General features: G+C 35.4%; 1 protein-coding gene and 1 non-coding gene across 5 annotated transcripts; both read left to right on the top strand.

The window, feature by feature from the left end:
* The first annotated feature begins 4,783 nt into the window (after positions 1-4,783).
* LOC131637224 (uncharacterized) lies at positions 4,784-7,029 on the top strand. Of its 4 annotated transcripts, none has more exons than XR_009294291.1 (4): positions 4,784-4,921; positions 5,030-5,134; positions 5,370-5,948; positions 6,679-7,029. XR_009294291.1 is itself a non-coding variant. In XM_058907811.1 (4 exons), exons 1-4 carry the CDS (start codon positions 4,913-4,915, stop codon positions 5,489-5,491), a joined length of 288 nt encoding a protein of 95 aa, XP_058763794.1. In that variant the 5' UTR covers positions 4,784-4,912; the 3' UTR covers positions 5,492-7,029. The 4 variants fall into 4 exon arrangements, 2 of the variants coding, with proteins under 2 accessions (XP_058763794.1, XP_058763795.1); XR_009294292.1 differs by having other exon boundaries at positions 5,370-5,495; positions 5,686-7,029; XM_058907811.1 differs by adding an exon at positions 5,233-5,284 and having other exon boundaries at positions 5,370-7,029.
* On the top strand, positions 6,927-7,014 carry LOC131637227 (small nucleolar RNA R16). The gene has a single exon (XR_009294294.1). It is a non-coding gene; the product is annotated as a small nucleolar RNA R16 (small nucleolar RNA).
* Positions 7,030-72,089: the final 65,060 nt, after the last annotated feature.

Consider the following 72,089-nt stretch of genomic DNA (forward strand, 5'->3'; position numbering starts at 1 on the left):
GATACACAACCCTTATTTTTGTATTCGCACTCATAATATGTTTGTGAAAATGCCTCAACCAGATTAATTCCCTGATTTGATGGATGCTGCAAACAAATCAGAAGATGTGGAGCAAACCCTTGAAATACAGGTCAAAGCCTTTTTTGACTTTGCTCCTCCTATCCACAACAGTCATGATATAACTCAAAAATTGAATCAATTCATTCAACATAATTCTTCATCATCAGGTAAGTCAGCTTCTACTACAGCATTCAAATTTTCATATTTGTTTTTGTGTTGCATTCAAATTTGCATATTTGCTTATGTTGTTTCATAGATGAAACTTGTTGACACATGCTTTAGTGCTTCTCAATAATTCAAGCATGCATTATGTTGATTTCTTAAATATTATTTTGATTCAGGCAGGAAGTGTTAAGTCTGATGTTAGTGATAATTTTTTCGCAATATTAGAAGCTGCAATGTTGTTGCCAGTACCATGTACAGATCCTTCGGTTAGTGTGAACTTGTCATGTTTTTATGGCTTATGTATATCTTTGATTTAAGTGGAAGTCTTTGACTGATGAAGTAAGTTAATATAAGATGTTAAGTTCTGGTTCAAGTGTTGCTGTGCTTTGAATTATTCCTTATTGTGATGTTGATCAAATGTTGTGATGCTTGTTGATGATTTAGGAGAAGAAGCCTTATTTGGATAGAGTTGTTGAGTTCAAGGCAGAATATGAGAAGGCTATGTTGCTGTTGTTGAGGATGGGTCCAAATCCTTGAATGATGGCACTTGCTCTAGTGGTTCAAATCCATGGCCTCTGTGGCGGTCCTTACAAAACTTGGCGTATATCTGAAGACAAATCCTCGACTATGTCTTCCTTAGTAGAGAAGATTGAAGAGGAAGCTGGAAAGCTTGGAACCTTTTGGTCTGGGGAATGGCTTTCCAATGATTTCCCCCATGCACGTTTGTTTACCCTCCGATATAAGTTTGGACAAGTTTTTCTACCCCAAATTGATTGGTTCTGCATGGTCCCTTTTTGTGTGTGCCAGTTTTATTCAAAATTAGAGGAAAAGCAGTAAGCAATGGAAGCTGAGAAGAATCAAAGTGAAGCAAGGAGCAAGGTACAGAAGACTTTCTTCATCATCTCCAAAACCATGAATTACATTGCGATTTCGTTACTTCTTTTCTGCTTATAAATATAAACTTATATTAGCTTTCTCACTCTAATTTCTTCCACATTTAAGGAAGAGAAAGGGGAAGCCATCAAACAGCTGAGGAGGAGTTTAAAGTTTAAAGCAAGCCCTATGCCAAGTTTTTACCACGAGGGGCCTCCACCTAAGGTTGAATTGAAGAAGGTATGAAATGTTCTTGTACTTATACTTATAATCTATTTAGTTTCAATGCATGTTGATAGAAATGTTCTTGTATATATCCGTATATACTTTGAACAGGTCATCGAATCCGTAAGGTCAGTGCCGGCAAATTTATTATTCTTAATAAATTCATTTTAATGATACACATGTGTTCTTCTTTGGGGTGTTTGATTTTCTATTTTTTTGACTCTTTGAAAACCTACGGCCTCAACCATTTACTAATTTTGTTGGATGTTTTTTTTCTTCTTTTTATTACTACGTCAGATTTTTATAAATTGTGAAGTGGAATGAATGATGATTTTTAAAGCATTTCTAGCAACTAGTTTTAAATAAAAACTTACTTAAATAAGGTTCCATATACATACAAGTTGTTTCAGTATTATCAAATCATACTTTACTTTATGCAATTAATACATTATACTTTGTTCCAAAACAAAGTGGTAGCTGCATGGATCAGAGATACTATATCACTCTTGATTACTTTTAACTTAAAGCATACACTTAAAGCATACAGTAGAAAACAACTTGCCTAAAAGTTTATTAACTTATTCAAAGTCTAAACGAATTGATTAGGACGACAAAACATTTATAGTAAGAAAAGTCAAAAACCATTTCCTATTTATCACTATTATAATGATTATTTTCTATGTGTATTGTTTTTGTTCTGGTTATACTTCGTTTAGTTGTTTAATATTTGCAATGTAATGTTAGATTTTTGTTCAGTCTTAGTGATGTCGGTGATAGATTAAAACACTTAGTATATGAGAGTTCAAGAAGAGAACCACCTGTGTTGTATATAGTTTGTGAATGCTGAAGAGAATGTTTCTGTATTATTAAATCTTGGCTGTTGATTGAACCCTTTAGCCTTCCACTTGGTTTCAGATCCTGTATTATATCCCCTGCTCCCATCTCTATATTTTCTTAAAGTTTAGAACTTTGTATTGTAGTTGTCATATAGATTAAAATCAGTTGATTGCTGTCTTGGCAGGAACAGGAATGAAGAGGATGATTGCTCTCTTGGCAGGAATGAAGAGGATGATTCCATTATGAAGATGAAGGCTGCCCAATTCTCATCTCATTAAACTTGAGTTCTATATACTCACTTAATTTGGAGTCTAGTGATCTTTTTTTAGGAACGTATGGAATTGGTGCTGAGATTGGTTACTTTGTTTTAAACTCACTCTTTTTTACTATCTAATGTCCTGATGCTTATAATTTTGTAGCAATTTTTATAGTAACTTGTTCTATGAATTTGTCTTATATAAATTCAAATATTTTAAATTAAAATTATCTTTTTATATTATGGTTTTTTTAATATATAATTTATTATGTTTCAAAAAATATTTAATTTTTTTTTAATTAGGGACAGAAGGTACCTGCGGATTTATCTGCGGAATATTTCCTGCGGATTTACCTGCGGAATTACCTGCGGATCTTCCTGCGAAATACATTACCCACGAAGGTTTTAGCTGGGGACATAAAACCGCAGGAAATGTATTTCCTGCGGAAATTTAGCTAAAATCCGCAGGTAAATCCGCAGGAAAACAGAGTATTTCTAGTAGTGTTATGCTATAAACACACTAGTATAAAATTGAGAATCATTTTAATTAACTACACTCTCCGTTTTACTATAATTTTTTATTTAAGTTATGTACATTTTTTTATAAATAATTAGTTGTGTTTGATTTTAATAATAATATACGTTTTATTCAGTAAAACACTGTTATTAATTGTCGTTATATTTTTCATAATTCACTTGAAATCTTGAATAAATTTTCTATTATGATGATAGTGTAATCATTAAAAAATATGATTGGTCTATTTTCAGACCATCTAATGACATGTGCTAGTAGGCTACTAAGTCAAATATGAGTGACACATGCCAGTCAACTTCTTAGAAGTTAGAATAGTTACAATTGTTTTCATTTTCTTAATCAAAGATCTCTTAATGTAATGGAAGGCCTACAATAACCTTCCTTTGAGTTAGAATAACCAAACTTGATCGTCCCAAGGGTCAAGTAGCTCAATTTATAGTTAAAAGGAAAATGAAACACAGATGATCGTCCCAAGGGTCAACTAGCTTAAAAAAATTTCAAAAAGAAATCAATTTACTTATAAATATATTATATAATATGTTTTTTTTATTTATCACCACCGGTTTAGTCCGATTCTATCACTACTAGAAATACACGTATTACCTGCGGAATTTCCTGGGACTTTATTAAATAAAATAAATTTCCTGCGGAACCAGCGTTGCAGCAAATTCCGTAGGAATACCTGCGGATTTTACTGCGAAAAGTATATTTTAAACAAAATACCTAACAAAATTATAAAATCCGCAGGTAATTTCGCAGGAAACTTTCCTGCGGATCTTCCTGCGATTATCAACTTCTATTAACACCACACTGTAATACAATATTCGCAGGTAATTCCGCAGGAAATTTTCCTGCGAAATTACCTGCGGATTTGACATTTCATTATTTAAATTTATAAAAAAATTTTAATCATTATATTTTCTATTTTATAATTATATTTATGGTGTTTTTATATTTAGTTTAATTTTAATTTTTAATCTTAATTTTTTCAATGTTATTAATTATTTTTATAATATGTTTTAGTTAATTTTTAATAAAATAAATAAATGGTATGCAAATTTTAAATTATATATATAATTCTTGAACTTATATTTTAATAATAGGTATGATAGTTTTTAAAAAATAAAATTAAAAAAGTATTAAAAAAATAATAGGTATGAAAGTTTTTAAAAAATGTTTATGACGTATTTTAATTAAGTTTTAATTTTAATCTTAGTTTTTAATAAAACAAATGGTATGCAAATTTTGATATATATATTTATTTAATTCTTCAATTTATATTTTAATAATAGTATGAAATTTTGAAAAATAAAATAAATGGTACCTTAAATTGTGATAAATTTGTATTAAGAAATTATCATATATTTTCACGAATGTTATGTAAATTTTCTTATGAATTATTCACAAATTTTTAAAATTTAGATACGTTTGTAAAACTGCTATTGGTTAAGTATGTTTTATACCTTGATAATCCTTGTTTATAAAATTTCTCATCTGAAAATAATTTTATAAAATATTTTTTTGTAATATTTTTAATAAATTTAAATAGAGAAAAGGGGTGATGCACTGACAGTGTAAAATAGTTTTACACTGTTAACCAATCACAACCATGTATCCAATTCCATCACACTTTTATCTTTAAAATTTTTTAATGACATGGCAAATTGCTTGTTTTCTATTGGATGACAGTGTAAAACTGTTTTACACTGTCAGTGCATATCCATTAAACCCATTTAAATATTTCTAAAAATAATAATATCTTTTATAAATTTTATCAAAAAATATTTCCTCTTATTAGACTCACATTACAAGGACCAAAACTGATATTGCCTCTTATAATCATAAATATAATAAATATAATATAATAAATTCCAATATTCCACACTTCTCATTCTCTGCTTCAAAACTTGTTCGATTTTGCAGTACTCACTCTCCAATTATGGCCAAAGGCGTGATATCTGATGACGAAGGTGAACCCTAGAAATCCTCTATTTCATTCGTAGCTTATTGTTTTCCTCTTCTAAGTGCTTCTTGGTTCTAATCGGAACCCTAACTTTTTCGGTTGTTCTATGATGCAGATGAGGTTGAGGTTGAGATGGACGAGAGAGAGCCTGTTGATGGTGAAGAATTGGAAGAAGGAGGTCGAGATATGGACGAGGACGATGTGGATGAAGAAGAAGAGGGTATGAACTTTGATTGTTCTGAAGTGTTTTTGCTGTTTACAATTTCTATTGAGTTTTTTCTTACTTTTTGTTCTCACTGGCTGCGGATAATTTTTTAGAATACTGGGGATTTCAAATTAGGGTTTTCCCTTGCGGCATTGTTTGATTTTGGTATGAAATATGACTTATGTTAAGTGCTTGAAAGTTGTTTTTTATTAGATTGATGATGCAATGAATTGTATACTGTAAATTTCAGGAAGGTGGAAGCAAAGTGAGATTTCCATGAGGCGAGTCTTACACCCATCTTGTAGTATACTTGTGTTACTGCACCATGAGCCTGAATCTCATTTCCTATTAGGGACACATCAACGACATTAATTAGGTATTGTTAGTTAAAGTTGAAAATTACTCTTCTAATTAGGTATTGTTCTATTTTTGTAAATTTTAAAAATATATAGTTATATATAATATAATTTGGTCTATTTTAAAATCATGCTATCCTCATTGGGATTTTCTTCTATCTGGTTGCATCTTGGGATTTTCCTACTGTTGTAACACTGATTCATTTCCAGCCAAAGAGTTTTACCATGGTGTTATAGTATGACATTTTGGGTTCCTTGTTTGGACTACCAAAATTGAGCTTAGAGATAAAAAATCTGAGACGAGTTCTCCAAGTTAGAATAGCAATTGAGGATTATTCTGCACCTACAACTGAAAGTAAGGCAGCACAGGCTATGAGCATGCATCTGTATTTCCCGTGTGGGATCATTAGAGGAGCTCTTTCCAATTTGGGAATTCCATGTGCAGTTTCTACTGACATATCAAGCTCCAGCATGTAAGTATCTCCCTCCTCCCTCTCTCTTTTAGACACATGCGGAGATAAGAAAGGTTACTTAAGGGTAGATAAAAGTTCTGTTCCATTTGTCATGTTTTCCGGATGCATAATTGCATGTGAATAATTCGATATGTTTGGAAAACTTTAAATAGGTTCTAGACTAGTTCACAGTCAATGGCCTACAGTGAGAAGTTCAGTTCCGTTCGATTTGTGATACAGTTTTTTAAAGTTCTGTTGTTCGATTTGTGATGCATAATTTTTTCTTAACTTGCTCAATAAGGTAGTAGAAGTCTTTCGAGTTTCTCTCGGACCTAGGTACCTTCACTCTGTATAGTTCTTCTTTGGTCTCTAGTTATACTACAGTATAGATGCAATTTTTGTGTTGGGGCAGTTTAGCTAGCATGGATATTCCTGATGTCCAAGTAGGTGTGGAGAGTAGGCTATGGTTGTTGAAATAATTATATATTTAAATATAACTGGCATATTTTCGTTTGAGACAATTTGTAAGTTTGTTTTCAGAATAATTGAAGGATATTCTTTATGAGTATAGAAGGTTGTGCTTTCTTTATCTATCTATATACATCCTTGCACGATCTAAAAGTGAGTATCGTTTGAATGTAGAGATAATTGGCTATTTTTGTTAAAGTGCAAGTTACTTCTATCTATAGACTCAATATTAAGATTTGAGAACAACCAGATGGGTTATATTGGCTAGCTTTACATTATGCAGGTTGCACCATGAAGTTGTTAAAGATGATCTAATTTGGTTCATGTCAAGACTACGAATGTAGCTGAGAGCTTACTTGACCTAGAGGTTCACTCTTAAACCAAATTTAAGATATTGGGTGACTTCCTTGAATAAACGGGCAACATTTTTGCGGAGAAACAAATTTACCGCTTAACTAGGTTTTACCCATATTGTTTATTTTGACAAATATTAGCGCACTTTTGTATTTAAATCAATTTTGTTTTAGAAGCGTTTGCAAATGATGTTAAAAGTTACTTATGCTTAACACTGATTTAATTCTGTGAGGATAAAATACTCCGCTTATTATCTGATGCAACCCATATGTTACCTTTACTAGTATTTTGATTTCTATTTCAATTTTGTATGAATAGTCTCTTTTGTGAGTGATTTAATCAATGATTTCTATTTCATGTATTTCATTGGTTTATAATTTCCACTCAAGATCAGACTGATTATTGTTTATTTATAATTTAACCATAGCTTACTTATCATAATTAGAATTGGTCCCTATTTGTACCAATGCTCATCCATTACATGTTAATAACTGGCACATGATTTGGTTTGTTGAAGAAAACCACTCATGCATAACCATTACATATGTTAATAATTGGCACATGATTGGTTTGTTGAAGAAAACCACTCATGCATAACTGGTGCTTATATTTGTTTATCTTGTTTGTTTAGTATTAGTAGAAGCAATGCATATGTAGTTGAAGTGAGCCATTATATGCATGTATAATTATTGCATAGGAAAAATACTCTGTCTCAATTTAAAAACAAATATAATTTTTTTTAGGGTTAATGAACTTTTTGGTCCCTCTAAATATTGTAGATTTTGTTTTTAGTCCCTTCAAAATTTTCCTTTAAGTCGTCCCTTCAAAAATTTTCGTCTAAACTATTGGTCCCTAACGTCAAATTTGCTAGAGATTAGCTACGACTTTAGCCACTGATTAGCTACGAAATTTGACGTTAGGGACCAATAGTTCGGAAGAAAAATTTTGAAGGGACGATTTCTTAAAGGAAAATTTTGGAGGGACTAAAAACGAAATCTGCAATATTTAAAGGGACGAAAAAGTTCATTAACCCTTTTTTTTATTACTAAATACTCTTCCTGCGGATTTACCTGCGGTTTTTTCTGCGGATTTACCTGCGGATTTTTTCTGCGGATTTACCTGCGGATTTTTCCTGCGGATTTACCTGCGGATCTTCATGCCGAAAATATTACCCACGAAGGTTTTACCTGGGAACCAAAATCCGCAGGAAAAACCGCAGGAAACACGTTTCCTGCGGAATTTTAACTAAAATCCGCAGGAAAACAGAGTATTTCTAGTAGTGTATGGTTATAAGTTTATGTGAAAATTTAGATCGATACAATTTTTTAAATGTGATTTTAACTTTTTTTTTCCAATAAAAATATGACAAATGTAAAAGAGGAAGAAGAGGGGAAATTGAGGAAGAAGACACGGTAAACAGATAGAGAAAGAGAAAAAAGAGACACAAAAGTGGAAATAGAAAAAGGGCGAGAGAGAAAGTTGCTTTTGAAATTTGAATTAAAGTGAACATTGAAATGAGAGATAATAGGAAAATATCATTTAAATTGGACCAAGTGACATCATGAACTCATTCCAACCTAATGATCAAAGACAAAAAAACAACAACTTTGTAATTGATATAGAACTAAATGACATAATTAGTTGCAAAAAGTAATTTTAGGACCAAAATTGCCCTCATTTTGGAGAGGTGGCAAAATTATAAGGAAGGGCAATTGCGAGTTTTCCAGAAATATAACTTTTCTTATATGGTATATTTCATTTTTCTATTTTAAAAATATTAAATGTTATATTCAATTAAAAATAAATTATAAAACATTATATAAAAAGTGTTTTTATATAAAAAATAAAATATAGACAATGTTATAATACGATGGAGGAATGAGATCAAGTGACATCAGAACAAACCAACTGACATTTTAGCTTTATTTTCTGCATTTATACAGTTGTAGAGTACGTAGGAAAAACAAGTTAATACATATGTAAGTACAATTTTTAGAATCAGATGAAAGTGCAATTTTTGTAATAAGTTGAAAAGAGAATTGATAAATTATACAGTGATAAGTGTGATGATGGTAGGTGGTTCATTAACGTTTTTTGTTTGTAATTGTTTTGGTTTTAATAAGTTTTCTTTTTCATTTTTTTTCCTTATGTTGTTTTGGTCTTATGTTTTTTTTCGAGAAATTTTCGAGAAATGATTGGAGAGAAAATGAGGATAAACCAAACCAACTGACATTTAATATGACATCTTTTTTTTGTGTAAGCAAGATATATTAATAAACGGAGAACTAAGGGTTCTCCAACCTGATTACACGAAGAAAACGGGGATTACCCGACAAAAAGAGAATTACAAACCAATTACGGCTACGACAAAAAATGCACGGGATCCTTACAAAACTCGTAGAAAGAGTAATTGGGGTGTGTAATTTTCCCGCAAAAAGACCACCTCCAGACCAAATGCTTAATATTCCACACGGTATTATTCACATTCCAAGCTTCCTTCCGAAAACAAGCTTCATTCCTCACCAACCAAATAGTCCAAGTAGTGGCAAGCCAAACCACTCCCAACTTCCTAACTTTAACTTTTTTACTACCGAAAAACAAGTGCCAATCCATAAAATTCGACAAACACTCGACATCTATATTATCCCCTTTACCAACCCAATTAGCTATCTCACTCCAAATATTTTTCACCACCAAACAACCCAATTAGCTATCTTAATTTGATTTGGATTTCAACGTTACAAATGATTTCAAATTTTCGTCTTCCAACTTTATTGTTGAACGGTTCTTTTAGTTTTCTACATTAAAAATAATTCCACTTTTATAAGTCCCGTCTTTTCAACTTTAATGTCGAACGGTTCTTTTGGAATTGCAGTGATAATTGCAGTGATTAAGAGGAAAAAGAATAACAGTAAAACAAGAATAAATTTGATCAATTTTGATTTGTCCAACTTTACTGTCCTACTTTTCTAATGAATTTTGATTTGTTAGCATTATTTCTATATACGTTATAAAACACAAAGAGAGCATGATCTCAATTTGATCATTAATAAATTATATATTTAATTAAATTTAATCATATATTTAGTTAATAAATTTGTTAGTTATTAATTTTATAAAATTTTCTAATATCTACAGTTTTTTTTTTAAATAACCATATTAGTTATAAAATAAAAAATAACCATATTAGTTATAAAAAATTAGTTACAATCAATTAAATTAATTATCGTGAATATTACTCTAAATTTATATTTATATTTTTTAATATTTATTTTTTTATTTATTTAAAATATATACAATTTCACGTTCTCCGTATTCCAAATTGCAAACCGTTTCTATACCCATTATTCTTGCAACCATCCAATTCTTCATGCCTCTAATATTTATAACCCTTCATACGTATTTATAACCCTTCATACGTGTTTTTCTATATCATCTTCTTCGCACAAAATACTCAAACATGGCCAAAACTGTGGAGAAAATTAGGTATAATTTTTTTAATTAGATAAAAGTTCAATTTTTCTAGTCAGATAAAAGGAGAATAGATAAATTATACACTGATAAATGTGATGATGGTATTTTTTTTGTTATTGTTTTGATTTTTATTAGTTTTTTTTCTTCTATTCTATTATTTTGGTTTTTGTTTAGATACGATGGAGAATGAGATCAAAGTGACATCAGAAAAAACCAAGTGACATCTTAGCTTGATTTTCAACATTTATGTACTTTGCTAGGGTTTTCAACGAAACTCATCTAAACAAGGGAAAAACTGAGGATATGTAGGCAATAGAAGTTAATACAGATGTAAAAGAAAAAGAGTTCTATATCATTTTTGTTTATCTATTTTTTAATAGAATTTAAAGGAGGAAAAAGAATAAGAGTAAGACAAAAATAAATAAAATTTAATCCGTTATATCACATTATATTTAATGAATTTTGATTTATTTTATTATTTTTATATATGTTAAAAATCACAAAAAAAAAAAACATAATCATAGTTTGATCATTAATAAATTATATTATTTGTTAATTTCAATCATATATTTAGTTAACAAATTTGTTAGCTATTAATTTTATAAAATTTTCAAATTTCTACCGTATATTTCATTTTTCAATTTTAAAAATATTAAATGTTACACTCAATTAAAAATAAATTATAAAACATTATATAAAAAGTGTTTTTATATATAAAAAATAAATATATACAATGTTATTTTTATAAAAGGGGAACAAATGTTTTTATAAATAATAAGTGATCCAGATATTATTTATATACAAAAATATTTATAGGTACGGGTTATGTCATTCCGCTAACATTTCACCTTCTATGTGTTGCGTACTTATACACTCTAATTTCTTTTTAAAAATAACTATATTTGTTATAAAACAAAAAATAACCATATTAGTTATAAAATAATTAGTTACAATCAATTAAATTAATTATCATAAATATTACTCTAATTTTTAATTTATGTTTTTAAATATTTATTTTATCATATTATTTAAACTATATAAATGCACAGTCTGCCACATCAGCATGGTGTGCCCACAAAATTTCACGTGGCCATGTTAAACATTCAATTACTTTTGCAAAATCCCAAATAATTATTTTATTCTCCATTTTATTCTTTTTGTCTTGACAGTTTCAACGTTTTGTTTCCACAAATATTAGTTACCTGGTTTCAATCGTCAGTTACAATTTCACGTCCTCCATATACCAAATGCAAACCGTTTATGCACCCATTAATCTTTCAACCATCCAATTTATCATGCTTCTAATATTATAACCCTTCAAAAGTGTTTCTCTATATCAGCTTCTTCGCACAAAATACTCAAATATGGCCAAACTTATGGAGAAAATTAGGCATAATTTTTGTAATCAGATAAAAGGAGAATAGATAAATTATACATTGATAAATGTGATGATGGTAAGTTTGTTTGTTATTGTTTTGATTTTGGTGAGTTCTTTTTCTTCTATTCTATTATTTTGGTCTTATGTTGTTTAGATACAATGGAGGGATGAGATCAATCGACATTAGAACAAAGCAACAGACATCTGAGTTTGATTTTCTACATATATGTACTTTGCTAGGGTTTTCAAGAAAACTTATTTGAACAAGGGATAAATTTCCATCAGGGTTTCCAAATCTTTTTCTTTCATTTAATTTCTGCCATTTTTGTAAGTACAAATGTAGAGTACGTAGGAAATAGAAGTTAATACAAATATAAGTACAATTTTTGTAATCAGGTGAAAGTGAAATTGTTTTATTAAGATGAAAAGAGAATAGATAAATTATACAGTGATAAGTGTGATGATGGTAGGTGGTTCATTTATGTGGTTTGTTTGTTATTGTTTTGGTTTTAATGAGTTTTCTTTTTCATTTTTTTTATGTAGTTTTGGTCTTAATTTTATAGAGAAATGAGATCAAGCTACATTGAGTTATTAAATGAATGAATGTTTTGTCTCTATATTAATTCTGTATGTTTATGCATCTTTTTGATTATTGACAAAAAGGGGGAGAACGTAGAATATTTTGAATTTATAGCAGTTTACCTGGACTAATGCCTCAAACATTTTTTATTTAATATATTTGTTAAATCATTTATTAAGAATAGGAAACTTCTGGATAAGAACACTTATAAGCTTTATCCGAACTTCTGATTCAAGGACACATGATCAAGGAAGTATTCAAATTTAAATCTTCTGATTATTAAACTTAGGGGGAGTTTCTAACTCAGAGGGAGTTTCTGATATCTCTTAAGTTAATTATTTATTCAAAATATATGAGTTTTTGTCATCATCAAAAAGAGGGAGATTGTTAGAACAAAGTTTGGTTCTACATCTTTGAAATAGTTTTAATGATAACAAACACATCACTTTAATAAGAACATGTATGCTCCCTAATCGGTTATTTATGTTTCAGAAGTTCTGAAGCAGAAAATAATGAATTTTCATAAGCAGAAGGCTGCATTGAGGGAAGCTTATAAGAAGAAGATAGTCTGAACATTAGTCTCTCAGTATCAGAAAACTTCGTCGAGAGAGAGGTTTACAAGAATAAGAAGATCTAATATCTGAAGGAAGTTTATGAGAACACGAAGTTCTGATGACTTTGAAGGAAGTCCGCAAGAACAAGAAGTATTTGCTACTTGATCTCCATTCTAAGAAGACCATGTTTTGAAATCCACTACAACAAGCTCTCCAGGAACAAAGTAGTAAGGATGTTGATTGCTTACTTTTTAACCGTGATTTCTCAAAAGCAGAAGTTCTGATAATGCTCTGATATCGAAACGCTTCTTGCACCAATGCTGACATAATTCTCTGATACTCTTTTCCGTTATGAAGTATTAAATTCAAGATCGTCTCTTAACAGCTGAATCATCAATTCTCTGGACATAATCTCTATATTTGGAAAGGTCTTAAATCATATTATTTCAACATTCCAAAATTGAAAAGTGTGTCTCTCAAACTGTTCAAAAGCTTCACTATATATTGAAGACACCACTGAAGTTAAAGACAAGAATTCTTACGAACAAACCATTACGAAAAGCTCTCAATTTACTATTCATTCTTTTATTGTTTTTGTGCATTGCTCTTAAACATTGTGTATACATCACAATTGTGATACAGCTTATTAGAAGCACTTTTGTAAACACATAAGATTAACTTTTGCTGTTATTGTTCCTTGAGAAACCGGGTTGTGGTTTATCTCAAGAAGACTTTGATGGTTGTCATTGTGAACGTTGTTGTAATCAAGTTTGATTTAGTGGATTAAGTCCTCGTAAGAGAGAGGCAAAATCACCTTGGCGGGTGGACTGAAGTAGTTTGAGTTCAAACGAATCAGGATAACCTAACGTGTCATAAGTTTTTATTTTATCAAAAACCTAATCCAACCCCTCTTATTGTGTTTTTCGAATCTTCAAGGATAACTTGACGGTTGATACATCACCTATGCGAATTGAGGACCGAGAAGTTAAGAAACTTCTTGGTAAGAAGATCGGTTTGGTAAAAGTGATTTGGGGAGGACCGGGTGATGGCAATGTGATGTGGGAACTCGAGATTAAGATGAAGGAATCATATCCGGAGTTGTTCACTTGAGGTAATTTTTTAGGACGAAAAAATTTTAAGTGGGCGAGAGTTGTAACATCCCGATTTTTCTATTTTATTTATGTAGATAGCTATCTTATTATTAGTATAATTATTTAATTATTACTTGGTGTGATGATTATTTATTTGTGTGACATAATGCTAATTGGGTTATTAGAATTACTGATAGAATAATGAGATAATAACTATCGGGCCTAATTAATTGAAATAGAATTAATAAGAGAGTGGGTAGCTAAGCCCATTAGATTAAAGAAAGATAGTAAGAGGGATTAGGTTAGTTCTCACAACTTTCACTCTTGAGAGAAGAGAAAGAGAAAAGAGGCCAAACCTAGAAGAAGAAGGAGAATCTACAAGTGTAACGCCCCATACTGCTTTCGGGATGATCAACTGACTCCATAAACTAACACGAGTCTTTTCAGCATGCTTTAACCTCACTCGCACGCTTTCCAAGAAACTTCCTAGAAGGCCACCCATCCTTAAATTTCTCCAAGTCAAGCACGTTTAACTATGGAGTTCTTATGGAACGGGCTACAGAAAAGAAGATGCATCTTGTTGGTATAGGTAGTACCTATTAAACTTTATATGCACTCCTTCAACCCTGCAGTCCCATACCTGCACGGCCTCAGGATCCCTCTCATTCCGATGTGGCGACCACTCCACGCCATCTCCGGCCACGAGTGTTACATGCGGTGCAACCACCCCTTGCCTTCTTCGGCCTCGGGTGTTACATGTCCACTAGCTTCCGCATGGTTCGTCCTCAAACCACATCGTACTATGAAAGGTCTGGCTCTGATACCATTTATAACGCCCCAGACTGCTTTCGAGATGATTGTTCGTCCTCGAACCACATCGTACTATGAGAGGTCTGGCTCTGATATCATTTGCAACACCCCAGACTGGTTTCAGGATGATCGACTGACCCCACAAACCAACACGAGTCTTTTCAGCATGTTTTGACCTCACTCGCACGCTTTTCGGGAAACTTCCCAGAAGGTCACCCATCCTTAAAATTGCTCAAAGTCAAGCACGCTTAATTGTGGAGTTTTTATGGAATGGGCTACTGAAAAGAAGATGCATCTTGTTGGTATAGGTAGTACCTATCAATCCTTATATCCACTCCTTCAACCATGCAATCCCATACCTCCACGGCTTCAGAACCCCTCTCATTCTGATGTGGCGACCACTCCACGCCATCTCCGTCCACGAATATTACATGCGGTGCAACCACCCCTATCCTTCTTCGGCCTCGGGTGTTACATGAGGTAAGGGGGAGAATCCTCATTATTGTGAGTATATATGTATGCAATGGGTAGTTGTATGCTTAGGTTGTTCATCTCTCTACTTCATAGATTTCAAATGTTAGGGTTTGTGTTGAATCCATGAAATTTGGGAGTAAATCGTGTTTTATGTTGTTATAATGCTAATCCATGAATAGAAACATGATTAGGAACCACATATGTGTGATTAATTGTTGTTTGGATAAGTGTTGGTTGTTTGAGAATGATTCTGGAAGTGCTGTCAAAAATGGGTTTTTTTTCTAAAAATCGCACAGGGCGCTTAGTGCAGGTAGGCCGCTTAGCATGCTCTTGAAAAATCATGTGAACCAATTTATAGAAGGTATCGCGCTTAGCTCGGTACTGGTGGCGCTTAGCGCGGTCTGTTATGTAATTTTGTGATTTTGTTCTTGGAGTTGGGATCCTGTATGCGTATGATTTAAGATGGATTTCCATGTGTTTTAATAATTTATTCAATGATGTTTGGATATGTTTTGAATCGAAAATGAATATGTACATGTTACTTGAGTTCTATACATGTATATGATGCTTTAGTGAATTATGTGAATAACATGAATTGGCTTGTGTGTTATATGTTATGTGTAATCAATAAATTCTATGTGTATGCCTTATTGATGATAAATATGTGTTGTGCAACGTTTTGGTGGATAATTCGAATATGGCAGATTACTGTGATATGCTTGAATAATTAAGGTTGGGTGATAATTTTAATTGCATATATTTTGAGTTTTTTGCACATGCATTCATGAGGAGATGATACTCCGATTTGGGGTTTGATCCTTATTTGGAAATAGAAGCGTGGCTTGGTTCCTTTGTGGATTCGGAAGCGGTGGACTATATTTTCATATTTGAGGGCTTTGGTCTTGTCCGAATCGGAAGCGTGGCTCTGGTTCTTGAATATGGAATCGGGAGTGGTGAGCTTGATGTTCACATGGTACCACATGCATGAGTTGCATTAATTACATTTTGAGGCACATTGATTTGCTATGTGATATTTGAATTAATGTGTGATTATGTGATAATTGGAAATTTGTGTTATGTGGAATGATTGTGGAACTCATTTAATTATGAAGTGTGATGAATTTGTTGGATTGTTGTATACTATTTTCATATATATATATATATATCCATTATGATGTGAATTTTCACCTTCTATTTAAATGATGTTCAATGCGAAGTCGTACAGGTTCCGACGAGTAGTGTGCTTGCACGAGGATTTGCCAATGAGCTTATCGGTTATTTATAATTTTATTAGGTATTGAGTCAATTCTCTGGTCATGTAACACGAGGAGTATTTGAACTCATGTTTTGTTACTATGAGATATTGTTATATTATCTTTTTTGACCTTGTATTTGGATATATTTTGTTAAGTGGCCTTGATGCCTATGTTGAATTCATATGACATGTTATGATATAATATGGTCACTATGTTGGTAGATGATTATAGTATGAAATGTAATCATTGAAATTGTTTTGAGGAGTTATAATTCTGTTTGGATATGCATATTGATGAAACATGCAATTTTAAATATGTGTTATAAATATGATCAGATGCATGTTATGTATGTGTATGTTTGGTTTTCATTGTTGTGGAAACGATGTCACCCTTTTGAAATATGCATGCTTTATTACTGTGTTATTATATATAATAATTTGGGGTTTAGAAAAGGGGTGTTACATGGGATGTTGTTGTGTGATTCGTTGTACATGTGATTGTTATATTGGTTGAGAATACTACTCCTTAACATGTGATATTCGTTGATTATTGTTTGAATGAAATTCTCACCCCTTTTCTATTGCTGTGTCTGTGCTTCTTGTGAGGGCAATACACTTCTACCCTTGTTTTAATGATGTCAAAACCTCTTAATGGTGTTTGGACTCATGAAGAAATGAGTGAGAAGATTGGAAAAACATGACAACCCTTGAAGATAAATGTTTTTGGAAATATTCACTACAAGCGTCAACTCAAGGTCCGGTCTGGTCTACTCATGGTATAAAGAAATTCATTGGACCAAGCTCGGGACCGCTCACGTCGACCCACCTGGTCGACTCAAAACTGAAATTTGGAAATTTACTGTCTGCGTTGACGCATATCCTGCAGCGGTTTACGCATGATAATATCGATCACCGTCCTACCACCCTCGGAAGCGCTCACGTCGACCCATCTAGTCGACCCATCATAGTATCAAATTCTGCGAATTGTAAATTGGGTATTGGTGACTATTCTTTTCTTGTAAAAACTTTGCAACTTAATATCATATTTCCTATGTCTAAATTTTAGAATTAAGGGCAACTTACCCTACGCGAGGACGATAAGGGGAACTGCCTAAACAAACTGTGTGTTGTTTTTTCTTTCCGCATCTTTATTTTCATTTACTATAGTTTGTGTGATTTCATTTGTTAAAATAATTTTTACGATAGCTGTGATGTTTATAATGATTCGTGCAAACGCACAGATTTCTCACTAGTTATGATAAAATCAAACATTTTTAATATGCTAACATTTATAATGAAATGGTAGTCTAAAAACTCTTTACACTGCCAATCTATATCAATTAAATTGTTATTTTAAAATTTTATTATTACACTTATTTGCATTTACAATAAAAATTATAGCACCTTGGAACTAAAGGAGAGGGACAACTTAAGTATCTTGTACAACCCTTATTATTGTGGCATGGGATACGATCTGCGATGTCAAATAAAAAATAAAATGAATGTTATTAAAATATTAAATATAAAATATTATTTGAAGCATTAACATGATGTAAAAATATACTTACTTCCGTTGGTTTTGAAGATAAATATAACCATAAAGGTGATCAATGTATAAACAAATTTTTTGATTCTTGACATACTTTCCTTTTATGCATTTATCAAATTGACAATTATTTATCACTTTAAATTAACCATGGTATAATGTTTTAACTTCAAATAAAAGGTTTTTGTCAGCTCTTAGGAGTTTAGAGAAACCATTTATAAATTTAGAAATATTGTTAAATGACTCTAAGGAACAACAATGTATAGTGTAATGTATCACTTTCTCTGACTCAACTGATGACTTAAATTTAGTAAATATTGTATATAAAAACTTTTCATGATCATCAAATTCATCCTTCTTTTTAATTAAACTTTCAATGATATTATTTATTTTATATTTATTCTTTTATTATAGACAACTAAAACATGAGCCATGGCACTCCTCATCTTCTTGTTGTTGTCAAGAGTAGAACACTCGTCTTTTAAGTAATTTAAAGATAAAATTAATCCATAAACATACTATTTATAACAATTTTTTCTCCATTAAATCGTGATGAGATGACATGTCATTTATTTATTTAAAAATAAAAAATACAATAGAAGATTATTTTTCTCATAAATATTATAAAATCAAAGTTGATGTAAAATTTGTATATTACACTTTGTAACTTTGTTTTGAAGTCACATAAGCAAATCAGGATCACATATAGGGTTCGTTTTTGTTTTGTTTTTTTTTTTAAATAAAAAAATAATCTAAAAAAATAATTTTTATAAAAGCTTCAGATGAAAATTTTGTTTGAATAGTTATTCTTAAAATGTTCTTTTAGGTATTTCATTTATTTATGAAAAAAAATTGAATATTTAAATTTTAAAAAAAAATTATTTTTGAAGCTATTTCAAATAAATTTTCATAAAAATTATTTTTGAAATACAACTTTTTATAAAAATTGTGATTTTAACTAAGTTTTGATCTTTAATAATATATGTTTATGTTATAAGCTGTCAAAAATAATATTTTATTTTAGAAAAAACTAATATAAAAAAATTTATATTATTTTAAAAAACAGTTTAAAAAAAATCTATTTTCAAAAATAAATAAAAAATCCATTCTTTTAAAGTTGAAACAAACCTGGCCAAACTAATATGGCTATAAAGACTAAGTCTAATGATTGTAATTGACATGTGCTACAAGAAATATGGTTTAACTCAACATTTGGTGACGACCTCCATTTTTACTCGTGATCAATATGCAAAGTTTAATAATATAATTCAAAGTTCTAGCATCAATTTGATCGTATATTATATGATAACATATATATATAGTTCTTATTTGTTTATCTTCTTTTAATAAATTTTCTTAAAATTTTGGTAATCAGCTCTAGGACAAACTAATATGGAGGACAAATCCCACTATCTATATGTGGAGGTTCAAGTTGAAGCTAGATCAATGGTCTGTATAGACTAATCTAATATAATAATTTCTTGCATGTAACGAGATTTGGACCGGAGACCTTAAGAAAAGTAATTCTTAGGTCCGAACCCTTGACCAACAGGCTAAATTCTAGGAATTCGTTCATGTATAACATTAATCTTAATTTTTGAATCGATTCAAGAGCTAATCATCATATTTGTGCCTCACTTCACTAGTTTTATTCTTATAGTGAAATTGCTCCCAGGACAAAAAAAATTTCCTAATGGTCATCATACTCTTACGAAATATGTAGTCATCACAATAAACTTTTCACTAGAATTTCAATAGAAAGTTCCATTTATGTTCCATAATTTAAAAATCAATTTAATTTTTTTTTTCTAAACTTTTTAAAGATATAAGTTTTTTAATGTCATTTAATGGTTCACAATATTATTATATAGAAACATAAATCCTGAAAGGTGATTGCTTTGGCTGGAAGAAAAAGATTAGCTCTCTAAAATAAGAAAGTTTTAACACCAAGAATCATTGTTAGGTTTGTCAACTCAATTCTCCTTCCAAAGAGTTTCTGGAATTTTTAACTAGGCTATCTTTTGAATTCTATAATGTTATGACTACAATCTTAATTTTCCGTTGTTATTATTGATGAAAAGCTAGTATGTGACATTGTTAATTTTTTATTTTTCTAAGCCTAACAAGTTATTTTTTACTCATAGTAATAGTAAAGCATTGAAGCTTAATGAATTAAAACATATAAATATTTGGGGTCCTATTGTTGTGAAATCTACTCATGATCATTCTTATTTTTGTGACCTCTGTTGATGATTATTTTAAATATACTTAGATTAATTTAATGAAACACCAAAGTGAAACTAGACAACATGCCATTAATTTTATAAAATAAATTGAGACATCACATAATTTCAATATCAAGACCATAAGAGATAATAATGGATTTGAATTCATTATGCCATTTTTCTATGCTTCTAAAGTATCTATGTTGGAGTCTCCCAAAAAAATATATGGATTGAGAGGAAACATCATGTTAATGGTGACAATTGCATCCATGAACAAAGAAAAAAGCTGCAGCAATTAGGGAAAAAGAAGAAAGAAATAACAGAATCTGTTATGGATAAACTAAATTTTTTATGTTGAATTGTGTAGTTAAATGTGTCACTAATATATATACAAGATAGTCAACTAAACTCTAAGACTAGTACCAAGCTGATGTGGCACATATACAAAAATAATATGTTTGTACAAATATAAATACATACAAGTAGGAAAGCTAATGTACTATCTGCTAACAGCCCCCTTCAAGTTGGACTTTGGAGGCTATAAAGTCCCAACTTGGCTAGAGATCTCTTAAGAGCTAGAGAGTGCAGTGGTTTGGTCAACAAGTCAGCCAACTGATCATGAGTAAAAATGGGGAGAAGATGGATGAGTTTGGACTGAAGCCGTTCTCGAACTACATGACAATCCAACTCGATATGTTTACTGCGCTCATGAAAAGTAGGATTATGTGCCAAGTATATAGCGGATTTACTGTCACAGAAAATGGTAGCAGGTTGAGAGAATTCAACACATAGATCACGAAACAAAAACTGCAGCCATTGAATTTCACACGTGATAGAGATTAGAGCTCTATACTCAGCTTCAGTGGACGAACGAGATGCATTTTGTTGTTTCTTGGATTTCCAACACAATAATGAAGAACCTAGCATGACACAGTAACCCGTGATAGATTTTCTAGTATCTGGACAACGAGCCTAATCAGAATCAGCAAAGCCTAGTAGCATTAAGTCACTTGAGATAGAAAATAATATACCAGTAGCAGGGACAGATTTCAAATATCGTAACACCCGAGTTGCACCCTGAAAATGAGGTATGCGTGGCTGAGACATAAACTGGCTCAAATGTTGAACCACATAGGAAATATCAGGCCGGGAATTTGTCAAATAAATGAGCCTACCAATGAGCCTCCTATATGTGGAAGGGCCATCCAAAAGAGCACCTTCATTAACAGACATCTTAACATTTGGATCAAAAGGGACATATGAAGGTTTAGCTGTTAATACTCCAGCATCTTGCAAGAGTTCAAGGGTGTATTTCCGTTGGTTTAAGAAGATGCCTTCTGTAGATCTAGCAACTTCAAAACCTAAAAAATACCTGAGCTGCCCAAGATCCTTAATTCTGAATTTATGATTCAAAAAATCCTTGACATGTTTTATTTCAGCTAAAGAAGTGCCTGCTAGTACAACATCATCAACATAAACGAGAAGGGCAGTAAAATGAGAAGAATCATGTTTAACATACAGGGAATAGTCAGCTAGGAACTGTTGATACCCGATGGAAATCAAAAGGTGGACAGTTTGGAATACCACTGTCGACTGGCTTGCTTTAAGCCATACAAGGATTTTTGTAATTTGCAAACTTTAGATGAAGGATAACCAGATAATCTAGGTGGAAGAAACATGTAAACCTCTTCATTCAAGTCACCATGCAAGAATGCATTATTATCATCGAGTTGTTCAAGATTCCATCCTTTGATAGCTGCAAGGGAAAGAAGAACTCTAACAGTAGTGTGTTTGGCAACATGAGAGAATGTGTCAAAATAGTTAATACCTTCCATTTAAGTATAACCTTTGGCTACTAATCTGGCTTTGTAGCGCTCAATACATCCATCTGCTCGATGTTTAACTTTATATACCCAACGACAACCAATTAGTACCTTACCAGAGGGAAGATCCGCCACAGTCCATGTATGATTCTCAGCAAGAGCCTTAAGCTCCATATCCATGGAATTAACCCAACATTCCTGTTTTATGGCTTGGTTATATGTCGTTGGTTCAAAGAGAGATGATACAGCACAGCAGAAATTCTTGTAGGCTGGAGAGCATTTTTCATATGAAATGACAGAGGAGAGGGGATATGCAGTTTGAGTAGAAGGAAGAGTAAGATCATATGGGTTCTTATGAGCAAGATAATAGTGGTAGTCATCTAAATAACTTGGGGGATTTGACACACGGGCAGACTGCCTAATAGGAGGGTTAGGAGGATTACTTGTAAGAATGGGATTAGCATTGGGAAGAGACAAGGAATCATAGGATTATACAGGATTATTTAAATGAAAAGGACTATTTGTAGAGGGAGAGTTTAAGGGTGGAGTGGGAGAAATGCTTGGCTGTAATCTAGGAGGACTAGACGTACTTTGTGTCCTTGAAATGTCACTTTCAGAGTGAGCAGACATGGGATTAATAGACTGCTACTCTGAATTGTCATTATTAATGGGGGAAGGATTGTTATTGTCTGGTTGTTGTTGTATGTTAGAGGAAGAGGTTGTACTATCAAAAAGATTAAAGAGAGTAGTAGAACTGGAATATGAATGTGACACTTCATGATCAACATATGCCGGAAAATGGTTGAAAGGAGAGCTAGGTGAGGGCTGATCAGAAGTTTGAGTGGAATCAAAGGGAAATATAGTTTCATAGAATGTCACATGCCTGGACACAAAAATATTATTATGGGACAGGTCATAAAAAATGTAACCTTTAGTTCCATCTTTAAAGCCTAAAAACACAGTATTTCTAGCTCTTTGGTCAAACTTGGTTTGAGATAGCATAGCTTAAGCAACCAAAAACTTTGAGATGAATTATGGTGGGTGGCTGGTTGTGTAAAACTTCATATGGACACTTAAGTTTGAGTAATGGAGTGGGTAATCTATTAATAAGATGGACAACATGTTGAATGCAAAAATTCCACAAGTTTAAAGGAATCTTGGAATGGAAATAAAGAGAACGAGCAATATTCAAAATATGCTGATGTTTTCGTTCCACCACCCCATTTTGTTGGGGTGTGTAAGCACAGGACTTTTGATGAATCACTCCTTTAGACAAAAAATATTCAGACAATGAAAGGAACTCAGTTCCATTATATGACCTTAGGCATTTTAGAGTTGTGTTAAACTGGTTTTCAATGTAGGACAGAAATTGAATGATGCTCTGTTTAGTTTGATCTTTGGTTTTCAAGAAGATAACCCAGGTGTACCTACTATAGTCATCTACAAGGGTCAAAAAATATCTATGACCTATCATTTAAATTGTAGAAAAAGGACCCTATAAATCAGCATGCAACAATTCAAAAGGGGCTTTGGAATGAGTAGTACTATGAGGAAAAGACAACCTCTTTTGTTTACTAAATTGACAGGAATCACATGGTAAACTGTTATTACAATTGGAAGGAATAAAAGGAAAAACTTTTGAAACATGCTGTTGTCCTATAGTAGAAATGTGCCCTAATCTTAAATGCCAAAGAAAGGAATTATCATGTATAGATGAATTACAAGCATGAGTTTGTTGTGATTGAACCCATAAAGTCCTCTATGTAGACTAGCTCAACCAATCATTTCCTTGTTATGATTCTGCAGGATTTTACATGAATTATCAGTAAAGTTCACACGACAGTCATTATTTTGAATAAGTTTGGTTATGGAAATTAGGTTGACATGGAAGTTGGGAATGTATAGAACATTATGAAGAACTAAGGCAGAAGAAATGGAAACATTGCCAGAGATGGAGGCAGTAACATGAGATCCATTTGGCAAATTAACAAGAATAGGAATAATAGCTTTATAAGAAATAAAATTGGCTAAATCAAAAATGATGTGATCTGTAGCACCAGTGTCAAGAACCCATAGATGAGTGTTCTTACCATTATCCTGATTAGAGTGAGAGTTTGAGACAAAGGGGGAGGTGGAGATGGAGTTGGCGTTTGAGGTAGTGTTGGACTGTTGAATTAATGCCAAGATACTTTGATACTGCTCTTGAGTGAAGCCATTCATGGACTGAGTCGACTGCTGCCTGGGGGATACCTGACCTATTTCAACAGAAGCCACAGATTGAGATTGATTATTCGTAGGAGATTTCCCTTTACTTTTAAAACCGGGTGGATAGTCATGTCTAAGAAAACACGTCTCAATTGTATGGTTGGTTCTACCATAATGAGTGCACACTCTATTGTGACCCTTAGCTCCACCGTAATTGTTGCTCTTGCCTTTGGAGTAATTGTTGCCAGACTTGTTGGAGTTGTAACCTGAGGAAGCATTGACATTAAGTGCTACAGATTCTTCAGTTCAAGCATTGTTGGAAATGTTAGATTGAGAACTATTGAGTTCTCTTTCTTGCTGAATAACAAGGGAAAATGTTTTGTCAATATCAGTTAATGGTTGCATCATCATTATTTGAGTCTTGGACTGATTGAACTTTTCATTAAATCCTTTCAAAAATCCGATGACATAATCATGTTCTCGGTATTTCCTTATAGACGCAATGACACCACAAGAGCACGGTATAACACACGAGCAAGCAGCAATTGGTCTATAGGCCTCAAGCTTATCCCACATAACCTTCATCTTGGTGAAGTAATTAGAGACATCAAGAGATCCTTGGCGGAACTTATACGGATTTGCAGATTTCTCCACACACCAACGGCAGTTTCAATCCATAGAACAGACCTTGCGATAGATTTTGAGATAGATCGATGAATACAAGATAGCACCATGGTGTTGCAACGAATCCAAGGCGCATACAGAATATCTGAAATCGGAGGCTTTGGAAGCGTACCATCAATGAATCGCTCATGGTTCTTTGAAATCAACGCAACGTGCATTGATCAAACCCAAGTTTGGTAGTTCTTGTCATCAAGAAGAGGAGTAACAAGGACAAGTGAAGGATTTTCATTTGGATGCAGATAATAAGGGTTTGATGAATTGGTGGAGAAATCTGTGAAGCTCTAGAATGCCATCAATGAAAGATAAACGAACAAGATAGCATAGAAGCAAATTCGATACGCAGAGAGAAAGGGAAACAAGGTGCAAGACTCTAAAAGAAAGAACAGTTTGCAAGATTTGGGAATGGAAGAGATGTGCGATTCGAATTTACCAAAAGGAAGATTAATCGATCAAAGACGAAGCTGGCGAATTCGATCAAGAAGAGAATCTAGGAGAGAAAACGGATCGGAGAAGAAGATGGCTACTAAAGCTTTTGAAGCTCTGATACCATATTAATGGTGACAGTTGCATCCATGAACAAAGAAGAAAGCTGCAGCAATTAGCGAAGAAGAAAGAAATAACATAATTTGTTATGGATAAGCTAAACTTCCTCTATTGAATTGTGTAGTTACATGTGTCACTAATATATATACAAGATAGTCAACTAAACTCTAAGACTAGTACCAAGCTGATGTGGCACATATACAAGAATAATATGTATGTACAAATATAAATACATACAAGTAGGAAAGCTAATGTAGTATGTGCTAACACATCAACATATTTTGAATGTAAAAAGGACTTTACTTTTCCAATCTAGATTGTCAAAACATTTTTGGTCATATGTTGTAAGTCATGCTATTTTTATTATAAATAGGATACCTCGTCTTGTTCTTCGAAACAAATCTACATGTTCTCTTTTTGATGATACATTGCCAGATTTACATCTTTCAACAATTTTTAGCTCATTGGTTTTTCATCCATTTTACAATCACATAGAACCAAACTTGATTATAGAAATAAAAAAAAAAGTATTTTTAGCCAACACAGCCAGGGTAAAAGGTGGTGTCTTACTTGATATAAATAACAAAGAGATTTTGATTTCTAAAAATATAAACCATTGTGAATATATTTTTCCTTACCACCAAAATTCATCCAAAAACTTATGGGATTACAATTCCTATATTCCCACATATGCGCTAGCTACTATCACTAAGAACAATTCCTTTCATACAAACTATTTAGCAACATGTAAAATATGTAACACATTTGGTCATTATACTAATTCATATATGTGTTTAAGGGTTATGATTTTAAGGTCTGAATAGAAGACGTACACTTATGTTTGATGACAAAATCAAAGCACCCTTGAAAATAGATAGAGATCCTTTCCATGTGGTCGAACATTATGCAGAACTTAAAATGAAAAATTGGGTAAAAGAAGTTGTGCTCGTTTGAAAAAAAAGTATTTAAATTCTAAAAGAAATGTTTGAGCAAAAGACCTCAAACAAATTTTATCATAAGAATGAAGAGCTGTTATTTGATTTTTTGCAAAATAAGTGAAACTCTAGAAGGGGGTCATAATTCCAAAAGGAGTTATTTTCCTGCTAAGAATACAAGAACTTGCCTACTTCCAAGAGATAAAAATAGTCAAAACTACAGTGATTCCAAAAACAAGAAGGGGATGAATTATGGTGTTAAAAATTCATGATTAGATCAAATATTTTATTACTTAAAAATAAAATTGTGTTAGTATCTACAAAATTAAAGAGAAAAGCAATAAAAAGAAAATAAAACAGTAAAATAAATAACATAATTTAAAGAGATATGGGTTAGATAGATGACACTAAAAAATTATCTAGGTTTGGCCGAATGTTGGCCTAGTCCAGTCCCTATGACATCTTCTTGAGATTCCACTATAATATTAAGTTTTTACAAACTATTCCTACGAACCCTTGATACAATATAATCGAGAGATTTTGCACTAGTTTATCCCCCTAACCAAAGGAGATATTTTCCACAGAATGAACTTATGAATTGAGTAGAGATTTCATCGACTAATTTCAATAATCAAATAGAATTTTTGCAGGCTGAGTTCTATAACCAAACAAAGATTTTTCCATGGTTGATCTCAATAACCAAACTCAATTCTTCAAGAATATCACACCCTTGAAATTAAAATAATGGCTCAACATCATTACAACTCTTTTCTCACAAGTAATTTTCACTCACAAGGCACTAAGGCGACTTTGGTGCAAGAATATATTTAAAGAGAGAGAAGAGAGAGATAAGTTGTAAAGAATTGGGAAAATTTTGAATTCTGGTGTGAAATGAAGTAAGGAGAAACTTCTTTTATACAAGAAAAAATTTGGCTCAAAATGGAAACAATCAATGAACCGAATTAATGGCCTAATCAATTAGGTGTTTCAACAAATCAATTATTACGACCCAAAAAGAAAGGTTTTGATATAGAGTTGTTACCAATCATTAAAAGACTATCATAATTGATTATATACTCGCTTATGCCAATAATCTTATCGATTAGATAGTTACAAAAAGTCTTATAATCAAATAGACTGTCCCCTCATTAACTAGTTAGGCCTTAACACATTTTTAGGTGATTTTGTTGAGTAAAGAGAGACTTTAAAGTATTTTAATTTTGTGTGTGAGTTGTCTTATTATCTTGGGAGTTATTCTCATTCTTTCACAAAACTCTGCTTGTAACACCCCATTTCTTGATTTACTAAAATTATTTGATTTATTATAAATTTGGTGTGTTTATTTAATTATTGAGTAATATTAATTAATTAAATATGGGTGATAGGAGTGTGTGACCCTATAGTGGGAGTGTGGAGAGTAATTAGAGGGGGGAGAGGTTGATTAAAATACTAAAGTTTATTTTAAGAGTTAAATATACAAACCCTCCGATAATAGTAGCGAGCTTCGGTTTAAGCCCCTGTAAAAAAAAATTAAAAACCCCTCGTAATTTCCAGATTCCGTCAATTAAGCCCCCCATTGCCAGATTGCATCAAAGATTGCATCAAAGATTTTTTATTTAGTTATTGGGTTATTGCCATTTTTGCCCATGCCATATAGGCGACTTTTGGTTTACCCTCGTAAAAATTTTTTTGGTAAAACTAACCTTGCCAAATGAAGATTCAGTGGCTATGTGGTGCGTTGACTAGATAAATTTTTTATTTTTTATTAATTCCAAAAATGCTAATGTGTGTTTCTTATTATTTTTTAAATTATTTTAAATGCCACATTGGTATTTTATTTATTATTTTTTAAATTATTTTAAATGCCACATTGGTATTTTATTTATTATTTTTTAAATTATTTTAAATGCCACATTGGTATTTTATTTATTATTTTTTAAATTATTTTAAATGCCACATTGGTATTTTATTTATTATTTTTATAATTATTTTAAATGCCACATTGGTATTTTATTATTATTTTTATAATTATTTTAAATGCCACATTGGAATTTTATTATTATTTTTATAATTATTTTAAATGCCACATTGGAATTTTATTATTATTATTTATTTTTTAATTTTTTTTAATTACATATTATAATTTCTTACAATTAAGATTTTTTAAATTTTTTTTAATTACATATTATAATTTCTTACAATTAAGATTTTTTATTTTAAAGTATCAAAATATTTCGTTAAACCTTTCAGACCAAATTGTCTTACATAGCAGCCCAACAAATTAACATTTAACTATTCTTTTTTAAAAAAACTTTATAAACACTTCCACTTCTTATAAACATTTCGATGTGGGACTTTCTATATATTCTAGATTATATTTCATCCCTTTCCAATGTATTGATGTTATTTAGCTGGCATTGGTTCAACTTGTCAAACTCGGAGCGAGTTGCGAAACATGCACTTGCAAAGAGTAGTAAGAAAAGTGAAAGCAAAGATAGAAAAGGTTTGGACATTATGACTGTTATCATAAAATACTAATGAGAGAATGATTAGTGAAATGGTAAGTTGAAGAAGTTTTCGTGAGCATCTATTAATCCACTTCCATTGTTGTTGTTGTTAAAGTTGTTGTTGAGACCGGAGACAACATTTGATGTTGTACATGATGTGGAGAAACATGACACGTGCTCCTTAAGATCAGTGTTGTTGGAGATGTTGTTGTAAGAACAAATTTGACGGTCGTTGAATGCAGTGGTGCTAGCGGCAACGTTGCTGAAGTATGGAGATGAATCAAGTAAAGGCGGAAGATAAACTGGGGAAGGTGAACTTGGTTCAGCGTAAAGACTCATATTGTTGTTACTTGCATAAGTTGTTGAGGCAATTTTAGTCTTCTCTGAACCACTTGTGGTGGCTGTCACGATGGTGCTTCCGTTTTCGGTGTTGATCTTTTGAAACACACGTGATATCACCCATTCATCCTTCATGAATTAAAATATATAGAAAAAATCCTTACAAAATTAGATAGTAAGAAAAAAAATAGGATCTTATTATTAAATAATGTAACTGTTTTAAAGTGAGATTTTTGTTGAAAAATATGAACATGGAAAAAAATATTGTTGGTAGTAAATGATGATGATAAGCTCTATGCAAAGTGAAACTGTGATGAAAATGGCAGCGATACATAGTACTGTATCTACTGCACTGATTTTAATTTTTGGATTATAATGAACAACTTGAAATAATATATGGTTTCACTACCATTTTCAAACTGAGGAAGAATGCCATTATACAGCCATTTTCTAATGCACTGCCATTTTGATCTTTCTACTGCTCTGCCATTTTCACAGCCATTATATAATGAATATATGCGAGTACTACTGCACTGGACTCACCCACTTACTGTCAGAGATAGGATAAATGATACCTGCTTGCAAGAGTTTGGTTACCTCTTTCTTTACAACATCAAGAATCAAAGGATTAAGCCTCCTTTGGGGCTGCCTTACTGTTTTCGCTCCATCCTCAAGTAAAATCCTGTGCATGCACATCGAAGGACTAATACCTGGAAGGTTGGCTAATGTCCACCCGATTGCTTTCTTGTGCTTCTTCAATACCTGCAAAAGTCTGTCCTCTTGATTGAAATCAAGGTTAGAAGAGATAATAACAGGAAGTTTTTCATTATGCTCCAAGTAAGCATATTTCAGGTTCCCAGGGAGCTCTTTTAGCTCTAAGGACGGGGGCTGAATGATGGATGGAAGGCTTGGGGCAGCCGGGATGTCAAGAGCATCGATGGCAAAAATAGCCTCATCGGTAACAACTTCACCTGTAGGAAATGTATCAGGCTGCAAGGAAGCATCAATCTCAGCACAAAGGGCACAAACGTTAGTGTCAGTGCAGTCAGGACATGAATAATTATCATCAAAATCAGAGAGAGATGGAAAATCAAGTGAAAATAATTCAGAACAACTCTCATCAACTAATTCAGAAATCAACTCAATGTTAAAAACCGAATGCTCCTCCACAGGGTGTTTCATGGCATCGAAGATATTAAATTTTGCGACGATGTCACCAAATTCCATGGACATGGTTCCATCATCAACATCAACTTTTGTCTTCGCCGTTTTCATGAACGGTCTGCCTAAGATGATGGGAGCTCTGCTTGACTTAGTTTCTCCTTCCATGTCCAGAATGTAAAAATCTGCAGGAAAAATTAAATCGTTAACTTGAACGAGGACGTCTTCCACTATGCCGGTGGGACGTGCATTGCTCCTGTTCGCCAGTTGAACGATTAAACCTGTATGCTGCATGGGACCAAGGCAAAGGTTATTATAAATAGAAGTAGGCATAACATTAATGCCCGCTCCTAAATCAAGCAAACAATTATCAAATTTCTTATCCCCGATGGTACAAGGAATAGTAAAAGTTCCCGGGTCTTTGCACTTTTGTGGCAAGACCTGAGAGATGGCCGAAACACTTTGTTCGGGCTGAATGAAAGCAGAGATGCTTCTTCCCAAGTTGACTCTGTCACTTCCTTTTACTTTTCTCTTGTTTGTACACAAATCCTTCAGAAACTTTGCATACCTTGGAACTTGCTTAATCACATCAAGAAGCGGAATGTTTACCGCTACTTTCCTAAACATATCCAGAATTTCTTTTTCTTTGTCTCCCTCCTCAATTCTTTTATTTTTCAGAACTCTATGTGGGAAAGGAACTGGTGGCACATACTCATTTTCTTTATTTTTTTCAGTTCCGACCACAACAGAAGAAGGAGAAGAAAGCTCAGCTGGAGGAGGTTCAGAAGAAGAAAGTTCAGAAGTTACCTCAATGATTTTTTTATTTTTTTCAGGGGCTGGTTCTGTAACCTTTCCGGATCTCAAAGAAATAGCGCTCACATTAGCATTACCATTCGGATTGACAACAGTTTGTGCTGGAAGTTGGTTCGAACCTTGAGCTTGCATATTATTTATTTGAGTAGCAAGTTGTCCCATCTGTGTGGTCAAGGTCTGAATGCTAGTGTCGGTTCTTTGTTGAAACTGAAGGTTGTTCACGGCCATTTGTTTAACAAGATCTTCCAAGGATGGTCCGGAAGTAGTAGCTGGAGGAGTGTGATGTGGCTGGGGTAATGGAACGGTGAGCTGTTGTTGGGAAGGCTGCTGATTTCCATATCGAAGGTTGGGATGATTCCTCCAATTGGGGTGATATTTGTTGGTGGACAAGTCAGGAGTGTTGTTGTACCTGTTCTGGTTGTAAAGGTTGGCTGCATAAGCTTGAGGCAGCTCGGTAACAGTATCATCTTTCAGAAGAGGACAAGTATCAGTGGGATGATCATGAGCTGTACAAATGCCACATACAGTTGCTGTTTGAGGTTTCGCTACTGCAAGTTGTTTGACTAAAGCGGTCTGCTCATCAAGTCTGGTTTCTAAAGCTCTGTTCGAGGTACCTTGAATTTGATGTACACCCTTGGTTTGGACAGAATTGGTTCGAGTGGTGAACTGCTGGGAATTTAGGGACATATTTTCAATGAGGGCCCTGGCAGCAGCTGGAGTTTTTTCAACAAGTGCTCCACCACTAGCAGCATCAAGAATGTTTCTATCCATAGGTAACAACCCCTCATAAAAGTACTGAATGAGAAGTTGCTCGGTAATCTGATGTTGAGGGCAGCTTGAAACAAACTTCTTGAACCTATCCCAGTATTCAGCCAATGACTCGTTGTCTTGTCTAATGCCACAAATATCTTTTCGGATTGAAGCAGCTATAGAGGCAGGAAAGTATCGCTCCAAGAACACTCTCTTCAGAGCATTCCAGCTTGTGATTGAATTCAGTTCAAGATCATATATCCAGTCCTTCGCTGCACTCTGCAAAGAAAAAGGAAAAGCACGAAGTTTGATATGATCTTCAGTGATCCCTTCAGGCTTCAATGGTGTAGAGCACACCACCTAGAATTCCTTCAAATGTTTGTATGGATCTTCACCTGCAAGACCATTAAACTTTGGCAACAAGTGTATTAAACCCGATTTTAATTCAAAAGGAACAGCAACAACATCATATTCAATACACAAGCCATTATAATTAACATCAGGGGCTGCAAGTTGCCTTAGAGTTCTATTTTCAGCCATTTCAAAAGCAAGTTCAGAATCAGAATCAAACAAATTATGCAAATAATCAGACTCAGAATCAGACTCAGCTATGGTCGGTGAAGGTGAACTATTGCTAGCCTGGCCTGCTCTACGAAGTGTGTGCAAGGTTCTCTCTACCTCAGGATCAAAAGCAACAAGTTCAGGACAGGAAGACCTAGTAGCCAGGACTAGTGCACAGCAAACGCAGCAACAATCGTGAAAATGCCAACTATGTCCCTAAAACAAACACAATGAAGCAAATCGATTAAAAGTAATTCAAAAAAATAAATTGACACCGAAAATAATCTAATGACGTAAAAATAGAATTTTGATATTTTTTCGGAATTTTTCGACTCTATGAAAACAGAAAATAAATCATTAAAAATAGTAAAAAGGCTTTTTTCGCGATTTGAAAAATTTGTCACGTAACTACTTTGTAGTAAGTGACTTTTGATCGGGGAATTGCATGTGTTCATGGCAAAATATTATCTTTAACGTGATGATGACAGTTGGTAGTGATCCGCTGTCGCTCGCGGGTCAAAACGAGTAGTTTTCAAAAACGTAGTATAGCGACAATGGCTCGAGTCGTATCGCAAGGATTCTTGATTCTATTAACTAAAAGCAAAGTCGAATTTGGGGGGGGGGGGTTGGTTTGGTGGTCGAATTACAGAAAAAGAAGCGCTTAAAATAAGTGATTCTGAAATAAGCTGTTTTGAAAAAATGATTATTGAAATAAGCCAATCTACTGAATCAGTTCCTACTATCATCGATTATCATAATTTTAATTCCCTAAGCGGATTGTCTATTCCTATTTGGATACAAACTCAGTGACAAGCGGTTAAGTTTGTGAGAGGTATGATCCTATTGTCCGAATTAAGCAAACGGGATAGATTTTCATGGATTAAGCAAACATGATTGATCATGCACAAAAAACGGATTAAGCAAACGTGTCGTGCCTAGGTTAGGATCATACAATCAACCAAATTTAATCAATATATTTCATGTAATTGAATTAAGCAAACAAGAACACAAAACATCATCGAAAGGAATTAAACTAGAATTAACATTATAATAATCTCAAGTATTGGAACCTGAATTACAGTAGATCGACTCAAATGCGATTAGTTCTCCATGAGTTCGTAAAAGCCCTCAATCCAAATTGTGAACAGTGTATTCGTGAATAGTGTTTCGGCTGCTGCCCTAGGAGAAACTAAGACAACCCGTTTTACAATCCAACTGGGTCAAACATACGACCCAGGCCCAAAACTAATGACCCGAAACTGAAATAAAACTAGTGCTGCAACTTCAACGAATATTCTGGCCCTTCTACAGTCCGATTCTGACTTTGACTCCAACATAATAATTGTAGCTATTTCTCTTAGCTTTCCGGCGATTATTAGAACGCCTCAATCGGACTCCTGGAACTCCAATATGATCGTTTCCGTGCAGACTGTTAATGCTGAAAAATTAATACGAAAAACAAATAAGTGCAAAAATAAAATAAAATATAAAAACATATTAAAACATAAAAATAAATAAAACAAATCGAAGAAATGCTTGAGTACAAACATGGAAGAACGTGCATTAAAATGCACTGATCAGTAGCGTTTTTACTTGGTTAAGCGTGTCTTTCCAACGCGTTCCATGTGGGTTGCTTCTTCAATCAACTTTGGGAGTTGTTCCATTAAAGTGTTGTAGTTGTTTTAGCTAATGATTATGTATTTAACGACATTTTCCTTTGATTCTGAATGCTTTGTCTTTATTCATTTTGTAAGTTGAAGTTGTATCTTCTTTCAAGGTTCTTATGTGACTTTGTTATTGTTGCTTTTATATGTCTACTGCGTGCACCTTCATAACTTCTGATCATTTATTCATATGATCTTCTTGGTGTACCGAGACTTCATGTATATGATATTTCTGTTTAATTCCTTGAAGCTTATCTGATATTATTTTTTGATACTGTCATTATGAATGTTGTATAAGGCTTTCAACATAATATTTGCACACTCAATGAAATCATTAGTAATAAAATTGTTACTCACAAAATATATGCTTGTTATCATCAAAACCAGATTTTGAACATAGATTCTCAATCTTGTTCTAACAATCTCCCCCTTTTTGATGATGACAAAAACCACGTATTTTGATAGAACAATTTTATGAGGTGATAATAATTAAGCAAGTAAATTTCATCCCCTTTTATATGTTCAATCAAGCAACTTATTTTTATTCATCAAAATCTACTCTTTCTCCCCCTTTTTGTCATAATTAAAAAGCTTTTAGAGGGTCAGATGAGATTAATTAGATAAGGTGTTCTAAGATAATTTTCTCCTCCTGAGATGTATAATCTCCCCCTGAGTTAGATAATCATATAAACTTATTTATGTCTCATAGCTCCCCCTGAAATGGGTAGTCTTAAGTTGTTATATATATGAATATCAATGTATCTTTTCTGATTCATAATTAAGAGAATTCAAACAGTTTAAGTATATAGCAGATAGTGTGGTGTCGTTTTTTTTACCTCCCCGTTTCACTTGGGAGGACGGCATGCTAGACCCTTCACGCGAAATTTGGAAGGAGAATGCGCCCGGGATGGGATGAATTTTATTTCAGTTCTTCCTACGATATCACACGAACTTTCTTATTGTCCTACGAGTAGGAAAGGGAAAAAAAAGATCTCAACTAAACCCTAGGAGTTTGCTAAGTGTGGGGATTTCACCTAGACTAGAAATTCTGGAGTTCGGGGGGTCGGTTATACATAGGGAAGAGTTTAAGCACCCTACATATCCGTAGTACTCTACGGGAACCTTCTCTGTGTCATTGTGATTGTGTTTATTGCTAATGATTGGGAAAGTTTCTCCTTTGTGTTAGGAGAGAGAATTGAATTGATTAAAAAAAAGACAGACAGACAGACAAACAAACTGACTATTTTTGGTATTTTATTAGCTCGCTGAGATTCCTTGTGAACCTCATGCCTACATATCCCTAGTGGAAGTCAGAGCTTAATGTAGTTCGGGGAACTAATTAGGGAAATTAATTATTTTTGGTGCCTTTCTTGAAGCTCAAGGTTGAAGCTTTGAATAAAATCTCTGTTTACAGTAAAGAGACATGAAGTCATCTTTATAGAGACGTATTTCTACTATTCCACCACAAACATTAAAAGAGTGACAGAATAACTGAATTCATTTCATTAAGAGAGTGACCTTACTTGTGTGTTTGCAAGTATGCTAGTATCTCTTAAATGAAAGAAAGATGCTCGTCCAAATTAGGGAAAGTTAATCACATGTCTAGTTACACTGCCAGCTCATGCCTTTCAAAATCCTAAATGGGAGACTTGATTAAAATTAAATGTAATGTTTGTTTGTTTGAATGTGGTAGAGTAGTAAAAATATCTCTCTATAGAGATAAGCTATGTCTATCTACTGTATAAAAGATTTGACTTTTTAACTGGCTTGAATGAGGCCCAAGCTTGAGGCTTTTTGATTGATTTATTGACTCTGGGAGATAACTTTACTGGGGAGAATTTAAACTAAGGAGTTTTTGTGTTCTGTACAAAGCCCAGAATTGAGGCTGACTCTAGTTGGAGAGTGTTTATTTGATGGATTTTATTTGGTGTTCTGTACAAAGCCCAGAATTGTGGCTGACTCTATTTAGGGAGACTCTATTTGTGTGCCTTGTATGAAGCCCAAGGTTGTGGCTAACTGCTGAGGATAACTGAGTTTTTAAGACTATGAATGACTCTGTTTTGTGTGCCTTGTACAAAGCCCAAGGTTGTGGCTGACTCTTACAGAGGATGGTTATTAATTTGTGCCTTGTATGAAGCCCAAGGTTGTGGCTACTCTAGCTAGGGGGAATATTATTTTCTGCCTTGTACAAAGCCCAAGGTTGTTGCGGACTTTTAAAGAAATTGAGTATGGAAGACTCTATGGGGAAAAGATCCTAGAGATTAGGAATCTTTGACACAGGGAAATATGGTTTATCTGCCTTGTACAAAGCCCAAGGTTGTGGCTAAAAAATGAAAGACTCACTGGGGGAGTTTTATTCTGCTAGAGGTTTTAACAAACTAATTTATTATTTTTATGTTTTTGGAAGCTAACCCTTTCCAGGGATTTTGACTCAGCTGGAGAAATTGACTATTAAAAGACTGAATTTTTATCATGTTTTTTGGAGGCTGACCCTTTCCAGGGGTTTTGACTCTTTTGGGGAAAATATCTCTTAAGAGAATGAATCTTTGGTTTTGAAGGAGTGATTTTGGAGGCTAACCCTTTTCAGGGGTTTTTGTTAAAATGAAAGAATGATTTGGAGGCTAACCCTTTCCAGGGTTTTTTGTTAAAAATGGCAGAAAGAATATCTAGTGGAAACTTCTTGTTTAAAGCCCAAGATTAAGGCTGACTCTTGCTGAGGATAAGCAAGTATGGATCCTAGACTCTGCTAAGGAAGTGTCATACCCCAAAATTTGCCCATGCTATTCAAAACACAAAGCTCCAAAATACAGTCTCCTATACAGAAACTCTAAACTAGGGTTTGACTAATTCAAGGGAAAAACACTGAATCAATGGCTCAAGGTGGTTCAATAAGTTCCCTAATATCCCAAAGTATCTCCATATGAAATTTCAAGTCAAACAGAACAAGTTTGGTCCTTCAAATCATGTTTAGGTCAACAGTCGACCCTCAAGGACAAAACAGTCATTTCAAGTCAAAGATACAGTCAAAATTCAAGATATTTGGTCAACAACATCCCCATAACCCTAAAATCATCATTTGATCAAGGGTTGATCATGATGATGCAAGGAAAGATCAGAAAAGTCAAAAGTCAAAAGTTACTATTTTTGGCATGAACTGAAAAAGTCAACCAAACTTCGAAAATTCACCAAAAATTCATACTTCATCAGAAAAATTCCCACCAAAGCTCATTTTGAAGGGAATTCACTCCTCTATCCAATGGTACAAGAATCAAAGCTCATAGGTCAATGGTTTAAGAATTATGGCCTCATACATTACAGGTCCTTTTCAAAAGTCAACAAAAAGACACTTTCTTCAAAAGGTCATAAAATGAGAATGAAAAATGATTTTGACATGGAACCAAAGACACTGGTTAGAGGACTCTTTAAGGTTTCCAAAATGTCCACAAGCTTGAAAAAATATTGAGATATGAGGAAATGGCAAGGTGCACAAGTTCACATATTTCCAAAGACATGCATGAAGAGAAAATGCCCAAAACTCCAAATACTTCCAAATGGGCTTGCATTCTTTTTACCCTATCATTAGTCTAAGCCCATGCACGCCCAAAGAAAGAGTCATATCATTTTTATTATTTTATTTAATTATTTTATGGTTTTTATTACTATAAATCATAAATAAATTATATAAAATGGGTAAAATAAATATGAAATATATATATTTGCTTTGATTTTGAGGGAAATCAATCAAATATATTTCTCTTAATGAATCAAATGATATTTGAACAAATTAAATCAATATTGTGCAAAAATAGAAGGTTTCAAAAGCATATTTTCAATCAAATTTCTCAAACTTGCAATTCAAGATTCAATAAGATTTGGTCAGGTTTTATTTGCCCTAATCAGTCTCATATAAATACAAAACAAGTGCAGATGGCAAGGGAGGAGGAAATCGGCTCTAAAGAACCCTAAATCCGAGTGCAAAAAGTCAAAGAAATTCAAGATCCAATTCTGTGATTAAGGCCGATTCAAGAATTGCTAGTGATTCAAATACGTTCCTAAGGTATCTCAGAGTGTGTCTCGATCGTTCCCAGGTTCTAAAGCATCCCGAACAAATCACTGTAAGTCACTCTTTGGCCGATTCCAATTTTGATTCGAATCCTATCATCCAGGCATTATTACTGAAATTCATATGCATATTCATGTTTTCCATATTGCTATTAACGTTTCTGGAACTTTAATTGAATTTCTGGGCATGTTTGAGACGAAACCCATAGTTAGGGTTTGAAGCTTTCGATTTAGGGCTTTCGTCTACAGGTAAAATTAGGTCCAATTAAGACTATGGCTGAATTCGCAAGGTCCACACGAGTTTAATGGACCTGGTGCGAAAAATTTTTGTTTGTGTTTGCACCTGTTCGCTATTTTTCAGGGATGAAGAACGTTTATTACAGCGCTTCTGGAAAAGAGCGTTGTTAAAGGTGCGGGCGAGAGGAAGAAGACGACTAGGTGTCGTCTCCTGATTGGCTCATTCAAACCAGTTTACGCGCGCAGCTTCTTGGTTCACAGATGGATCCGGTGCAATATGAAACACGCGTTAGCGTGTACCCTCACGTTCTCAGCCATCCGATTATCATCATCCTTCATCCAACGCATCCTGAAGCGAGGCTGCACCGTAGATTCCACGCGCGCGTCCACACCTGATCCCAGCTAAGTATTTTTGCAATTTTTTTTATTTTAATTATGCAACATATTATTTTGTTTATCTAAATACATATCTATTTTGTTTTTAATTCTTTTTTTATTTTTCTTTAAGTTTATAAAAACTAATAACTAATTTTATAAAAAAATATTTTTAATATTTATTAATATTTTTTTAATCATTAATATTTATATTATTATTATTATTAAAAAAAAACTTATTTTTATACTAAAATTCTTATTTAATTCACTAAAATTCTAAAAAATTTCCAAAAAATATATTTCGCATCCGATTTTATTAATTAGGTCGTTAGACCAATAATTAATTAAATTATTTATTTTCTTTTATTCAACTTCGTACCCTAATTAGGGTTTATGAAGAATAAGCCGTACACTGATTTTATGTCATTTCCTTATCAGGGTTAGCAATATAATTCGCCTCGAGTGCGCGCCTTCAACAAACCTCGAAGATAAGTGTGCTGCTTTATTTAATCTTATTCTTTTAATTGATTTGTGGTTAGGATTTGCCTTGCGTTCATCTTCTCGTTCTGCCTTGTCTTTTCAGGGTTACCTCCGAGGTTTCCTCCGACTCTAACCATATCAGATCAAATTCGAAGCTAAGTGTCTATTTACTTTATTTATTTATTTTTTTAAAATTTCATTATTTTTTAGGGTTATAATGTTTGCCTTCGAACCGATAAATGCACTCACCCTATTTTTGTTTATTTTTACCTTTTCAGGGTTTGTCAATTGCCAAAGCTACGAGTATCGGTAACCCTAAACCCTAAACAATAATGTTTTTTTGCCTTTTATTTTTATATACCGCTGGTTTCAATTCCCCTCTCCTCCGCTGGTTACAATTTCCCTTCCCCCGTTATTACTGTTTATATTATACTGCGTGGTTAGTAAAATAGGGAGTGCAACCCTAAATTAATTAGAATAACTAAACACAAGATAATATAATCTGAATTGAATCACATGATTGGTGCACACACGCACGCTTTTGGGGTAACCCTCTCTGTTGCCTTGTTGCCTTGTTGCCTGTTGCCTCGTGTTTTTGCAGAATAAGCCATGTCCCTCGAATTCGAGGATACCTCAGCCGTGTTGCCTCGATAAAAAGGTCACGACCCTAATGATGCTGCCTTCGATACACAAATGACCTCGACCCTCGGATGTTGCCTACGGAAAAGGCTGAGGTATCTTCTGGCTGCCTACGAAAAGGCTTATTCTGATCCTTGCCTTAGATTACCTGCCCTTCTATGGCATGGGACAGTCTTATGGCAAAGGATACTTCGATGACCCTTAAACCTCCAAATGAAAGGCTTCCTGCCCTCTTATGGCAAGGATAGACCCTTTCGCTCTGAAAGGCTGAAAGAACAGATTTCTCAAATATAAGGTAAATTGCTCTTAAATTGCTTTGCCTTGCTCTAAATATTTTCAAATATTCTTTCTCAAAATTCTTCGATATGGCTACGCTCATTTACGAGCTAAAGTCCATATCTTCTTCTTCTACCTTTCTGAAACAAAAAGAGCAAAGCAAGTTAAGAGCCCATGGATAACCATGGATGCAAAGGGTGCCTTACACCTTCCCTTTGCATAATTTACCCCCCGAACTCAAAATCTTTTAAAAGGTCTTTTCCTGTTCTTTTAGCCTTTCCTAAAATTGGATAAAATAAAAGTCGGTGGCGACTCTTGCTTACCGCGACATTTCGACCGATAAAAAGTCAGTTCACCGTATTACAGAACTGGCGACTCTGCTGGGGAAAATTTCGATTAAGAGGGGTTACCTTAAAAGTTTAGGATTCATTTTAAATGTTTTCTATTGTTTGCTTTGTTTGTTTTATTTTTCAGGGGCGTTTTGGGAATTAACTGAAGGACGAATCCTATTCCCGGATTCAAGTACATCTAAGATAGGAAGTGGCATAGTCATGGCGACCTCCCTTGTGTATGCTTGGGATTGGTCAATATGAGAGTTCACGCTTGAGTTAGGCCTCTATGGGTGTTTACATGCTTCTCTTGTATGAGGGAGGTTCGTGTGGATACCTGTGGGTGAGTCGGAGCTCAAGGACCGTTAGTTACCTTTAACCCATCCTGGCTTTTAGGAACGTAGTGGGGGGACTACTCTTGATGTATGTTGAGAGCATAGTCGCTACCCGATACTACAGCTCAGATAGGCTCTTTCTCAAAGTATCATTGCATGGTATGTATGTATCATGTTCGAGGGTGCTTTAGGAGGGTCGACAATTCTGAGTCACTTGGTAGAACCCGTTGCTGAAATTTCCTTATCCGTAGAAATACCTTTGGGAAGGACACCTGATCAAACTCCACGCAAGCCTTAATCCAAAAATTGTGTGATTTGTGTGGATTTACCTGTGTATGTGCATCATGCATACATGCATCATTCATACATGGCATGACTAACCCATTTCAAGGAATTGGAGGTTTTTTAACCGTATGTTGTTTTGTAGGTTGTTTGAATATGGAAACAAAAGGCCGTAAACCGTTCTTCCTCAATTTCAAGAAAGTGCCAACACAATTGAAGATTTTCTGCGACAACATCTCTGGTTCTCTCAAATTCAGTGATTCTCTCAATACACTCATAAGTTTGGTACGAACTAATGTGGATGAAGTTCTTCTCAACACCATGGTTCAATTCTATGATCCGTTACTACATTGCTTCACTTATAGAGATTTTCAGTTAGTACCATCCTTGGAAGAATTCTCCTACTTGCTTGGACTCCCTGTGCTTAATAAAATTCCTTATACTGGTAAAGAAGAAGAGCCTAAGTTGGAAGTCATTGCTGCTGCCCTGCACTTGCCGAGATCGGAAATTGAGAAGGTTTGGATTAGTAAGAAAGAGTATTCTGGATTACCCCTTGATTTCCTCTACGAAAAAGCGGAGATTCTTGCTAAAGCTTCAAGTATGGATGCCTTGGAAGCTGTGTTGTCTCTCTTAATTTATGGACAAGTTTTGTTTTTCCATTATGACAAAATTGTTGATGTGGCTGCTATCAATATATTCCTTAGCAAGAATCCGGTTCCTACTTTACTTGGTGACTTGCTACATTCTATTCATTTCCGAGCATCAAAAAGGAAAGGTTGTGTCCTAGGATGTGCTTCTCTATTACATAAGTGGTTTATTTCGCACTTACCTCTCTCCGTAAGAAAGAATGAAGAAGGATTAACTTGGGCTCAAAGAATTATGAAGCTTTCTTTCGACGACATCCTATGGTACCAAAAGAAGTTTGAGGGAACCTTGCTATTTGATAGTTGTGGAGATTTCCCTAATATACCTCTTCTTGGTGTTCGTGGAGGAATAACTTATAATCCCATTCTAGCTCGACATCAGTTCGGCTTTGCCTTGAAGGATAAACCACGTTCTTTGTATCTCAGTGCAGAATATTTCCATTATGATTCCGACAAAGAGAAGAAGAGAGACCTTTTCATCAAAGCTTGGATGAAAGTAAAGAAAGTTGGCGCAAAGGATATAGGAAGGAGAAATTACATGCCATGGGATCCATATTTCCAATGGGTTTATGATCGAGTTATGGAATTTGGGATGCCTTATCCATCTGATACACCCATAGTTCCAAGGGTAGCTCCTCCTGCTGCCCCAATTGCATTTGAGCCATACATTCCTGCTCCAAATGAAGACCTGGTTGCAACTGTTAACCGACTGAAAAAGGAAAGGGAAGACTTTGAGAGACGCTTACTAAAAGTGGAAGCTGAAAAAGAGGTGTTAATACAAGATGCCAAAGAGAAAGAGACTTTACTTGATTACTTTTCCCGCAAATGGAAGATTGAAGATTTTGTTTCTCCAGATCAGATTAATTCATGGGAAAACGAAATTTCTAGGCTTGTTCAAGAAAGAGAGGAAATGATCAAGGCACACAAGGAAGAAGTCCGAGTCCTAAAGAGGAGGCGTCGTCAGGAAGACAAAAATCCTGGGATTTAGTGTCTTTATTTATTATTAATTTCTTTATTTTAATGTAACTTTTGGGGTTATGACCTTACAATTTAATTAATAAATAATTTTTTTTTTTTTTTTTTCAACACGAGTTAAAATTCTTTCAATTCCTTGAAAACATTGCATATGCATAATCATATCATTCATAAACATCGCATCACAGGTTTCATAAAGACAAATGCCTCATCTTTATGCTGTTTATTTCAGTAAGAAAGATGGATCTCGAACAATCTGTCAAAGCTCTCCAAACTCAGAATGCTGAATTTCAAGCTCTGATTCTGAACCTGGCCAATGGACAAAATGAACTGAAAGCCCTTCTGACTAAGAAGGAAAAGAAGACTCAGAAGCCCAAAGGAGTGATCAATCTGGGAAGAAGGTTCAAAGGTCGTCCCAGGAGGGCCGAGGATGCTGAAATCCCTAAGAATGAGGAAGATGAAGAGAGAGATGATCTCAGCGTCAAGAACAATCAGGGAAGCCATGTAGGTTCTGATGGTGAAGAAGAAGAAGAAAACGAGTATCCCCAAGACGAGGATTACGCTGATGAGAAGTATAGGCTACTGGAAGAGCGTCTGAGAAGTGTGGAAATTCAGAAAGTACCTGGGTTGGATTTTGAAGAATTAGGACTCGTTCCTGGGGTCGTTATTCCTCCGAAGTTCAAGACTCCCGTTTTTGCTAAGTATGATGGAATTTCCTGTCCTAAGATGCACTTGAGGTCTTACGTGAGGAAGATTCAGCCTCACACTGCTGATAAGAGACTCTGGATCCATTTCTTTCAAGAGAGTTTATCTGGAACTCAACTCGAATGGTATTATAAGCTGGAAAGTGCTAGCGTCCGTACATGGGAAGATTTGGTTGTGGCTTTCTACAAGCAATACCAATATAACTCTGATCTTGCACCGACTCGCATGCAACTTCAAAGCATGTCCATGGGTCCTAAAGAAAGCTTCAAGGAGTATGCTCAAAAATGGAGAGATTTAGCTGGAAGAGTCCAACCTTCTTTAAATGATAGAGAGTTGGTAGACATGTTCATGGGCACGCTAACTGGGCCGTTCTATAGTCACCTGCTGGGTAGTTCTTCTTCTGGGTTTACTGAACTCATTTTAACTGGAGAACGTGTGGAAAATGGTATTCGAAGTGGTAAGATTCAAGTGGCTGCATCCTCAGATACTACAAAGAAGCATTTCAATGGGAGGTCAGATTCCAATACTGTGTATGGGCAGAAAAGGATAAACCATGATCAATCTATTGGGGCAATTCTGAGCTCCACACCGGCGCCTCAACAAGGCCGTCAAAACAAACAAGATACACCAAGACGGCAATTCACAAAGATCAATATGTCGTTAGCTCAAGCTTTACAACATCTGCTAAAGGCAAATTTGGTTACCCTGAGGGATCCTCCTAAGAACCCTAACACCTCTGCTCCTAGCTACAAACCCAACGCAAGATGCGCATATCATTCTAATAGTCCTGGACACGACACAGAGAATTGTTGGCCGCTGAAGAACAAAATTCAAGATATGATCGACGCTGGTGAAATTGAGTTCGACTCTCCTGCAACTCCTAATGTGATCACTGCCCCCATGCCTAATCACAACAAGATTGCTAATGCTGTGGATGGCTAGAAAGATAGACTTTTAGATCATTAGATTTACTTTCGTTTGCAATTTCTTTCCTGTTGGTTTAAACATTCGGCTTATGATAGACATTATCTTGCTTTAATAATCATCATCAGTGCATTGCATATGCTTGTCTTGAATTAATTATTTCGCTATCACTCATTTTAAATTATGTCTTTACTCCGCATGTGTTTTGTGTATATTCAACTCTTGCTAAGCTGTATGCCTTTTAAGGGAGGATGACGAAAATGATACCGCAACCTCATACAGTATGCTTTTGAATGGACTATGCTGACGATGTACAGGCATTGTTTCAATTCCTAAACAGTGGAGATATAAGGATGTTAATCCCTCGTTAACCCCTTTGAGCCTAAGAAGTAGAAGTTTCTTTCTTGTACTAATTAAAACCCTTAATCATAACCTGGGGCAGGGTAGTTCTCAGTTAATTTGGTTGTGCGTTCTATTTTAAGAGAATCATTCAGTACACCTTTCAACAAAGGTTTCAAACACAAACGTTCAACCGCACACATCAAAGTAGTATTGAAGATGTTAATCAAAATCCGATGATGGTTCATCAATCATCAAACAAGGCAGTCAATATCTTTTAAAAAAAAAAAAACAATTATGAAAAAATTAAATATTCATAATTATGAAAAAACATATACACAAAGAAAAGCCTGCTAAGTCAAAATCAAAAGATGACTTAGGCAAAAATCAAGGCATCCCGCTGACTGTAAGCTCAACATAGACAGTTCAGGCAAAAGTTAGGGATATCAAAAAATAAAAAAAAGAGAAGTCAATAAATCCCTGAACAACACAATATTGTGACTACCAAAAGGAAGAAGTGACTGCCATCTCAAAAGTTCTCTTTGCTGGTGAACCGTCATCATTATCAAAGGTGTAAATCCAAAAGTCTCTTGGAACCTGAATGCATAAGTTGAATTAACTGAGCTTAGGACTGAAGAACATCACGAAGAAGGGGATGGGTATAAATAAATTTTGAGCCTTTATCTTTTGTTTCTTAAACCGTGAACCAGACCACGTTACAACCCTTGAAAGTCCTAATTGAAGCATGGTTAGTTCGAAAGCATACTGTCACCAAAAAGGTATCCTGACTCCTTAAGGTTTACCAAAAATGCTGAGTTGATATTTCATTTTTACAAACATCATGTTTTTACAAATATCACGCTTTTACATCTCTTGTTTTAATGTTTTTTCAAAAACTCAAGACAAATGTATGCATTGCATCTCATGAATACATTATTAAACATATTCTACTACATAATTTCAAATGTTAGCATCAGAAAGAACTTGCACAGGGTACAACTAATAACTGAAGGTTATCCCGACAGACAAGATTACTCCAAGAAGCAATGTCTGCGACGCATACAAGGGGCATGGCACGTTTTGCCCAAACCAATCTGGGGCAATCAAGTTAAGATTCCAAGAACCTCTCAAAAAGCCAAACAGTCAGGGGCATCATCTTAAGTGCACAATTACTAGGGGCATGTCACCTACAATATACACTTCATAAAGTCCTCGCTAGGTGAATCTCTTCAAGTTCCTATTAGCTGGGGGCAGAGTATACAAGGCATGTTCAATGCTTCGATCAATATTCATTGGTGTTTTCCAATCAATACGAGTCCACGAATGACAAGTGCTATAATCACTAGGGGGCAATGTTCAAGACATCCATCTCCCCACAGAGCCAGGTTCATAAGATCATATCCCCACAAAGTAATCATTAAGAAGACATCTTCAAACACGCTCGTCCAACAAAAGATGAAGATCCCCAACAGAGATTATATCTTCAACATTGTCATTTCTCCAACACTTTTCTCTTCTCCAAACATGGTTTATTAATATCTCTCATCCTCAGTCCGGATACATCAAGTTACTAATCACCCCCAAGCAAAATCATAAATCCCCAGCTGAGCATCTTCAAGACAAAACCAGATATCCAAATTACAATGAAACAGAGATTTATTTTCTCAATCAAGGCAACATAAATCATATTCACATATCATATATCATAAACATACTCATACATCGCATACATTACCACATAAAAATTCATACATAACATGCAAAGCGTCTCATTTATTTTGAGAAGCTCATTATGTAACCCATGCATCATGACATTGCACAGGCTTAACCCTACTTTTTGCAGAATACAGGTACATACAAACGAACGAAAACTCCAACTTTCCAAGATCTAAATCATCTACCACGAACGGTAATGACACGATCATTTCCAAGATCTAATTCATTTACTACGAACGGCAAATGACACGATCATTTCCAAGATCTAATTCAGCCGCCACGAACGGTGCTGACACGATCAAGCTATCGGAGGTCTAATTCTATCATCACGAACGGTGAAGACACGACCGAGGACTTTCCAAGATCTAAATCAGTTACTACGAACAGTACTGACACGGTCAAGGATCCAAGATCTAACTCAGATACTACGAACGGTACTGACACGATCAAATCTCAGAGATCCAACTCCATCATCACGAACGGTGTGGACACGATCAACTGCGTCTACAGTCTAATTCAGTTACTACGAACGGTGCTGACACGACAAGAGAATCTAATTCTATCATCACGAACGATGTAGACACGATTATCTCTCCAAAGATCTAATTCATTTACTACGAACGGTAATGACACGATCAACAACATCTTCTCAAACTTCAACTACCGGATGGCATCTTTAAAGCCCATCTCCGACAAAAGTCCCTACTTCAACTAGGGCAAATTTCTTGGTATTCTTATGTTCAATCATCTTCTACCTTCAGATACCGACTGGCATGCAGACCACTCTACATCTTCAGGTTTAAGATAATTGAACAGGGGCAGCTGTCATACCCCAAAATTTGCCCATGCTATTCAAAACACAAAGCTCCAAAATACAGTCTCCTATACAGAAACTCTAAACTAGGGTTTGACTAATTCAAGGGAAAAACACTGAATCAATGGCTCAAGGTGGTTCAATAAGTTCCCTAATATCCCAAAGTATCTCCATATGAAATTTCAAGTCAAACAGAACAAGTTTGGTCCTTCAAATCATGTTTAGGTCAACAGTCGACCCTCAAGGACAAAACAGTCATTTCAAGTCAAAGATACAGTCAAAATTCAAGATATTTGGTCAACAACATCCCCATAACCCTAAAATCATCATTTGATCAAGGGTTGATCATGATGATGCAAGGAAAGATCAGAAAAGTCAAAAGTCAAAAGTTACTATTTTTGGCATGAACTGAAAAAGTCAACCAAACTTCGAAAATTCACCAAAAATTCATACTTCATCAGAAAAATTCCCACCAAAGCTCATTTTGAAGGGAATTCACTCCTCTATCCAATGGTACAAGAATCAAAGCTCATAGGTCAATGGTTTAAGAATTATGGCCTCATACATTACAGGTCCTTTTCAAAAGTCAACAAAAAGACACTTTCTTCAAAAGGTCATAAAATGAGAATGAAAAATGATTTTGACATGGAACCAAAGACACTGGTTAGAGGACTCTTTAAGGTTTCCAAAATGTCCACAAGCTTGAAAAAATATTGAGATATGAGGAAATGGCAAGGTGCACAAGTTCACATATTTCCAAAGACATGCATGAAGAGAAAATGCCCAAAACTCCAAATACTTCCAAATGGGCTTGCATTCTTTTTACCCTATCATTAGTCTAAGCCCATGCACGCCCAAAGAAAGAGTCATATCATTTTTATTATTTTATTTAATTATTTTATGGTTTTTATTACTATAAATCATAAATAAATTATATAAAATGGGTAAAATAAATATGAAATATATATATTTGCTTTGATTTTGAGGGAAATCAATCAAATATATTTCTCTTAATGAATCAAATGATATTTGAACAAATTAAATCAATATTGTGCAAAAATAGAAGGTTTCAAAAGCATATTTTCAATCAAATTTCTCAAACTTGCAATTCAAGATTCAATAAGATTTGGTCAGGTTTTATTTGCCCTAATCAGTCTCATATAAATACAAAACAAGTGCAGATGGCAAGGGAGGAGGAAATCGGCTCTGAAGAACCCTAAATCCGAGTGCAAAAAGTCAAAGAAATTCAAGATCCAATTCTGTGATTAAGGCCGATTCAAGAATTGCTAGTGATTCAAATACGTTCCTAAGGTATCTCAGAGTGTGTCTCGATCGTTCCCAGGTTCTAAAGCATCCCGAACAAATCACTGTAAGTCACTCTTTGGCCGATTCCAATTTTGATTCGAATCCTATCATCCAGGCATTATTACTGAAATTCATATGCATATTCATGTTTTCCATATTGCTATTAACGTTTCTGGAACTTTAATTGAATTTCTGGGCATGTTTGAGACGAAACCCATAGTTAGGGTTTGAAGCTTTCGATTTAGGGCTTTCGTCTACAGGTAAAATTAGGTCCAATTAAGACTATGGCTGAATTCGCAAGGTCCACACGAGTTTAATGGACCTGGTGCGAAAAATTTTTGTTTGTGTTTGCACCTGTTCGCTATTTTTCAGGGATGAAGAACGTTTATTACAGCGCTTCTGGAAAAGAGCGTTGTTAAAGGTGCGGGCGAGAGGAAGAAGACGACTAGGTGTCGTCTCCTGATTGGCTCATTCAAACCAGTTTACGCGCGCAGCTTCTTGGTTCACAGATGGATCCGGTGCAATATGAAACACGCGTTAGCGTGTACCCTCACGTTCTCAGCCATCCGATTATCATCATCCTTCATCCAACGCATCCTGAAGCGAGGCTGCACCGTAGATTCCACGCGCGCGTCCACACCTGATCCCAGCTAAGTATTTTTGCAATTTTTTTTATTTTAATTATGCAACATATTATTTTGTTTATCTAAATACATATCTATTTTGTTTTTAATTCTTTTTTTATTTTTCTTTAAGTTTATAAAAACTAATAACTAATTTTATAAAAAAATATTTTTAATATTTATTAATATTTTTTTAATCATTAATATTTATATTATTATTATTATTAAAAAAAAACTTATTTTTATACTAAAATTCTTATTTAATTCACTAAAATTCTAAAAAATTTCCAAAAAATATATTTCGCATCCGATTTTATTAATTAGGTCGTTAGACCAATAATTAATTAAATTATTTATTTTCTTTTATTCAACTTCGTACCCTAATTAGGGTTTATGAAGAATAAGCCGTACACTGATTTTATGTCATTTCCTTATCAGGGTTAGCAATATAATTCGCCTCGAGTGCGCGCCTTCAACAAACCTCGAAGATAAGTGTGCTGCTTTATTTAATCTTATTCTTTTAATTGATTTGTGGTTAGGATTTGCCTTGCGTTCATCTTCTCGTTCTGCCTTGTCTTTTCAGGGTTACCTCCGAGGTTTCCTCCGACTCTAACCATATCAGATCAAATTCGAAGCTAAGTGTCTATTTACTTTATTTATTTATTTTTTTAAAATTTCATTATTTTTTAGGGTTATAATGTTTGCCTTCGAACCGATAAATGCACTCACCCTATTTTTGTTTATTTTTACCTTTTCAGGGTTTGTCAATTGCCAAAGCTACGAGTATCGGTAACCCTAAACCCTAAACAATAATGTTTTTTTGCCTTTTATTTTTATATACCGCTGGTTTCAATTCCCCTCTCCTCCGCTGGTTACAATTTCCCTTCCCCCGTTATTACTGTTTATATTATACTGCGTGGTTAGTAAAATAGGGAGTGCAACCCTAAATTAATTAGAATAACTAAACACAAGATAATATAATCTGAATTGAATCACATGATTGGTGCACACACGCACGCTTTTGGGGTAACCCTCTCTGTTGCCTTGTTGCCTTGTTGCCTGTTGCCTCGTGTTTTTGCAGAATAAGCCATGTCCCTCGAATTCGAGGATACCTCAGCCGTGTTGCCTCGATAAAAAGGTCACGACCCTAATGATGCTGCCTTCGATACACAAATGACCTCGACCCTCGGATGTTGCCTACGGAAAAGGCTGAGGTATCTTCTGGCTGCCTACGAAAAGGCTTATTCTGATCCTTGCCTTAGATTACCTGCCCTTCTATGGCATGGGACAGTCTTATGGCAAAGGATACTTCGATGACCCTTAAACCTCCAAATGAAAGGCTTCCTGCCCTCTTATGGCAAGGATAGACCCTTTCGCTCTGAAAGGCTGAAAGAACAGATTTCTCAAATATAAGGTAAATTGCTCTTAAATTGCTTTGCCTTGCTCTAAATATTTTCAAATATTCTTTCTCAAAATTCTTCGATATGGCTACGCTCATTTACGAGCTAAAGTCCATATCTTCTTCTTCTACCTTTCTGAAACAAAAAGAGCAAAGCAAGTTAAGAGCCCATGGATAACCATGGATGCAAAGGGTGCCTTACACCTTCCCTTTGCATAATTTACCCCCCGAACTCAAAATCTTTTAAAAGGTCTTTTCCTGTTCTTTTAGCCTTTCCTAAAATTGGATAAAATAAAAGTCGGTGGCGACTCTTGCTTACCGCGACATTTCGACCGATAAAAAGTCAGTTCACCGTATTACAGGAAGATTGATGAAGATAAGGGTGACAGAGACTGTCCATGTCTCTCATTCCAAAAGGTATGCTCCATGTGAAATTGAGACATTCTTAGCTTGTTTAAAGTCTAGTTTAAAGAATGGAAGAAACTCACCAGGATAGGCTAAAAGGTAACTAAAGACCTGTTCCTATGTTTATAAGAAACCTGATGGGTCCTTGTATACAAGCTCAAGAGGAAGCTTGGAAATGCTTTTAAGAAGCCTGTGGGTCCTTGTACAAAGCCCAAGAGGAGGCTAATCGAGGGTCCTTGTTATAGCACAAGAGAAAGCTATGTGCTTTTGAACTTATTTTGGCTTTAAGCAAATGGGCAAGAGGTTTCACCGGGAATAATTCCTCTTTGGGTGGATGTGCCCTATTTTTTGTTCTAAGGTTTTTGCCAAGATGTTTCACCGGGAATAATTCATCTTGGGGGTTTGAACTACAGATCTCTAATTAGGAAAGAGCCTTCACCGGGAAGACATTCTCAATCCTATGCCATATTCCTATAATATATATATAGTTTAACTGTCCTAGGGTTTACACTCAAACGTAGTTCTAAACAAATATAAACAGTTCTATATTTGACAGTAATTTAAATAAAGACTGTAAATTGAAAGCTTGTAAAGCCTAACCTGGATGGAGTGGAGGCCTTTGAAGAAGTATGTACAAAGCCTTACCAACAATTTTATTGATGACAATTGATTATTTATGATAAACAGTTAAGGGTTTTTGAAAACAGAAGAAGTGAAGATGGACAAAGGTCACATAGGTATCTGAAGAGTTTCACCGGGAATAATGCCCTTCAAATACCAGAAGAATGTTTTGAAAACAGAAAGAAGATTTTGAAAATACAGTTTTTGAAAACAAACTATGAAAAGAAAAAGGTGCTGGGACTTACACTCTAATAGAGGCCCAATGAAAATGTTTTACGTTTTATGGAAACAGATGAAAAATGATTGAAATGATATAAGGTTTTGTTGTTTGAAAACCTTAATCATCTGTTTAATCGGAGACTGAAAACAGTTTTGAATATTGACAAAAGTCAACTTAATTAAGGTAAAGATGAAATCTATACCTAATTAAGACCTAAATAATTAGGGTTTTATCATAAGATTATTCACAAAATAATTAGGTTAAAACAAAATGAAGATATATATATTTTCAAAGTATTTAAGAAAACACTTAAAACATACTATTTTAAACCTAATAAAAATATATGAAATAAATAATATTTTTATGATTTTTTTGATTATTCACAAAATAGATATATTAAATAACAAGTGGGTGAAAAATGAGGTGAAAATGATTTAATTTGATAGGTGAGTTAATTGGTTGAATTTGTGAAGAAAATTAAACAAAATAGTGATAAAAAATAGGGTTTTGGTCTCACCATGGTTTGAACCCACGCCCTTGCAACCAACTACTCAAAACAACACCACTGGGCCAACGCGCGCTTGGTGTCAAAGGAGTGATTCCATTGCAATACATATATTATCCAAGTGTATAGAACCAAAAAAAAGAAATAAAATCAAAAGGTATGGGGCGAGGGGGATTGGAACCCCAGACCTTGGGCACGCGCAACACACAAACACTCCTTACCACTGGGCTATAACGATTTAGTCGTTTATGAAACAACCGCCATTCAAAATAAAATAAACTTCAGCCCTGAATTTGAATTTTTGTGCGCCACCACCATTATCATCTTCAACCTCAAGCTCTCATATTTTGAAATTCTGAACTCTCTCAATTCTCAACCATTTGCAAAGATGTAAAGATCAAACTTGCTCTAAATTCACTCACGATTCCAGATATATAACTATTATAAATTTATATTAACTATATCTACTGAATTAAACAAAATACGTGAAGAACCCTAAAATTTGAAATTTAAATTAAATGACCATACTGAAGTATAAATGACTGATGATAGAGGGTTTTTAATCCTCTGATGATGCTGAATGAAATGGTATCGAGCTTTAACCCAAAAGGTACACGAATTAAAGAGGTGGAGTTGAGAAACTTACCTCTGAAAATTGAGGTCGTGAGGATGATAGAGAACACCTGGGCTTGTATGAGTGATCCCAAAAGCTTCCTTGGAACTCAGTGATGCTAACTGAATGCTTATTGTGACTTCAATCCTTCTGAAATGCTCTACCCGACACCTTTGATTTGAGCTTCAAGTGGACATGGAGGGTGATGAATTTTGATTTACAGATGAGCTGCAGCCATCTGAACAGCTTCACTATGACCTAAGGAATGTGTCTCGATGCTTGGCTTTGTTGGAAACCTTCTGAATTTCTCTATGGACCTCCAACTGCAACAGCTCCAAAGTGAGAGCAACAATGGTGTTCCTCCACCTACAGAAGTGATCCAGGTGCTTGGATCACCTCAAATGAGCCCCCTTGAGATGTTAGAATGCTTACTTTCCAAAGAGAAGCTCTGGTTTGAAGAAAACGATTCTTCTTGCCAAAGAACTTTGAAAAACCATAAGCATGAGAAGAGAAAGAGAAAGCAAGGAATATGGTTGCTTTGGTGTGTTTTCTGAATGAGAAAGAGCCCTCTATTTATAGACAAATGGTTCAGAGCAATTGAACATAGCAAGCTTGCTTAGTGAAGTGAGTTTGGTTTCTTAGCCATGAAGAGAATTTGAAAATATCCCAAATGAAATGATGCATTTTCAGGCTAGCTTCCCCAACAATTGATCTTGTATGATCTTAGGGAACATTTCTGATGCAGAGGAGAGTTCTAATTGGCTTAGAGCAAGATTCCTTGATGATTCACCATTTGCCATAAATTCAAAAATGCAATCATTACATAATCACATGCCTTTGTTTTTGGGAATCTTCTCTAATCCTTATGCAATGATGAAATTGGATGTATGGCATGTCTTCAGATGTATTAGAGGTCGGGTAACATCATTTAGAGAAGTTACTTGCACAAAATTGCAAAGTTTCAAATTGCACATGACCTATAATTTTCACTTCAAGTGCCTAACTTTGATCAATCATATCTCTTAGCTCAAAATGAATTTGGAGAAGGTTGAGCACAACTTGGAAAACCCTTAATATGTACTTTGATTCATTAGTTTGGTGTTTGCCCAAATTCTTTAGGGAAATTAGTGAAAAAGTCCCATAAAGTTTGAAGAAAACTAGGGTTTTCTTGCATGTTTTGTGAAGGCAGCCACTTTGAAGCTCCATAACTCTTCAATGGTTGATTTTTAGCCAAAACATTATATGTGTCAAAGTTGTTTATTGGATCAAAATCTACAACTTTCATGTTGGAAGTTTTTTTCAGTTTGTAGGTGAAATTTGGAGAAAATCCCTTCCAAAGTTTGGCAAAAATCACTTGAAAACACTTAGAAAAATTTCTAAGTATGAAAAGTCAAACTTTTGACTTTTGATTCTTGATTGATTTTCTTGATTTTCCTTGATCAAATGACTTCAAATATCATATATTGAGGGAATAGAAGCTCTTGAGTCATGCTTGACCAAAATTTCCAAAATGTCAAAGGTGATCCTGTGCAGTTGACTTTTTCAAATGAAGTGAATTCTTGGACTTTTGTGATGAATCAAAATCTCCTCTTCAAATGAGTGATGTGAATGGATTATATTGAGGGAATAGAAGCTCTTGAGTCATGCTTTGAGTTTTGGATCCATGTCCTGATTAAAAGTCAACTGTCTTGGTGAATTAGGTCAAAAACCCTAATTGTCGACCAGATGAAATTGATGACTGTAGGCCTTGGATTGGGTTGTAATGCCCAATGGATATTGTCATATGAGCTATTTGAAGATGATTGATGCCTTTGAGTGATCCCCTGGAGTTTTCTAGGGTTTCCCAAATGTGATCCCTGATTTTAGTCCTTGATGGGGCTCAAAACCCTAGACTGGGTATCAGATGAACAAGTGACTGCTCTGAGTATCTATTTTGTCTTTGATGAAAAATCTAAAAGATATGACATCTCAGGGGGGGTCAAAAATTAGGGTATGACAGATGCCCCTATTTAAGTTTCTTTCAATCGGAGGGAGAGAGATTGATATCTCGATCTCTTCTGAATGAAAGAGACTTAAATACCAAAGAATGCCCGAATTTTGGGCGCTTCTGAGATGTAATAGTGATAAAATCTTTGCATGACTTGATCCCATTGTCGCACTTGGCGGGGAATAGGGAGACAAACTCCTGTAGAAACACATGATGTGAACTCTGGTGAATGGATGGCAATGTAGGATGCGCAATCCATCTTCTTCAACTAAGTGTTGATACTTAGAAAAAGGTAAACAACCTCCCCTCGTTTCGGATGTCCATATCTCGAAACTAGTCTAAGTTGTGATTTTGGATAATATTTCAGATAAAGAGAAATTCTCCAAAGATTTGTTTCCTCATCAAACTTCTCATCAGCACTTGGAGATGAGACGCCATTTGATGGTAATAAAGAAACTTCAAAGGTTTGTTTCCTCATCAAACTTCTCATCAGCACTTGGAGATGAGACGCCATTTGATGGTAATAAAGAAACTTCAAAGGTTTGTTTCCTCATCAAACTTCTCATCAGCACTTGGAGATGAGACGCCATTTGATGGTAATAAATAAACTTCAAAGGTTTATTTCCTCATCAAACTTCTCATCAGCACTTGGAGATGAGACGCCATTTGATGGTAATAAAGAAACTTCAAAGGTTTGTTTCCTCATCAAACTTCTCATCAGCACTTGGAGATGAGACGCCATTTGATGGTAATAAAGAAACTTCAAAGGTTTGTTTCCTCATCAAACTTCTCATCAGCACTTGGAGATGAGACGCCATTTGATGGTAATAAAGAAACTTCAAAGGTTTGTTTCCTCATCAAACTTCTCATCAGCACTTGGAGATGAGACGCCATTTGATGGTAATAAAGAAACTTCACCATCTTTCCTTTCGACTTGACGTCTTTGAAAGAATGTCATATGGCCTCACGAACTTTTGAGGGGCTAATGACTTTGCCTGAAAGCGGACGAACTGTTTTTGGGATGAAAACCACCATTCGTCGACTTATGCAGGGGAATCAACAAACTGTTTTCCTAAGAGGAAAACTGCCATTTGTCGACTCTGAAGGGGATGAAACATCTCAGAAACAGACAAACTATTTAAAGAAACTGCCATTTGTCGATTTCTTGAGTATTTAACAGACAAACTGTCTTTCCTTGGGGAAAGACTGCCATTTGCCAAATGCTAGAGGAACAAACTGTCTTCTACTGGGAGAGACTGCCATTTGTTGACCCTGCCGTGAAAAGAAACGAGTGAACTGTCTTCTGCTGAAAGAGACTGCCATTCACTAACTCCGCTGGGGATCATTTGTCGATCCGCTGGGGTGGAAACAAATCATTTTCCAAGGTAAACTGTCATTCATCGACTCGTGCCGAGGAATCTGAACCATCTTCTTGAAGAAGGTTATCATTTACTGACTCCGCTGGGGATTTGTTGAAACATCCTCCTGGGAGAAAACTTGTCGCTTGTCAACTTTGCCGGGAAATCAGAGTTATTTTCCTGATGAAAACTGTCATCCATTAACTCCGTTGGGGATTTATCCAACGACTTTGTGAGGAAGGCAAAATGCGAAACAAACTATCTTATCGAGTGTCGCTTTGCGGGAGAATCTCAGCTGGGGAACTCCAAAAGTGAACAAACTATCTCTTTAAAGGAGATTGCCATTTGTTGACCTGCTCGGGGAGACCCTTGTGTATGAACTGTCGTCTTGAAGAAGAAAGTTCCTCCATAACTCGCAGGGGAAACTCGAGTTCACGCCTTAATGACTCGGGCATTATCATGATCAAAGCCCGACTAGACTATGCAATTATGATGTAATGTATGCATGAATATTATGACAATTATAAAATGTAAAGTGAATGTGAATAGAATTGTCGCGGATGTGAAATCCTGGGATACGACTTTGAATTTTGTGTTGATCAGAAGATGTCTTCTTCTTGAAATGCACTCCATTGGGGATATCTGGTTATCAGTTGCCCGCTGTTTGGAAGTGAGTGAAATAATTTAAAGTGAAGATCCGTTATCGGGAGATGTTCGCAAAGCGACCTCATGGGGAAATCTGGGTTCCCGGAGTCTCAACCGTTCTTGGAGCAATTGTTTGCATTCTCGCTATTGTTTGTAAACCTTAGAAAGAAATTTCACCTTTATTTTTGCAAGTAAATTCATTTTATTTTATGAAAACATTTGTTTCAAGAGAATGACTATTTAAACTTAAAATGCATTTCAAGAAACTCAATAAGACTCGATTGCAAAGAAAAGCACAAGGCTCAAATTATTATATATGGAATGGTAACCAGCCAAATGCTTGATTCCATGGAGTATTTACAAATTTGGAAATTGGTAATTTTTGGGAAAAGGGCTACAATGAAACGTGACAACCGTTATCTTTCCCTTCCACTCTGAATTGCGCTGCATGCGTGCTTCGTAGAAGATGACCTACTGATGATGAATACTCCGCTATGGATCTCGAATGATCAAGTTTGTCCTGAACACAGTTACTTGCCATTTGTCCCTAACTTTTGCGTAAACTACCCCTTTCGGGTTTTAAGTCTACCGGGATTGATTATATATTTTTTTATGTCTCTAACTTTTGCCTGAATCGCCCTTTCGGGTTTTCGATTCACCGAGACGCTCTTTTTTGCTTAAGCTGCTCTTTGCGAGTTTTCAACTTAGCGAGCTGTTCTTTTTTTTTATTTAGGCGAAGTATTTCTTGACTGCGTCGACGTTCACAGGACGGGTGAATTCTTCTCCATCCATAGTCGTGAGTATTAAGGCTCCTTCTGAGAAAGCTCTCTTGACCACGTAGGGGCCGTCATAATTGGGAGTCCATTTCCCTCTCGAATCTGTAAGAAAAGATTGAATCTTTTTGAGTACAAGGTCGCCTTCTTTGATTGTGCGAGGTCGAACCTTTTTGTCAAAAGCTTTCTTCATTCTTTGTTGATATAGCTGTCCGTGGCATAAAGCTGTCATGCGCTTTTCTTCGATTAAGTTCAATTCATCGAATCTGCTTTGACACCACTCGACTTTTGTTAATTTTTCTTCCATCAAGACTCTCATTGATGGGATCTCAACCTCTATAGGTAGGACTGCCTCCATGCCATATACAAGGGAGAAAGGAGTTGCTCCAGTCGAAGTACGTACAGATGTATGGTAACCATGAAGAGCAAACGGGAGCATTTCATGCTAATATTTGTAAGTGATGACCATTTTCTGAATGATTTTCTTGATGTTTTTGTTAGCTGCTTCTACAGCTCCATTCATCTTTGGTCTGTAAGGAGATGAGTTGTGATGTTCAATCTTGAATTCTTCACAAAGCTCCTTCATCATTTTGTTATTCAAATTTGACCCATTGTCAGTGATTATCTTGCTAGGAATGCCGTAGCGACAGATGATGTGATTCTTGATAAACCTGACGACAACTTGTCTTGTGACGTTTGCATATGAAGCTGCTTCAACCCACTTGGTGAAATAGTCTATGGCTACCAAGATGAAGCGATGTCCGTTGGACGCTTTCAGCTCGATCATTCCAATCATGTCGATTCCCCACATGGAGAAAGGCCAAGGGGAAGAGAGTATGTTGAGAAGAGATGGTGGCACGTGAATTCTATCGGCGTAGATCTGACATTTGTGACACCTCTTTGCATACTGGTAGCAATCTGACTCCATTGTCAGCCAATAATATCCTGCTCTCAGTATTTTCCTTGTCATGGTATGTCCATTGGTGTGAGTACCAAAGGAACCTTCATGTATTTCTCTCATGAGTGTTTTTGCTTCTTTCTTGTCAACGCATCTGAGCAGAACCATGTCGAAATTTCTCTTGTACAGAATATCTTCATTCAGGAAGAATCTGCCGGCTAACTTTCTCAAAGTTTTCTATCTTTCTTTGATGCCCCAAGCGGGTACTCTTGTATTTGAAGAAAGTTTTTGATGTCGTGATACCACGGTTTGTCGTCGATGCTCGCTTCTACTGTGAAAACATGAGCGGGCCTATCCAGGCGCATAACATCGATCCGAGGAATGTCATTCCAATGATTTATCCTAATCATGGAAGAAAGTGTGGCTAATGCATCAGCCAAGTTATTTTCTTCACGAGGAATGTGATGAAAATCTACCTTGTCGAAGAATGGTAACAATCTTCTCGCGTAGTCTTTGTAAGGAATTAGCCCTGGTTGGCGTGTTTCCCATTCTCCTTTGATTTGATTGATGACCAAAGCAGAATCTCCATATACATCCAAGTGTTTGATTCTTAGATCCATGCCTTCTTCGAGGCCCATGATGCAAGCTTCATTTTCGGCCTCATTGTTTGTGCATTTGAAAGTTAATCTGGCGGTAAATAGAATATGGGTACCCTGAGGTGTAACAATGATTGCCCCAATTCCTCGTCCATAAGCATTGACAGCTCCGTCAAAGATTAAGCCCCATTGGGATCCTATCTCAGGTCCTTCGTCTGGTAGTGGCTCGTCGTAATCTTTCATGTTGAGGTACATAACGTCCTCGTCTGGAAAGTCAAAACTGGTTGATTCATGACCATTGAGTGGATGGTGAGCCAGGTGCTCAGCTAGAATGCTTCCTTTCACGACTTTCTGTGCGTGATACTCAATGTCATATTCTGATAACAACATCTGCCAACGGGCAATTCTCCCAGTTAAGGCAGGTGTAATACGGTGAACTGACTTTTTATCGATCGAAATGTCGCGGTTAAGCATGAGTCGCCACCGACTTTTATTTTATCCAAACTAAATCGGAAAGGCTAAAAGAAACAGAAAAAAACCTTTTAAAGAAATCTGAGTTCGGGGGGTAATTTATGCAAAGGGAAGGTGTAAGGCACCCTTTGCATCCATGGTTTTCCATGGGCTCTTAATTGCTTTGCTTGCTCGTTTTCAGAAAATGTAGATGAAAGAGGAAAAATGGACTTTAGCTCGTAAATGAGCGTAGCCAGTTTTCGAAGAATTGTGAGAAAGAATATTAAAGATGAGCATTGCAAGGCAATTAGGGGCAATTACCTTAAACTCAGATGATAGGTCTCTTTTTTAGCCTTTCAGAATGAAAGGGTCAGTCCTTGCCATAAGAGGGCAGGAAGCCTTTCGTTTGGAGGTAGAAGGGTCATCGAATTATCATTCGCTCAAAGACTGACCCATGCCATAAAGAGGCAGGTAGTCTAAGAGGAAGGATCAGAATAGCCTTTTTCGTAGGCAACCAGAAGATACCTCAGCCTTTTCCGTAGGCAACTTTCGAGGGTCGAGGTCATGTTAGTGTATCGAAGGCAGCATCATTAGGGACCATGACCTTTAATCGAGGCAACATGGCTGAGGTATCCTCGTATTCGAGGGACTGGCTATTATGCAAAAAAACACAAAGGCAACAGGCAACAGGCAACAGGCAACAAGGCAACAAGGCAACAGAGAGGTTACCCCAAAAGCGTGCGTGTGTGCAACAATCACGTGATTATATTCAGAAAATTATCTTATAATTAATTATCTACATTGATTTAAGGCTTGCACTCCCTAAGATTACTAACCACGCAATAATATAAAGCAATAAAGGGGGCGGGAAATTGTAACCAGCGGATCCCTTATCAGGGTTTGACACAAGTAATAATAATAAAAGGCATAAAATAAAATGAGGTTTAGGGTTACCAATGACGTAGCTTTGGCAATTGATAAACCTGAAAAGGAAAAAGACAAGACAGAAAACATATAGTGAGTGCAATATCAAATTCGAGGGCAAACCTCATTAACTACAAAAGAAAATAGAATAATAAATTAAAAATAGAATAGGGAGAAGGTACTTAGCTTGGCATTTGCCTGACAGGGTTGAGGGCAAAGGTTTGCCAGAAGCATCGACTCTGACCATTAGGAATGAGCAAAGAAACAAATAAGGCGTGAGTGTATAGGCAGTTCATTGATGTTTAATTTTATCCCTAATTTATTAAGGAAACAAAATAAAAATGAAAAAAAAGAACGATTATTTGAATTAGATACGAGATAATACTTAGCTTTTGAATTTGATTTGACGTGGTTGATAGTCGGAGGATGCCTTAAAGTTAACCCTGAAAAATGGCAAAAGAGGCAAGACACGTGAGTGCAAAATAGTCCCTTGACCTTTGAGGTTTTAGCCCTAACAATAATCTTGTAATGCAAAATAAAGATTTAAATCAAAAGGATAAAGTCGGGACTTAGCTTTGTAAAGGCGTGGCACATGGTCGGGAAGTATCTGAAAATTGCCCTGAAAAGAATGCACAAAGAAGAGAAATTTTAGTGCATTAACTGATCTACAACACTGGTTTACCGGGACAAACCAGGGTTGACAACATAAGACATGAAAAGATAATAATTTAAATAAACATTTGGGGTTAAGAAAATCGTAAGTTCGAAAAATAATAATTAAATAATTTTTGAATGTAAATCCTAATTATTTAATGCGTTGGGAGTATGTATGAAAATAAAAACATATAAACAATTCTTACAAAAGAAAATCGGGTCATCGATAGAAAATAAATAAGTATGAAATTATTATATATACAAACTAATTTACTAAGATAAAATAAAAATATGAATAATAATAATTGTAATAAAGAAGAAAGTAAGAAAATAAAATAGAAGTATTTATAGAATTAAAATTAAAAAGAAATTAGAATAACTTAGCTTGAATCATGTGTGGTGCATACGTGAGATTCATGGTGGTCCAGCAGATTGAGATGCGTTGGATCTGAGGTTGACTTGATCTGACGGCAGGAGATCGAATGTACGTCGTAAGCTAGCCAGAGGAGAAGCATTGAATCTGCAATCAAATCATTGAAAAAAAATAATAATACAACCTGGGTATCGAACCCAGGTCTAGTAACTTGCGAATATGTTGCCTTCGCCACCTGCGCTACGCTTCGTTTCATGTTTAACTAGGCCACGCATACGTTAATAAACAAAAAACTGAACGATTCAAATTCACAAACGCGCGCCTTCAGTCGTCTTCCTCGCTGCGTTTTCTGAAAAATCAAAGACCTTTTGCCTACGGTTTTTCCGGTGTGGCTGTAAATCCTGCAACATCAAAATCATGGTATATGCCATATAAACTCAAGGCGAAGCCATGGTTCATCACGGTTCGACCTCGCGAGTTCGACCACGGTTCTAATTCGGCCCAATTTAACCTGCAACAGAGATCCCCAAACCGAAACCCTAATGCTCATTCATGGTGGATCACGCTATAGTCATGCAAACACACAATTAATTGCCCAGAAACTAGCAGTAGACCATAACAAACAATATTATGCATTCAATTTATGTTTATGCCTCATGAATTAATACAATCGAATCAAAAAAAGTTTCGACATACCTTGGCTTATGGGAGGTAATTCTGGAGTTGTTGGTGTCGAGCAAGGATCCAAACACCTTCAATGAACCTCAGGGAACGCGTATGAACGATTGGAAAACCTTGAATTGGCTTTAATCTCAGAATTGAACTTTGAAATTTTCTCTAACTTTGGCACTCGGGTTTGGAGTCTTTTGCTGCAGATTTTCTGAACCCTTGCATCTTGGACTTGTTATGCATTTATAGGAGAATGATTTAGGGTTATAAAACCAAACAAATCTTTGTTGAATCTTTGATTGAATTTTTGAGAAATTTGATTGAAATTTTTTTTATGGAATCCTTCCAAATTTGGCTTAAATGATCCAATATCTTCCCAATTATTATGTGCACGAAAATTGATTGACTTTTGGAGAATATTTGCTTGAATCTTTGGCTCATAATTGAAGAAACAAATCATATATTTTATTTTTAATATTTTCATGATTAAATTATAGTTTTTAATAAATAAAAAACCATAAATATCAATAAAAATAATAAAAATATAAGAATATATATTTTGGGACGTGCATGGGCCTAAGATGAGGTTTGGATGGAAATAAAATGGGCCCATTTAGAAATATTTGGAATTTTAGGCTTTTTCCTCTTTGTACCCATCTGAAAAATAAGTGAACTTGTATACCACGCCATTTCTCCATATCTCAATATTTTTTCAAGCTTGTAGACTTTTTGGAAACCTTAAAGAGTCTTCTAGCCAGTGTCTTTGGTCTCATATCAAAATTATTCTCCATTTTCATTTTATGTCCTTTTGAAAAAAATGTCTTTTTGTTGACTTTTGAAAAGGACCTATAATGTACGAAGCCATATCTCTTAAACCATTGACCTATGAGCTCTGATTCTTGGACCATTGGATAGAGGAATGAATTCCCTTCAAAATAAGCTTTAGTGGGAATTTTTCTGATGAAGTATGAATATTTGGTGAATTTTCAAAGTTTGATTGACTTTTTCAGCTCATGCCCAAAATAGTAACTTTTGACTTTTGACTCTTCTGATGTTTCCTTGCATCATTATGATCAACCCTTGATCAAATAATGATTTTAGGGTTATGGGGATGTTGCTGACCTTATGGAACCTCTTTGAGCCATTGATTCAATGATTTTCCATTGAATTAATAACTCCCTAGTTCAGAGCTTTTTGTATAGGAGAGTGTGTTTTGGAGCTTTGTCTTTTGTTTTGATTTTATGTGTGGAAAATAACATGGGCAAATTTTGGGGTATGACAGCTGCCCCTGTTCAATTATCTTAAACCTGAAGATGTAGAGTGGTCTGTATGCCAATCGGTATCTGAAGGTTGGAGATGATTGAACACAAGAATACCAAGAAATTTGCCCTATTTGCAGTAGGGACTTTTTGTCGGAGATGGGCTTGTAGATGCCATCTGGTAGTTGTTGGAGTATGGATTGTTGCGAAATTTCTGCTTTTGCCGTCTTCTCTTTTTTGTTTGAATGTTTGAGGAACCGTCAAAGGTGTCGACTCAAATCTGTGTTGGGTTATTTAAGGAACCGTCAAAGGTATCGACTTAAATTTGAAACATATCATTGAGGCACCGTCAAAGGTATCGACTCAGATATGCAGATAATTTGTATAAGGAACCGTCAAAGGTGGCGACTTATATCTGAAGGGTGTCGTTAAGGAACCGTCAAAGGTGTCGACTTAACTTTGAAGCATATCATTGAGGCACCGTCAAAGGTATCGACTCAGATATGCAGATAGATTGTATAAGGAACCGTCAAAGGTGTCGACTTATATCTGAAGTGTGTCGTTAAGGAACCGTCAAAGGTGTCGACTTAACTCTTGATGTATTTAAGGAACCGTCAAAGGTGTCGACTTAATACTTGAGAATAGATTGTTAAGGAACCGTCAAAGGTGTCGACTTAACTCTTGTAAATAGAGATAGTAGTATCCTGAAAAGTAGAGGTTAGTTTTCTTATGTCATGATGCATGCGTTTATGTAATGAATGAGAAGCTTTGTATGTTATGCGTGAGTTCAGTATGTATGTGATGTATGACTATGTTTATGATTTATGGTATGCAAACATGATTTATGTTGTCTTAGTCGAGAGAATAAATCTCCAGGTCTCTGTGATTTTGATGTTTGATTTCGTCTTGAAGGATGCTCAGCTGGGGATTTATGATTTCTGCTTTGGGATGATCAGTAGCTTGATATTTCCTGATTGGGGATAAAGAGAAAATAGGGATGTAGACCGTGTTGGGGAGCCATGCCTTTGTTGTTGGAAGACGTCTTCTTAGTGATTGCTCCGAGGGGATGTGATTTTGTGAACCCGACTCTGTGGGGAGATGTGGGTGTCTTGAAAGTTGCCCCCAGTATTATAGTAACTACCATTTGATTTAGGGCACACCACTGAGTGTTGATCAAGATGTCAAACTGTACTTGCATAGATTTGCCCCAGTTAGTAGAAACTGTGGAAAGATTTGCCTCGCGAGGACTTTACGAAATATGAACTATGGGCGACATGCCCCTAGTAATCATTGGTCCAGGACAAAGTCCCATGTTGATTGGAAATAGATTAAGATTTGCTTGGATGCATGCCCCTGATTGTTTTTTTTTTGGCGTCTTTGAGAGATTCTCGGAATCTTGACTGGATTGCCCCAGATTGATTGAGCAAAACGTGTCATGCCCCTTGTATACGTAAGAGACATGGCTTCTCGGAGTAATATTGTCTGTCGGGATAACTTTCAGTCATTAGCCATACCCTGTGCAAATTTATTCTGATGCTAACATTTGAAATTACGTAGCAGAATATGTTTAATAATGAATTCATGAGATGCAATGCATACGTTTGTCTTGAGTCTTTTTTAAAAACATTAAGGCAGGAGATGTAAAAACATGATATTTGTAAAAACATGATATTTGTAACAACGTGATATTTGTAAAAACGAAATATCAACTCAGCATTTTTGGTAAACCTTAAGGAGTCGGGATACCTTTTTGGTGACAATATGCTTTCGAACTAACCATGCTTCAGTTAGGACTTTCAAGGGTTGTAACGTGGCTTGGTTCACGGTTTTAAGAAACAAAAGATAAAGGCTCAAAGTTTATTTATACCCATCCACTTCTTCGTGATGTTCTTCATTCCTAAGCTCAGTTGGTTCGACTTATGCATTCAGGTTCCAAGAGACTTTTGGATTTGCGCCTTTGATAATGTTGATGGTTCGCAAACAAGGAGAACTTTTGAGATGGCAGTCACTTCTTCCTTTTGGTAGTCACAACTTTGAGTTGTTCAAGAATTTATTGACTTCTCTCTTCATCTTTTTGATATCCCTAACTTTTGCCTGAACTGTCTATTTTGAGCTTACAGTCAGCGGGATGCCTTGATTTTTTTGCCTAAGTCACCTTTTTGATTTTTGACTTAGCAGGCTTTTCTTTGTATATATGTTTTTTTCATTTTTTTCCTTTTGAAAGATATTGACTGCGTTGCTTAATGATTGATGAACCATCATTGTCTTTTGATTGACACCTCCAAGACTTCTTTGATGTGTATGGTTGAACGTTTATGATTGAAACCTTTGTTGAAAGGTGTACTGAATGATTCTCTTAAAATAGAATGCACAGCCAAATTAACTGAGAACTACCCTGCCCCAGGTTATGATCAAGGGTTTTAATTAGTACAAGAAAGAAAACTTCTACTTCTTAGGCTCAAAGGGGTTAACGAGGGATTAACATCCTTATATATCCACTGTTTAGGAATTGAAACAATGCCTGTACATCGTCAGCATAGTCTGTTCAAAAGCATACTATATGAGGTTGCGATATCGTTTTCGTCATCCTCCCTTAAAAGGCTTACAACTTAGCAGGAGTTGAGTATCACAAAACATATGCAGAGTAACGACATAATTTAAAAAGAGTGATAGCGAAATAATTTATTCAAGGCAAACATATGCAATGCACTGATGATGATTATTAAAACAAATAATGTCTATCATAATTGGAGTGTTTAAACAAACAGAATAGAAATTGCAAATGAAAGTAAATCTAATGATCTAAAAAGTTCATCCTTCTAGGTATTAATCAGTCTTTTTGTGATTAGGCATAGGAGTAGTGATCACCATAGGAGTCTTGGGATGATAGAATTCAATTTCACCAGCATCGATCATGTCTTGAATCTTGTTCTTCAATGGCCAACAATCATTCGTATCATGGCCAGGGCTATTGGAGTGATATGCGCACCTCGCATTGGGCTTGTAGCTAGGGGCGGAAGTGTTAGGCTTTACAGGAGGATCCCTTAAAGTAATCAAGTTCTCTCTCAACAACTGTTGTAATGCCTGAGCCAGTGACATGTTGATCTTTGTAAACTGACGTTTAGATGTATCTGACTTGCGTCTTTGTTGCGGAGCTAGTGTAGAGGTCAGAACTGTCCCCATAGATTGGTTATGTTCATCGTGATCCTTCTGGTCGTACACAGTGTGAGGTTTCTCAGGAGAGTGGCAGTCAATGGTCTTGTCATCGATTAAGTCTTGGATCTTATTCTTCAGTGTCCAACAGTTATTAGTGTCATGTCCAGGACTATCAGAGTGATACGCACACCTTGCATTAGGATTATAACGAGAAGAGGAGGTACTAGGATTCCTCGGAGGATCCTTCAAAGTGATTAGCCTTTTCTTCAGCAATTGTTGCAACGCTTCGGCCAGAGTCATATTGATCTTTGCGAATTGGCGCTTAGGTGTATCTGATTTGTGTATTTGTTGTTGAACTGGTGTAGAGATTAGAATTGTCCCCACAGATTGGTTGGGTTCATTGCGACCTTTCCGATTGTACCCAGTATTGGCCATATGATGTTTCTCAGGTGAATTGAAGTCAATGATCTTGCAATCAATGAGGTCTTGGATCATGTGCTTCAACGGTCCACAATCCTCTGTATCATGACCCGGACTGTTTGAATGATAAGCACATCTTGCATGGTACTTGTACCCAGGAGCGGGATTAGTAGGAAGTGAATATGGAGGCAATAGAGTTATCAAGTTCTGATTGAGCAGTTGTTGCAGAGCTTGAGACAGCGACATATGTAATGGAGTAAATGACCGCTTAGGCTTGGATCTCTGATTATCTTGACCACCTTGATACTTATATTGATTCTTCTCCTTCTCGATCAGAAGTGCCTTCAATTCTTCTTGCCCCTTGGCCAAGTGAAAGATTACTTTTTGGAACTGGTTATTCTGAGCCTGAAGATTTTTGACAGATTGTTCGAGATCCATCTTTCTTACTGAAATAAACAGCGAAAAGATGAGGCATTTGTTTTTATGAAACCTGTGATGCGATGTTTATGAATGCATGATTATGCATATGCAATGTTTTCAAGGACCTCGAAATTTAAATTTTCTTAAACAAGAAAGAAAGAACAGATTTATTAATAATAATAATAGTAATTAAATTGTAACTTAATCATAGTTTTTTGCCATTTTTAGGCTTACAAAAGAAAATAACTGGAAATAATAATAGTAATAAACTGGAATTCCTTCAAGTCTCCCACGGACGCTTCCTCTTTGATCCAATGAAGTTGTTGATACTTTGCTCCGCCTGAAGTAGTCTCGTGAGTTCCAACACTTGTTTCTCTTTGGCACGGAATTGAGCCACAAAAGTATCCCTTTCCTCTTTCAATTGAACCCATGACTTTTGTAGCTCTTCTAAATCAGTAGGCATGTCTGGATGGAGAATAACCAAAGGAACCTTTTCTTCACATTCAGGTTCAACAATCACAGGTCTAACATAGGGATATGGCATGAAAAAACGTTGAGCGCGAGTGCGCACCCATCTGAGATAAGGTTCGGAAGGAAGGGAGTTCTTTTGCCCCCAACTTTTGCTATCGACCTTGTACACTTTGTTCCAAGCGCGTATGAACTCTCGGTGTTGATTCTGAACATCTTCTTCGTAGTTGAAAACAACCCCTTCAATAAGCAAGTGATGAGGACCATCTCTTCGAGCATAACCAAATTGTCGCAGGGCTAATGAGGGATTGTAGGTGATTCCCCCTCTAATGCCAAGGAGAGGTACATTAGGGAATTTCCCACAATGATCAATGATAGTGACATACTCTTGAGACATGACGTGCCAACGGATATCTGAATGAGAAAGTGACATGATTCTTCGAGACCATTGCATCTTTTGATCGTTTCTGACTACTGAACGTGGAAGGTGCGAAATAAACCACCTAGCTAGCAAGGGTGTGCAACACATAAGAGTCCCTCGCTTTTTCATGGTACGAGAGTGAAGAGAATGTAGAATATCTCCAAGTAGTGTAGGTACGGGATTGTGAGTCAGAAAAATCTTGATTGCATGCACATCAATGAATTGATCAGGATTAGGAAACAAAACCAAACTATATATCAATAAAGCCAAAACGTCTTCAAAAGCATGGTAACTCATGGCTTTCAGAAATTGTCGAGCTTTCCCAAATAAGAATTTGGCCGAGAGACCTTCGACCCCATTCTTAGTGTCCCAGTTAGAAGCAATGTCTGATCTCTTTAGGTGTAGCGCAGCAGCAATAGTCTCAAGTTTTGGAGTGCTCTCCAAACCAGTAAAGGGTAAATGTTCAGAGATAGTTATACCAAGTAAATCCGAGAACTCCTCCAAGGTAGGTACCAATTGATAATCTGGAAAAGTGAAACAATGGTGCTCGGGATCGAAGAATTGGCATAAGACTCTCATCATATCTTCTTCAAATTGGGAGGTGACCAGTCGGAGTAGATAACCATGTCTTTCAGCAAACTTAGAATCTCCAGGAACTTCTAAGGCAAGCTCTTTAAGCTCGGAAGGTATCCCCACGAAATTGAGTCGTACATAATCCCTAGTAGCAAAAGCCATGTCCTACAAAACAGTACAAATATAAATTTTTTGGTCCTTGAAATTGTTAGTGGATATGATATGCCATGATGTCATGATGTCATGATGCCAAGTAGATAACAAACACAAACAAGTCACACAATTGCCTTAAGGGTAGGCTTGCATGAAGTTCATAGGTATATACCCTTCTTCCTTTCGTTTAGTTGGTTCAACCTGTCCTAAAAAGTAACCAGGTTCTATGGTGCTCATATCCCTGATCTTTCTCGTGGGCATTGTCTCAACATAGCACTCAATCGGCCAGCCAAAAGCATCCCTTGAGTCCAATCTCAATGAGTGTAGCATCGAGTATCAACCGGCTTCAGTCAGGAATCCGAAGCCAGCCATCTCGCTACTTCTTATAAGCCAAAGTCAAGTTCAACTAAGGTTCTAAAGGCGAATTAGTGCTCATGACACCACGCGGTAGCCAAATGTCTCCTCGATCATATTCAAGGGCCATCAGGACAAACCAATGCGTCGCACTAACGGTGGCCACCAGTTCAACCATAACGATACATGTCGTACAGCCTCCCTGGTCTCATGCCACATACCTAAGGTACACTAGATCCGGGTGTAGGACCTTTCACACAGCAGAATTCCCAAAACAGCCTTGAAAATTAAAACAAACAAAACAAACAATAGAAGACATTTTTAAAGTGAATCCTAAACTTTTAAGGTAACCCCTCTTTTTTAATCATAAATCCCCAGCAGAGTCGCCAGATCTGTAATACGGTGAACTGACTTTTTATCGATCGAAATGTCGCGGTTAAGCATGAGTCGCCACCGACTTTTATTTTATCCAAACTAAATCGGAAAGGCTAAAAGAAACAGAAAAAAACCTTTTAAAGAAATCTGAGTTCGGGGGGTAATTTATGCAAAGGGAAGGTGTAAGGCACCCTTTGCATCCATGGTTTTCCATGGGCTCTTAATTGCTTTGCTTGCTCGTTTTCAGAAAATGTAGATGAAAGAGGAAAAATGGACTTTAGCTCGTAAATGAGCGTAGCCAGTTTTCGAAGAATTGTGAGAAAGAATATTAAAGATGAGCATTGCAAGGCAATTAGGGGCAATTACCTTAAACTCAGATGATAGGTCTCTTTTTTAGCCTTTCAGAATGAAAGGGTCAGTCCTTGCCATAAGAGGGCAGGAAGCCTTTCGTTTGGAGGTAGAAGGGTCATCGAATTATCATTCGCTCAAAGACTGACCCATGCCATAAAGAGGCAGGTAGTCTAAGAGGAAGGATCAGAATAGCCTTTTTCGTAGGCAACCAGAAGATACCTCAGCCTTTTCCGTAGGCAACTTTCGAGGGTCGAGGTCATGTTAGTGTATCGAAGGCAGCATCATTAGGGACCATGACCTTTAATCGAGGCAACATGGCTGAGGTATCCTCGTATTCGAGGGACTGGCTATTATGCAAAAAAACACAAAGGCAACAGGCAACAGGCAACAGGCAACAAGGCAACAAGGCAACAGAGAGGTTACCCCAAAAGCGTGCGTGTGTGCAACAATCACGTGATTATATTCAGAAAATTATCTTATAATTAATTATCTACATTGATTTAAGGCTTGCACTCCCTAAGATTACTAACCACGCAATAATATAAAGCAATAAAGGGGGCGGGAAATTGTAACCAGCGGATCCCTTATCAGGGTTTGACACAAGTAATAATAATAAAAGGCATAAAATAAAATGAGGTTTAGGGTTACCAATGACGTAGCTTTGGCAATTGATAAACCTGAAAAGGAAAAAGACAAGACAGAAAACATATAGTGAGTGCATTATCAAATTCGAGGGCAAACCTCATTAACTACAAAAGAAAATAGAATAATAAATTAAAAATAGAATAGGGAGAAGGTACTTAGCTTGGCATTTTCCTGACAGGGTTGAGGGCAAAGGTTTGCCAGAAGCATCGACTCTGACCATTAGGAATGAGCAAAGAAACAAATAAGGCGTGAGTGTATAGGCAGTTCATTGATGTTTAATTTTATCCCTAATTTATTAAGGAAACAAAATAAAAATGAAAAAAAAGAACGATTATTTGAATTAGATACGAGATAATACTTAGCTTTTGAATTTGATTTGACGTGGTTGATAGTCGGAGGATGCCTTAAAGTTAACCCTGAAAAATGGCAAAAGAGGCAAGACACGTGAGTGCAAAATAGTCCCTTGACCTTTGAGGTTTTAGCCCTAACAATAATCTTGTAATGCAAAATAAAGATTTAAATCAAAAGGATAAAGTCGGGACTTAGCTTTGTAAAGGCGTGGCACATGGTCGGGAAGTATCTGAAAATTGCCCTGAAAAGAATGCACAAAGAAGAGAAATTTTAGTGCATTAACTGATCTACAACACTGGTTTACCGGGACAAACCAGGGTTGACAACATAAGCCATGAAAAGATAATAATTTAAATAAACATTTGGGGTTAAGAAAATCGTAAGTTCGAAAAATAATAATTAAATAATTTTTGAATGTAAATCCTAATTATTTAATGGGTTGGGAGTATGTATGAAAATAAAAACATATAAACAATTCTTACAAAAGAAAATCGGGTCATCGATAGAAAATAAATAAGTATGAAATTATTATATATACAAACTAATTTACTAAGATAAAATAAAAATATGAATAATAATAATTGTAATAAAGAAGAAAGTAAGAAAATAAAATAGAAGTATTTATAGAATTAAAATTAAAAAGAAATTAGAATAACTTGGCTTGAATCATGTGTGGTGCATACGTGAGATCCATGGTGGTCCAGCAGATTGAGATGCGTTGGATCTGAGGTTGACTTGATCTGACGGCAGGAGATCGAATGTACGTCGTAAGCTAGCCAGAGGAGAAGCATTGAATTTGCAATCAAATCATTGAAAAAAAATAATAATACAACCTGGGTATCGAACCCAGGTCTAGTAACTTGCGAATATGT

The sequence above is a fragment of the Vicia villosa genome, unplaced genomic scaffold, assembly GCF_029867415.1.
Source record: "Vicia villosa cultivar HV-30 ecotype Madison, WI unplaced genomic scaffold, Vvil1.0 ctg.001948F_1_1, whole genome shotgun sequence".
Classification (NCBI taxonomy): domain Eukaryota; kingdom Viridiplantae; phylum Streptophyta; class Magnoliopsida; order Fabales; family Fabaceae; genus Vicia; species Vicia villosa.

Bases quoted from the DNA above. Each gene is read 5' to 3' on its own strand.
- LOC131637224 (XM_058907811.1), top strand. The intron at 5,135-5,232 runs GTATGAACTTTG...ATAATTTTTTAG, and splicing joins TGTGGATGAAGAAGAAGAGG to AATACTGGGGATTTCAAATT. The intron at 5,285-5,369 runs GTATGAAATATG...TGTAAATTTCAG, and splicing joins TGCGGCATTGTTTGATTTTG to GAAGGTGGAAGCAAAGTGAG.